Source organism: Pteropus medius, unplaced genomic scaffold (assembly GCF_902729225.1).
Source record: "Pteropus medius unplaced genomic scaffold, Ma_sr-lr_union100, whole genome shotgun sequence".
In the NCBI taxonomy this organism is placed as follows: domain Eukaryota; kingdom Metazoa; phylum Chordata; class Mammalia; order Chiroptera; family Pteropodidae; genus Pteropus; species Pteropus medius.
Window position 1 is genome coordinate 21,714,280 of NW_024349519.1, and position 72,089 is coordinate 21,786,368.

The 72,089-nt window shown below is 32.3% G+C and overlaps 2 pseudogenes; one reads left to right on the forward strand and one right to left on the reverse strand.

The window, feature by feature from the left end:
* Nucleotides 1–4,000: 4,000 nt before the first annotated feature.
* Nucleotides 4,001–27,166, reverse strand: LOC120618608 (40S ribosomal protein S25-like; annotated as a pseudogene).
* Nucleotides 27,167–61,269: 34,103 nt separating this feature from the next.
* Nucleotides 61,270–61,388, forward strand: LOC120618761 (uncharacterized; annotated as a pseudogene).
* The last annotated feature ends 10,701 nt before the right edge of the window (nucleotides 61,389–72,089 follow it).

The following is a 72,089-nucleotide window of genomic DNA, read 5'->3' on the forward strand; positions in this document are numbered from 1 at the left end:
CTCTGTTGATATAGTGTTAAACTACAGAAGTGTGGATATCATGAAAGATCTTGAAAATTCTTGAAAACCTTCCCAGCCAGGTCAGAGGTAGTACAGATTAATCAGTACTACAGCCTATATATTAGTTACATCTCAGTTTTAAAAGACAAAAAACATACTGCATTTAAATTCACAGTTGAGTTTTTGCATCTTAATAATGGTAGTATTTGGATATATCATCGACTATTTCTAGTGGCTTCTTAAAACTCTTTGATGTTCAAGTCTTTTCCTTTTGCCTCCCTATTTTCTCTTTAATTGAGAAGCTGATCTAACTGTACCAGATCACCATTTGGGATCTATGCCATTTTCCACATTTTATTATTTGACTTTTTGTAATTTTCTATTTTTCTAATATTTTCAAATATTTCCATTTTTCTAATTTTTCATTTTTCTATACCTCCAAATTATATTTATCTTATTATTCTACATTGTCACTTGATCTCTGAATACTATTTTTCAAAAAAAAATAATAAAAGAACACTTTTATATTATGAAACTCATTATTAAAGGCCATGTCTTGCTCCCTTGAAATGTAAGTCTGCTTGGTTCAATCAAGTTCATTCCACACTTGTGGAAAGATGAAGCCCTGGGTAAATACCTAACAATCAGTTCTTTCCTGGACTTTGATATCATGATCTTCCTGGACTCTGGTTATACCTTCTATAATTACTGAATTTATTTCACATTGTGGAGCCACAAACAATAAAATTTAGTTTTATTTAAAATTTATTTTTTTTTCCAAAAGAAGAAATACTTTTTAAAAATAAAACTTGCTGCACAAAGCATGTATGAGAGTAGTAGTTATTATAATATTGTCTACTGAAAAAAGTTTGAGGGAACAGCTTACCTGTAACCATAATGATCTCACCCACTTCATTCTCTGAAAATTTCTTATTCTTTTGTTTTGTGTACTGCTCGGCCATTTCCCACTTCACTAATTTCTTTTTATTCTCTCTCTTTTGTACTCTCACCTTTGTCCATCCTTGATTGCCTTTGGAACTCTATTTTCTTTACTATTATGTAAGGCAATTCACCACCTCCTTTTCTAGTAAGCATTTTATTTTATTCTTGCATATCGAAATTCATCAAGATGTTTAATTTTTTAAAAGTATCCACACTCTTTAGAAGTCAGTTGTGTTTAAAAGTATAAATTCTGTTTTTTCTTTCAAATCCAAATAATTTCTGTATAGATGGCCTGCTATATTGGTGTGTTTTCTGTTGTAATTCTCCTTGTCACAGGAGATCCTTTTCCCACCCTAGGCTAGAATAAGTATCCATCATTGTGTTATTATTTAGTCTGATTCTTATGTGGGCGATTCTTCACCTAGGTGGTGTCTAGAGAGAGAAAATCTTCCTCAAACTAAGAAAAATCCTTCAAAATAATTTGAAATACTCTATTTTTAAAATATAACTTTCAAAAGCTTTTATTGAAGTTTCAAACAGTTTATCATCATTTATAAATGTTCTTTTTTGATACTATCCACCAAGTACCAGAGTGATGATGTTTCCTATTTTATAGTGAGATCAAAATTGCAATGGATTCCAATAGTTTAAGAAGTAAACTACTGAACACATCAAAAGTGAACACATCAAAAAAGAAATTGCTTCTGAGATGATTAGACATAATTCAAAAAAAAAAAAAATCAGTAATGTGTTCGTTAGGAATGTTCTTGCAGTTGATCCAGCTGACCACGATGGGTACAACTGTGTTGCATGAAGAATAAATACTCATTACATAAATGTCTGATATCTCTTGCTTGTGTGCTATCATAAAATTGATGAAAAGTATCTCTAGTCTTAACAAAAATGTTATCTAGTGGCTCTTTGTCTACTAAAATAAATATAACTGTGCACTGATTATAAATAAGAAAACTAGCTATCAACATTTTTTCGAGTAGATATTGAATATTTTTACATAATTCAAGTTAATTAGGTGATATGAAGAATTACTATTTCATGCTCCCACTGACATACAGGATAAGACTCTTTATGGGACAATGTATTCATAAATAAAATTTCTATTTTAGTACCTAAAGAATGAAACCTATATTGAAGAGTATTATTACTCCTCTAAGTCTTTATAAATGTAAATTTTTTCCTTTCTTTTTTCTTTCCTTCGTTTCCCTTTTTCCCTTTGTCAGAATAGTAGAATGAAAAATTTATAAAATGAGGACTACGCAAAAATTAATTTAAATCTAGGCTTTTGGGTCAATATTACTGTATGTATCATACATAATATTTATACAGCAAAGTGATGTTTATCTGTTTTCAGGTAATCACAGAACTAGGCAATGAGGATTTTAATTTCAATTGAAACACTTTACATAATGCTATTATACACTGAATTTCTTCAGCTGATATAAAGAACTTAATTCAGGGAGAAAATCCTTTCAATCTTGGCAATCTCAGAAGAATGATTTTCTGTCAATACAATTAATATTATATTTATGCATATTTTCACCACATGCACGATCCATTATAATTTAATTTAAAAAATAACATTTGCATAAGATAATGGCCCAATTTCAGGCTTAGAATAAAAGACTAGAGCAATAAATTATCAGGGAATGGAGATTCATATTTAAAGCAAACAAAACTGCAAAATATTTTCTCTCCTGCTGATATGAGGATTTATTAGTAGAGTCTATCAAACTTTTTCTTCAGCAGCATGTCTGAGGGTTGGATCATGTTATCCTTGGGAGATTTTCAATATCATTCAGAGGGAGGAGGGAGGCTGCATCTCTAGAGAGGGAGTATATCAGACAAGCAGTTAAAGATCACAGATGATTCTCTGATAGCAGTACAAAATTATCCTAACTTTCTTCCCTACCACTGTGTATCTCTTAAATTGATTTACTTTTTATTAATTATATAACAGTATTTTATGATGTTTATCAAACATTTATATGCCAGATACTGTAACAAAAACTTTATTTCATTTAATTCTCATAATAACTCTATGAGGCAGGTATTCTTTCCCCATTTTACAACTGAGTAAAATAAAATATTAAGTAACTTGTTCAAACAGTATTGTTAGAGCTGGAGCTCAAAGAGAAGCCTATAGGACATCAGAGTCCACAGTGTGAATGACTATTGCTCCACTATTTTGTCTATTTTTCTCTCAGTTTAACATTATAGACATTTTAATAAAATTGTTTATTTTGAAAATATTAAATGCACATGTATATCTAGTAGTGTGATAATAAAAGGAATGTGGTTATCCATCTAATCAAAGATCAGATGATTTAATCACTGCAGTGAGGTTGCTCATCAATATTGGTAATAACACATTAAAATATTTCAGATAAAACATATGTAACCGCAAACAAAACTTACTTTATTGTTTATTGCATTTAAAATTTTTTTTCTATTTTAGGTTGTTTCAAAATTCTGGCTATTCTAAATAACATTGCCGGGAACATAAGGGTGCACATAACTTTTTGAATTAATGTTTTGGATTTCTTCAGATAAATACTCAGAAGTAGAATAACTGACTCATAAACCAGTTCTATATTTAATTTTTTGAGGAACCTCCAAACTTTTCCATAGTGGCTATACCAATTTGCAATTCTAACAGGGCTCGAGGGTTCCCTTTTCTCTACATCCTCACCAATACTTGTAGATTTATTGATGATAACGATTTTGATAGGTGTGAGGTGATATTTCATTGTGGTTTTAGTTTACATTTCCCTAACAGCAAGTGAGATTGAGCCTCTTTTTCATATATCCCTTTCATATATCTGTATATCTTTTTGGGAAAAGTGATTGTTCATGTCCTCTGCCCATTTTTTAACTGGATTGTTTGTTTTTTGTTGTTGAGTTATGAGTCCTTTGTATGCTTTGGATATTAGTCCCTTATCCAAGGTACTATTTACATATATCTTCTCCCATTCAGTAGGTTGTCTTTTTTTATTTAATAAAGTTTTATTTTTCAAAATGTACAGTTGATGGGACCTGTTGTTCATGCACCTTCACCAGCAGCCGGGACATGCCCCCGAGTGTTTCCAGTGTAAATTACTTGAGCTCTGAGTTTTGAAACTTGTTTAATAAGACCTTTTCTAAGGAGCTCCTGCATGGCTGCCTTGGCCAAGGATCAGTGGATCTTCATTCTCTCACAAACAGCTGGGTTTATAAATTTACAGTTGGGAACTTTGTTACAGAATTTGTCATATGACACTCTGTCAGATAACACTAGGTAACTGAGCTTGTCACAAACTTTGCCTTTGCACCAGTTCTTCTTTTTGGCCTTGCCCCCAGATTTGTTCACTGGGTCGTTGTATTTCTTGACCGACTTTCTGGCATCTTTTCCTTGTCCTTGGGCGGCATAGTAAAGCTTGGAGAGCAGCTGCTACCACTGCAGCCTTGCTAACATGTTGAACAAAAAAGCAGTTATCTTTTTGTTTTGTTGATGGTTTCTTTTGCAGTGCAGAATTTTTTTTTTTTGATGTAGTTTCATTCATTTATTTTTGCTTTTATTTCCTTTGCCTTTGGGGTCAAGTTCCCAAAAAATCCCTCTGAGACCAAGGTCCATAAGTTTACTGGCTATATTTTCTTATATGTATTTTATTGTTCCAGGTCTTATATACAGGCCTTTAATACATTTTGAATTAGTGTTTATGTATAGTGTCAGCTAGCAGTCTAGTTTTATTTTTTTTGTATGTGGCTTTCCTATATTCCCAACATCATTTCATGTTTCTTGTTCTTTTGTCAAAAATTAATTTAGTATAAAGAGTTAAAGAACTACAAATTAGTAATTATAGATGGTCACGGGGATGTGGAGCACGGCATAGGGAATGCAGTTAGCATTAATATATTGGCTATGTGGAAAACTGGAAGAGAGAAGGAGCAATTAAGGGGATCGTTTTATAAACTATATAAATGTCTAACCAATGTACTGTATACTTGAAACTAATAAAATAAAATAGTTCTGTGTGTATAAATAGAACTGCTATTAGATAAAATATTGATCTCATATAGGCCTGTAAGTTTTGTTTCATGTGTTGTCCTTGCCTGGTTTTGGTATCAGTGTAATGCTGGCCTCTTACAGTGAGTTAGGAAGTATTTCCGCTTCAATTTTTTGAAAGAGTTTGTTAAGAATAGGTATTAAATCTTTGAATGTTTGGTAGAATGTTTAGTTCTGGGCTCTCGATTCTATTCCATTGGTCTGTGTGTCTGTTTTTCTCTCGATATCATCCTGTTTCATTATTTTAACTTTATTGTTGTATAATTTGAAGTCAAGGAGTATTCCTCAAGTTTTGTTTATTTTTTTTTTCCTCAGGATTGCTTTGGCTACTTTGGGTCCTTGTGGTTCTATACAAATTTGAGGGTTTTTTTTTTGTTCTATATCTTTGAAAAAATGCCATTAGGATTTTGATGGGGATTGCATTAAATATATATCTTATTTTAGGTAAAACTGTCATTTTAATTATGTTAATATATTTTATCATGTTAAATATATTTAACTATGTTAAATAGGTTAATTCTTTCAATCCATGAACATTAAATATTTTTCTTTTTTCTTTGTCTTCTTCAATTTCTTTCAACAATGTTTTGTAGTTTGCAGTATATATATATATCCTTCACTTCCTTTGTTAAGTTTATTCCTAGGTATTTTATCCTTTTCATTGCAATTGCAAATGGGATTGTTTTCTTCATTTCTTTTTCTGCTATTTCATTACTAGTATATAGGAATGCAACAGATTTTTGTATATTAATTTTTTTTTATTCTACAACTTTACTATATTTGTTTATTGTTTCAAATAGTCTTTTTGTGGAGTCTTTAGGGTTTTCTCTGTATAGAAACATCTCTTCTGCAAATATGACAGTTTTACTTCTTCATTCTCAATTCAGATGCTTTTTCTCTTTCTTTTGCCTGATTTCTCTGGCTAGAACTTCCAGTAATATGTTGAATAACAGTGGCGAGAGAGGGCATCTTTGTCTTGATTCTGATCTTAGAGGAAAAGCTTTCAGTTTCTCACTATTGAGTATGACATCAGCTGAGGGTTTGTCACATATGGCCTTTATTATGTTGAGGTACTTTCTTTTTATACTTATTTTATTGAGTGTTTTAATCATAAATGGGTGTTGCATCTTGTCAAATGCTTTTTGTGACATCGATTGATAGGTCATATGATTTTTACCTTTTATTTTGTTAATGTGGTATATCGCATTAATTAATTTATATATGTTAAACTATACTTGCACCCTGGGATGAGCTCTACCTGATTGTAATGTATTCTTTTTTCAATGTATTGTATTAAATTTGCTAGTATATTGTTGGGGATTTTTGCATCTATGTTCATGAGAGATACAGGCCTATAATTTTCATTTTTTGTGTGGTCCTTGCTGGATTTTGGTATCAGAGTAATACTGGCCTTTCAAAGTGAATTATGAAGTGTTCTCTCTTTGATTTTTTTGAAGGATTTGAGAAGAACAAGTATTAAATGTTTGAATGTTTGGTAGAATTCAGCAGTGAATACATCTGATCCTGGACTTTTGTAGGAGGTGTTTGAGTGCTGTTTCAATTTCCTAACTGCCGATTTGTCTATTAAGTTTTCCAGTGCATCATGGGTCAGTCTAGAAATGTTATATATTTCTAGAATTTGTCCATCTCTTCCAGGTTATTAAATTTGGTGACATATAGCCTTTTACAGTATTTTTTATAGCCCTTTGTATTTCCATGTTGTCATTTGTAACTTTGCCTCTTTCATTTTGGTTTTAATTATTTGAGTCTTTACTTTTTTCCTTGGTGAGTATAGCCAGAGGCGTATCAATTTTATTTACCTTTTCAAAGATCCAGCTCTTTGTTTAATTTTTTTCTATTGTCTCTTGATTCTCTGTTTAATTATACTCTAATTTTTATTATTTTCTTCCTTCTACTGACTTGGGGCTTTATTTGTGCTTTTTAAGGTGAAGTGTTAGATAGTTTATTTGAGATTTTTATTGTTTCTTGAGGTAAGGCTATAATACTATAAACTTTTCTCTTAGTACCATTTTTGCTGAAATATATATTTTTATATATTGCAACATATAGTACTAGAACTGTTGGATACCCATGGCAAAGAAGTGAACTTCAGACTTTACCTCCCATAATAAATAAAAGTTAACTCAAGTGGATTAGAGACCTAAATAAATGTAAGAGCAAAAACTATAGAGCTTCTAGAAAACAGAATTTAGTGACCTTAGATTAAACAAAAATATCTTAAATTTGACATGGAAATTAATAAATGAAAAGTATCAATAAATTAGATCATCAAAATTTAAGTTTTGCTTTTGCAAATACACTTAAAAACTTAAAAGACTAGGAGAAAATATTTACAAAATATCATCCAACAAGGAATTACACTAGAACGTGTATATACACACACACACATATAGACATACATATGTATATAAAAAATATATGTGTATATGTAATATATACATATATACACACAGATTATATATATGCATATATATCAATAATAAGACAAATAACCTAATTTAAAATTGGCATAGTATTTGAAGAGATACTTCAATAAAGAAGATTTCTGTAAATAAAGAAGCACATTAAATCATACTCAATATCATTTGACTCTATGGGAATGCCACTCAAAACTCCAATGCACTACCACTATATAACCAGTATAATGGTGATAATTAACAAGGTGAATCATAACAAGTTTTGGAGAGACTGTGAAACAATTGGAATTCTCATATACTTTAATAGGAATGTAAAATGTTACAACCATTTTCAAAAACAGTTTTGCATTTTCTTAAAACATACAATATATGCCTACTTTGTGACTCAGCCATTATTACTATTAGAAATTATAATACATTATGTATGATATTCTATAATAATAATGGCAACACACACACAATACTACTAGCCACTATCACAAGCCATAATTTCTATATAGTTGCCTAAAGGAAACAAAAGCTATATAAACACAAAACTTGTACAAAATGTTAACAGCAACTTTATTGCAATAGCCTAAATGTCTACCAATAGATAAATGGATAAACAGGTTGTGATATAGCCATATAATAGAATAATATTAAACAGTAAAAAGGAATGAACTATTATTTTACTCAACAACATGGATGAATCTCAAAATAATTATGTTTAATGAAATATGCCATACTGAAAAGAGCATACTTGCTGTACAATTCCACTTATTAAAAAGTCTAAGAAATGCAAATTATATTGATAAAATAATAGTTTTTGCCTGGGAATGGAAGAGATTAGCAGAGAGGCATGGAAGAAAGTTATTACATAAAAACTTTGGAAGTGATATGTTCAGTATCTTGATTATAAGGATGGTTTCCTGGTGGTGAACATATGTCAAAATGTATTAAATTTATACTAATAAACATATAATGAGATGCTTCTACATGTCATAATAATTTTTTAAACTTAATACTAATTGTTGATGAGAATTTGGAATAAATGAAATGCTACATATTTCTAATAGGAAACAATTACTTATAAGGTGAAATGTATATTTACCGTATGATGAAGCTATTTCTTTCCTCAATTTTTATTCAATAAGAATTAGAACAAAAGAGTTGTTCATGTATGTTCATAGCTGCTTTAGTCATAAAATTCCAAACCTGAAAACAACTCAAACATTTATTTTGAATAGGTAAAGAAATTGGGTTATATCCACATATGATGTATAACACTCAGCAATAAATCTTGATGCATTTAAAATTGATATGTTATACTCTGTGAAGGAATCCAACCAAAAATGTACATGTATGATTCCATTTCTAGTAAGTTCAGAGGGAAGTTTTAGTGATGGAAAGCATATAAAAATTGACTACAAAAAGGCAGATTTGTAAGAACTTTTTAAGGGATGAGCATTTCCTTGGTGCTTATACACATTTGTCAAAATTCACCAAACTGTAAACCTAAATTGGTACTTTTTTTTTTACATAAATTATTTTGCAATATGGCTGATTTAAACAATAAGAAAGTAACAAGTTTCTAAGAAATTGAATCTTAAAACATTGACATGACATTTTATATAATACTACAATATAAATTTTTGTAAAAATTTTGTTGTTTTTTTTTGTAAAACTGAAATTCACAATCAGATTATAATTAAGGTCATAATACATTTTTTCATGATTTGAGAAATGGTATAATTAAAAAGGAAAGAACAGTTTTACCTATGTAATTCCAAAATTCCAGCCAGATTCAATTAATGTATTCACAAACTTAACGGACTTAATGCCCTTTTAAAAGATTAAATACAATGAAGCATTGTAAAAAATCAATTATAAATTATTTTTATTCATACAATTGTGACGGAATTTATCATTTTACCATGTTTGGCCTAAACTGGTTCTGCATAACATTGCAAAAGTAACCCTTGATTTCTGCTAGAATATGTGTATCTATTCAGTCAGGGCCCTTTCAGTGGAAATCCAATATATATTATAGTGTATTATTATTATAACAGAAGCCTAGATAGTTAGAATTTGTGATTTAAATTAGTATTCAGAAGATTTTTCTTATATCTCAGCAGCTTGTAGTCAAATTTCATTGTTCACTCAAGGCGATGTCCTATGGAGTGAGCATGTTTAGCTTGATGAGTACATTGCTCTTCAACACCTCTGATCTCTGCTCTGACTGCTCTTCTCCCAGTCTTCACATGCCACTCTCCCTCCCTGTATTCAGTTTCCAGGCATATATGAAATTCAGACTGCCTTATAAAAAATTATAAAATAGACTTCCCAATACTATTTTCCTTACCTCGTTTATTTCCTCATAAGACATTAACTATATGCATTAAATTTTGTGTGTACTTTTTATGGTTCAAAAGGTTCTTAATTCCATGAAAGCATACTGTGCCCAAATTTTGTCACTGCTTTTTATTTAGTATCTTATATATCAGGTATTCATGAGATTTTAGTTGCATGGATGGACGCATCTGCCTAATCAGATAGGAGATGTAGGGAAAGTGAGGTTTGTCAGAGTCTGACTAAGCTTGCTGATCAAGTTTCTGTTTTCCAACCTTTGTGTTATCCCTTGAAAGTCAGAAATCAGGGTTCCTTTGCTGAAGCAGGAGAAAAAATAAAATCCAAGCCATTTATTTAGAAAATGAGCTATACATCTTTGCTAAAGCATAGCTTCCTATCTACTTTCAAAAAGATTAAAAGAATTAAAAATTTTTTAAAAGCATACAATTATTTGCAGTCTTACTGTCCAAACACATTGGTTATAAAATACTTGTTAATAAAACACTTGTTCTTATCCTACCTATTTCACTGATTACCTTTGGTCCTTTACATTCATACCAAGGTATTGTAATCATAATCAGTTTTACCAAATGCAGGTACTGAAAAACAACAACAAAACTATTCTTTCCTTTCTTTTTACCTGATTGCAACCAAAATCTAAAGTCAAAACTCAAGTCATGAACATGTGGGCTTAATAGCCTAATATTTAAAGTCCTCTCAATCCAAGATTGTTTATTCAAATTGGCCCAAATTGAAGGGGATTAAGCACAGGAAGAGAGAAGAAACTTGTTAAGGCATCTGTTTTGCTTTCTTTGCTCCAGGACATGGGTTTGACTTTTTCATTACCTCTGGTTCTGCTGCCCAAATTTATAACAAGAGAAATTACCTCTCTTGGTGTTTCTGCAGCAGGCTAATTTAGCATGTCAGAAGACTGTTTACTCTCATTTGCTTCATGTACTTCTGTCAGACAACTTAGCAAAACATTTTTTTCTTTTTTGATTTACATAAGGAACTAAAAGGAACTAAAATCAAAAGTAAACTAGATTTGGATTCAAGTCATATGTTTTTTTCAGAATTGAGACTCAGGTTGATTCATACAGTGTTATAATGGAGAATTTTGGTAACATTCTTAGTGGACAAGGAAGACTGACTCTAGCAAGGAACATATTGGGGTCCTACTGAAAGAGAAACTCTACTATAGGAGACTGTTAGAGTTTTAGGTCAACTTCAAAATCCCAGCTGACTGGATTTCTGTCATAGAGACTGGATTGTTTTAACCTGTCAGCAATCAAGATAATTCTTTAAAATAATCACTTTTTATTAATAACATAATAAATGGAATAAAATAGTTGACTTATTATCACCATATTTAGCCATTCAATTTTCTTCTAATTCTGTTTCACCCTTTTTTATATTTTATAAATTTATCTTTAAGAAGGTCAACATTCCTTCTGAGGAATATATGAATATTATATGCAACAAATCTTATGTGACTTTTATTGAGTAAAATATTAGCACTTTGATTTCATGTCATCCACAATATTATTTTCCTCTAAGGAGAAACCTTTGATTTGGTCTCAAATCAGTAACAAGAACTCTCTAATTTTATATTAATATTCATAAAAAGTAATGCCATTCTTTCTTGATTTTCTCCACATTATTACGACAGTGTTGCAAGAAGTATCTTGAAAATTATATTCACAAAGGACATGTCAATTCAAGCCTGAGAATAAAAATTAAATAACTAGTGAACAGATTTCTGTATCTTTTTTATCCAGTAGTTTAAGATTTGAAGATGTCTGGGAAATAATATTTCCATTGAAACTTTAGTATAACTTTTATTAAAATTACTTTAATAGTCATTTTAGGAGTTGTCACCATATAACATAACAATTTATGAATTTTACTGATTTTCATGCAACTTTCCTTTTAGATTTAAAAAATATTACCATTATATCTATTTGTAAAAAATAATATAAGGCTATAACCTTTCCCCAGCAAACAGTAGCTATCTGCATATTCTTTCCCATAAATAATGGGAAAAAAAGTTTGCTCAGAAATTATTTTAACAAATGTCAACCTATAAATAATTATAACAAGGAAATTTCCCTCATAGAGTTTTCCAGATTTTGTGTGACTTGTAGGCATCCATGGTAAAAAAAAAAATATTATCGTATTTTTTATGTACAATGACCAAATTATTTATTAAAATTTAAATGAATGGAATCATTAATTAAAAATAAAGTTTCTATGCAAATGAGTCAAGCATACAAACATTCATTCTGCTTTCCTCCCTTCCTCCTCCTCCTCTTCCTCTCCTTCTCACTCTTTCTCCCCCTCCTTCCTTCTCTTTCATCTTTTTACCCTTGTCCTGCTTTAAACAAATGCAGATGTCTAAACTCACCTTAAGAGAGACTTCTCTTATGATATTTTAGAATAATGCAGAATATCAGGTGTTTAATTTGACATGGTTTTTAGTAAGATGTATTACAAATTGAATTTAATTAGAAGTTATTAAGTTGTTTATTACAGAAGTTGAAAGTAAACGTGAATAATGTTAATACTGAGATGAATCCCACTCCCAAAGAATAATGCTATGTGGAAAAGAATTTGTGGAAAGATATCTGTGGTGTGTAACATCTAGGATGGAAAAAGGAAAACATGATTGACAATTACTGGATTTATATACGCAACTGGAGAAATTAGGGTCCCAAAGGACAAAAAGGTCACTGGAAGATTTACTTGTGTGTGTGTGTACCCATGAGTTAATATATACAATCATGCACTGCATAATGATGTTTCAGTCAAGGACGGACCCATATATATGACTGTGGTCTCATAAGATTATAATGAGCTGAAAATTTCCTATCATCTAGAGAAGCTGTAGCCATTGTAACGCCATTACAAGGTGTTTGTGTTTTAAGTTAACTCTTATTACAAGGCAAAAAGTTAAAAAAATAAAAAGTTTATTAAGTAAAATTATGGTAAACTAAGGTTAATTTATTATTGAAGAACTTTTAAAAAATGAATTTAGTGTGGCCTAACAATATAGTGTTTATACAGTCTACAGTAGTAAGCTGTATACAATAATGTCCCAGGCTTTCACAGTCACTCACCCTCACTGACTCACCTAGAGCAATGGCCAGTACTGCAAGCTTTGTTCATAGTAAGTGCTCTATACAGGTGTACTGATTCTTTTTTCTATCTTTTATACCATATTTTCACTGTATCTTTTCTATGTTTAGATACACAAATACTTATCACTGTGCCACAGTTGCCTACAGTATTCACTATAGTAACATGTTTTAGAGGTTTATAGCCTTGGCGCAGTAGGTTGTACCATATAGCTAGGTGTGAAGTAGGCTAAAACACCTAGATTTCTGTAACTGCATCCTATGATGTTCTCGCAATGACAAAATAGCCTACACATTTTTTAGAACGTGTCCCCATCATAAAGGGATGCACAGCTGTATAAATGTATATGTATATGTGTATATATATGTGAATACATATACACACACATGTATTTATACCTGTACTGTTTGAATTTTATTTTACCTGCATGTGTATTATCTATTCACTACTAAGTTAAAGTACATTTAAAACATGTGAACTTTGTTGACCTAATTTGAAACCAGACCTTAATTATAGCTAAAGAAAGTGTTGTTACATTCCATTTCATTTTTTTTTTCTTCAGGAAGGACTTTTCTGATCTGACAAACTCACCCCAACACTGCCTTATCCTGTACATAGACAGATAGACAAAAATAAACCATTTCCCTAGTGTGGCACTCTCATAGCACTCGGTATTTTTGTTGTAAATCTGTTTTACTATTAGTAATTATTTTAAATATTGGGTTAATGTCTCTCTCTCTAGATTATAAGCACCATGAAAACAGTAACCACTATTGTATCTTCAGTGCCTAGTATAGAGGGAAACAAAACATTTTTGAATGATGTATGTTTCTGTACATTTTTTCTTCCATGGGAAAGGCTTCCCTTATTCTGTGCTTAGAGAAGGCAGTGGGCATGTTTAAGTTTAAAACTCAGAGAGGCAGAAGTCTACTGGCTCTGTGCCTAAATTGCGCTGTACCCTTGAACAAGTTTCTTTTTTCATTTCACCCCCCAGACTCTCCCCTTTGGTGGCCATCAGCTTATTCTCTATATCTCTGGGTGTCTCTATTTTGTTTATTCATTAACTTTTCTTAGATTCCATATATAAGTGAGATTATATGGTTTTTGTCTCTATCTGACTTACTTCACTTAGCATAACATAATACCATCTAGGTCTATTCATGCTGTCATTGATGGAAAGATTTCATACTTTTTCGTTGCTGAATTATGTATATTATATGCTTATATATAGTACATATATATAAAATATTGTATATATACACAACATACTAAATATATAATATATAAATATACTATATATAACAGTATATAGGAATCTATTACATATATATTTTATATTGTATATATCATATATTTATGTATTCAATATATATTATGTATAAATTATAACATTATATAAAATATATAATATACAATTTATAAACTATATTATAATATATAATTATATATATATACACACACAACAAATGTTCTTTATACATTCATCTATTGATGGACATCTAGGTTTCTTCCATATCTTGATTATTGTAAATAATGCTATAGTGAACATAGGGATATATAGGTAATTATATCTTTAGGAATTAGTGTTTTGTTTGTTTGTTTGTTTGTTTTTGGAATAAATACTCAGAAGTGGAATTGTTGGATAGCATGGCAACTGTATTTTTAATTTTTTGAGGAATTTTCATACTGTTATCTGTAGCAGCTATACTTGTTTACAATCCCACCTATAATGTATGAGAGTTCCATTTTCTCCACATTCTTGTCAGCACATATTTGTTAATTTATTGATGATAGACATTCTGACAGGTGTCAGATAATGTCTCATTGTGGTTTTAATTTGCATTTCCTAATGATTAGTGATGTTGAACATCTTTTCATACGTCTGTTGATCATCTGTATGTCCTCTTGGAAGAAAGTTCTGTCCAGCTCCTTGCCTATTTTTTAATTGGATTGTTTGTCTTTTTGGTGTTAAGTTACATGAGTTCTTTATATCTTTTGGATATTAACTCTTCATCAGATGTATCATTTGCAAATATCTTCTGTCATTCAGTGGATCATTTTAATTTTGTTTATGGTTTCTTTCATTGTATAAAATGTTTTTAGTTTGTTGAAGTCTCATTTGTTCATTTGTTCATACATTCAAAAAAGATGTTGTTAAGAGTGATGTCAAGTTTACTGCCTATGTTTTCTTTTAGGAGTCTTATCGTTTCAGATATAACATTTAGTCTTTAATCTATTAGAAGTTTATTTTTGTATATGGTATACAAAAGTGGTTCGATATTTATTTTTTGCATGTCTGTCCAGTTCTGCCAACACCACTATTGAGAGACTGTCTTTACCCCATTATATATGCTGTCATTGTCAAAGATTGGCAACATAGGTGAGGATTTATTTCTGGGCTCTCTATTCTATTCCATTGATCTATATACCTGTTTTATTCCAATACCATACTGTTTGAATTATTGTAGCTCTGTAGTATAGTTTGATATCAGGGAGCATGATACCTCCCGCTTTGTCTTTCTTTATCAAGATTGCTTTGACTATTTGGGGTCTTTTCTAGTTCTATGAAAAATGTCAATGGAATTTTGATGGGGATTGCATTGAATCTATAGATTGCTTTAGGTAGTAAGGACATTTTCACCACCAATATTAATCCTTCCAATTCATGAGCAAGGTTTATTCTTTCATTTATTTGTATCTTGTTCAATTTATTTCTTCAATATCTTCATAGTTTTCAGAGTACAAGTCTTTTACCATGTCGAATCTGGTTTGCTAATACTTTGTTGAAAATTTTTGCAACTATGTTCATCACATATATTGGCCTATAATTTCCTTTGTAATTTATCTGGTTTTGGTATTAGAGTAGTGCTGGTTTCAAAACACAATTTTAATTTTAGAAGAATTACATTTTGGAAATCAAACCAAAACACTTAATAGTACTATAGAAAATCACTTTTAAAACACTTTACAGAACATTTTCTGTAAACTTAATAAAAAATTAATGTGCTGCACAATAAAAATGTTCTCTGAGCTCAAAAATTAATAAGTAAATAACAATCAGCTATAACAACTTGACAATTCTTTGAACTACTGATGTATATTGCCATTTGCTTGAAATTTAGAAAGAAAGACAGAACATTTTTGTCCCCCTTAATAATTTCTGACCATTTTATTATTTTGTAAATTTCATCTGACTTTCAAGAATATAATTTACTTAAGCACCAAGACAGATCAAGAGATACAACCAAGATTTACTTTTGAAGTATTACTTTCAAAGTTACAGTTTCTTTTTGATCCAAATATATATTAGATTATCTATGTCCCTTCTAACTCCTGACATTTTACTAATGAGATGAAGCCAAGCCTCATAGCTAATACCTTACCTTAATGGGGTCCATTTGGCTTGGTAAAGATTTAAAACAAGTACTTTTCAAGTGCAATTAAGTTTTCTTCATTGTTTACTCAAAAGTAAACAATGCAGTAGCTGCTCTGAAATTCGTATTTGTTTCAATACAAGTTAACACATTGTTAATGTCAGTATATTTCAAGCATTTGTGCATAGCCAACATGGAAATTGAATTTCGTTTGAAAGCAGAAACAGGTTACTGATTCTAAATTAAGAGTTTATGAATATGTAAATGTGAGTCTAAATCATAGTATAGAAATCTTTTCTAAGAGATATTTAATTATCTGAAAGGAGAAGCATGAGACATTGTAATTTGTAAGGGAAAATGACAGTCTGTAATAAAATGAATGCTAAGGATATATTTAAAAACTATATTATTAAACAAAGTAAGATAGGAAATGAAAATAGTGAAGGACTTAGGAGAAATAGATTACATTTATCTTAAAACTATCACGAATTACCTGTATAACTTTAACTTCTGTTTTTTTTCTTGATTACCTGTTAACTGGTTATAAAAATTTGTCTTACATTCTTTTAACATTTTAGGAGGACAGGGAAGATGCATTTGCAAATTGTTTTAAGAGCTTTAAAAAGCATCAATCGAACACATTGGTTTCATAATTCTAGAAATATTTTAATTCTTATTTAATAGCCATGATGACAGTAATAAAAATAACCAAGTAATTAAAACAGAATCTCATCATCATTCACTTAATAACCTATGTAAGACAAAATAATTTTCCATTTACTGTCCTGGGAAGGAAGAAGGACGCTGGTTTCAACACCTCTTGCCACTGGAAAAAGAGAAACCATGAGGGAATCATTAAACCTTTTCAAAGGGAGTGGAATAGGTACTAATAAATATCTCAGCATTCTATTTTCTATTTTTTTTTTTTTTTTGAGAAAAAGGTTTTTATTTTATTAGTAGGCTAACTTCTTGAAAGAGGCAGAAACACATTGTTCTTTCCATCAATTCTTGGCCATTTGGGGAAAAGCTGATTTCTAATTTCGTTCACTGGTAATAGCAGCAGCTGGTTCTCCTCCCTCTGATGGAGATTGCCGCCATTTCCTGTCCCATCTCAGCTGATAAGGGTGTCTATTATTTATGATCATTAGATTGCACTCATCCCTCAGCTTTTGGGCAGGTAGACATAAACAAATCAGTGCATTAATCTTTCTTTCCCTGATTTTCAGTCTGCGGATTCACACCTGCCCTTGTCCCGTACTTATTAAGGAAAAACTGTATCTACAATGGGCCTTGTACCATGAAGGAAAGAAAAATAAAATTTAAAATAATATACAGATAATTCTGTAATCTTGCTTATATTATTGAAAAAAGCACTGGCACTCGATATTCTACCATTGCAAGTCATCATTAGCAGTGTTTAATTCTTACTGAATGTCTTTTAGATGCAAATACAGCAGTAGCTATAACTATCGGAAATATAATTCGTACGTTCAAATTGTTAAATACAATTTTCTTCATGTGAAGAAAAATTTTTTTAACATAGTAAAGAAGCAAATAATAGTTCTTTGTAAAACACCGAGTAGCTCTAACAGATACTTTTGAAACTGAGAGAGGGGCTAACACACAGGTCTTCCTCAAAGCAAATAAAGTCTTTCAAAGCAAATGCACCAAGGAATGCCTATTTAAAGGACTCCATGGCATTCAAAATATTATTCCCACTTATGCAAGTGTTACAAAGCCTAAAGAATTTCTATAGTCTTACACACATATATAAAATCATCCCGATATTCTGCAAATGTTTAGAAACCAATCGCATCAAAAACTGCAGTTTTAATTAAAGTAACTGAAATTTTTTGGCTTCCTTTTATGTAATGCATAACTTGATACTGTGCGTCTTTAAGAAATATAAAACTAAGTTTAGTAACTTTTGCAATGTAATAACATGAATCAAAACTGAGGCCAGGGATTTCTTTTAGGTTCTATTTACAAGACCACTGTAAATAAATGAAAAGGAAAAGTGGTGAGAGTAAGGCCCTGTGAAGAGAGCATCACTTTTGTACTAAAGATAGATTTTAAAATACATGCCCTCTGACGTGGTCTTCACCTCAATTTCAAGAAGCAGCTGTGCTTAAAGTGCACCCAGCTGATAATATAGAACCCTAGGGAAAAAATAAATGCTGAAAGATGAAAAAAAATTCAAAATGTTTAAGTCAACACAATAATTTTATAGAAGTAAATACCACATATTCTGATAATATCCTCAATATCTCAACTACTTATAATGTCCCTGCTTTCAATAGCCTATTTGGAATGTAACAAAGGTTATAGTAAAACTAAAGCAAAAATTGATTATTAATCATAAGTAAAAGGAAATGAAGATTTAATAAAATATCTTTTAAGACATTTAAGTTTTACTTTGTTTAGACTCTATCAAACTGAATTAATGACATCTAAACCTACTTAATTATAAGAATTTTAAAGTCTAAAATTTATTTCAAGTATCTATTTTCTATCACTATTTATATATATCTACATCTACAGTAATGTCCACGTCTATATTCTTATTTATACTTATCATTATATCTCTATATTTATTCATATACATATTAATCTAATATGTAATTTCTTTTTAAAAAATACATTGTTCTTTAAAGGTCATCAGTAGTTGTATTTCAAACTTGCAAGATAGAAGTGCAATAACAGAAATACATGTGAGCAGTATGATGCTAAGACTGAAGTGTGAACTGAAGTTAACAATCCAGTGTTAAAAAACAAGAGCATGACATTTGAGAAAGAATTCAAGCATTCTCTCAACCAAATATAGTTATATAGTTTTAACAAATTATTTAAACCTCTGGATTAGAGTTTTCTTATCACAAAAAAGAAATAGTAATACTGTGCTATAGTGGGATTCTACCATGAACGAGCAAATTTATTCAAAGATTTCACATTGGAACCTAAGTTATGTGAGGATCTTAATGACAACTCATAACTATTATCATTTCATATTTGAAAAATTGATGTTGAAATGCTCATACTTTGGCCAACAGAGTTGCATTTGGTGAAAAATATTTTAGAGATAATAACAATGTTTTAATGTTCTTCCACCACTGATGAAGTTGTTAAAAATAACCTATAAAAATTTTAAATGTTTGAAAAGGCTACTATTTATAACAGAGCTATAGAAACTTATGAAGTCTTGATAAGTCTTGGAGCTACTTTTTATCATTTCTATTGTTTTTCACTGGGGTAAAATATGTATGTGTATATATATATATATAAACAAAATTTACCATTGCTTCATTTAAAAATATTTAGGTTAGTAGTATTATTTCCATTAGTATGTAAACCATCACCACCAACCACCTCCAGAAATTTTTTATTTTCTCAAACTGAAACTCCATTCTCATCTGACAAGTTTTCTTTTATCTTTCCTCTGCCAAGTGCCTGGCAAACACCATTTTGCTTCCTGTCCTTATATATTTGACTAATCTAAGTATTTCATAAGTGAAATCATATAATAATTTTATTTTTTAATCTGGAGTACTTAGTGTAATATATTCAAAGTTTGTCTATGTTGTCACATTACAAAAATTTAATTTCTATTTAAGGCTGAATAATGCTCTATCATAGATATATACCATATTTTGTTTATCCATCCAGACATCAGTGGACATCTGAGTTGTTTCCACCTTCTGGCTACTGAGAATAATACTGCTATAAACATTGATGTACAAATATCTTCTCATGTCCCTGCTTTCAGTGCTTTGGGTTAGTAGTAGTGGAATTGTTAGATCATAGGATAATTCTGTTTGTTTGTTTTTTTTTTAAGAACCACCATACTGTTTTCTACAGTGCCTGTACCATCTAATCTTTCCATCACCAATGCAAAGTGTTCTGTTTCTCCACATTTTAGCCAAGACTTTATTTTTGTGCTTTTGATAATAACCAACCTAAAAGTTGTGATGTAACATCTTATTGTAGTTTTGATTTGCACTTAACTAATAATTATTGATGTTGAGCATCTTTTCATGTGCTTATTTCTCCATCTGTATGTTTTCTTTGGAGAAATATCTAAGCAAGCTTTTTGCCCAATTTTGAAATAGAATTGTTTATTTTGTTGTTATTGTTGTTGAATTTTAGTTCTCTATATATTCTAGATATTAATCCATCAAATATACAATTTGAAAATATTTCTTTCATTGTATACATTGTCTTTTCACTTTGTTCATGTCTTTCGATGCATACAAGTTTTTAATTTTGTTGACGTTCATTTTATCTATTATACTTTTGTTGCCTGTGCTTTTGTTGTCATATCTAAGAAATAATTGCCAATTCCATTGTCACAAAACATTTTCTCTATATTTTTTCTAAGACTTATGATTTTAGCTCTTACATTCAGATGTCTAAGCCATTTGAGTTTATTGTATATATAGATAGTGGAAGAGTTCAGCTACATTTCTTTTTATATGTGGACATCTAGTTTTCCCAGCATGATTTGTTGAAAAGAGTGTCCTTTCCACATTGATTGCTCTAAGTACCCTTGAAAACAATTTAATCATATATGTGAGCTAATTTCTGGGCTCTCCATTCTGTTCTGTAGTGTTTTATGTGTCGGTTTTCATGCCAATACAACACCATTTTGATTACTATAATTTTATAGTATGTTTTGAAATCAGAAAGTGCGAGACCATATACTGTTTTTTTTCAAGATTGTTTTGATTATGCAAGGTTTCTTAAGATTCCAAATGAATTTTTCTATTTCTGTAAGAAAAACATTGGGATTTTAATAGGGATTGTATCGAATTTGTAATTTGCTTTGTATAGTTTTGATATATTAAGTATTCTAATCCATGAACATGAGAGGTTTCCATTTATTTATGTCTTTTTAAATTTCTTTCATCATTTTGTAGTTTTTAAGGTACAAGTCTTTTGTCTCCTTAAGTTTATTGCTATTTTATTCTTTTTTGATGCTATTGTATGTAAATTGTTTTCTTAATTTCCTTTTCTAATTCTTCATTGTTAATGTATAGAAATGGAACTGATTTTTGCATGTTTGTTTGTATCTTACAACTTCGCTGAGTTTGTCTATTATTTTTCAGTTTGTGTATGTGTGTGGACTTGTTAGGTTTTTCTACGTATAGAATCATATCATCAGTGAACAGAGATAATTGTACTTCCCCCCTCCCTGATTTGATGCCTTTATTTTTCTTGCCTAATTAATCTAGCAAGAAAAATTAGCACTGTGCTGAATAGAAGTGGTGAAAGCATAAATCTTTTTGTTCTTCTGGATCTTAGAAGAAAACCTTCACCATTGATAGAGGTAAACCATAAGCTTTGCATGTATGACCTTCATTATGTTGAGGTAGCATATTTCTTGTTTGTTGAGTTTTTTTAATCATGAAACTATTTGAATTTTTTCTACTATTTTTTCTTCATCAATTGAGATCACTGTGTCTCCTTGTCCCTTAATTCTATTAATATGGTATATTGTGTTATTTTCAGTATGTTGAACAATTTTTGCAGTCCAGAATAAATACCACTTGGTCATGAAGTATAATCTTTTTAATATGTTGTTTAATATAGTTTTCAAGTATTTTCAAAAGATTTTTACATGAATGTTTATCAGGGATATCGGCCTATGGTTTTCTTAGTCTGACTTTGGTATCAGGGTAATGCTGGCCCCAAACTATGAGCTAGATGTGTTCTCTCCTTTTCATATTTGGAATATTTTGAGATATATTAGTGTTAATTCTTTTTAAAAGTTTGTCACAATTATTTAGTGAAGCCACCTGGTTCTAGGCTTTCTTTGGTGGGATGTTTTAGATTGTTATTTAATCTCTTTATTAATTATAGGGCTGTTAAGATTTTCTATTCATGAGTCACTCTTGTTAGGTTATAAGGTTTTTAGGAATTTGTATTACTTACGTTATCCAATGTGTTTACACACAACTGTTTATCGTATTATATTATCTTATAACTTTTCTTTAAAATTAGTAAGTAGTAATGTCCCCTCTGCATTTTTTAGGAACAATTTCTGTCACTTTATTTTTTCCCTATGAGTGGGTCATGTTTTCCTATTACACTTTAAAATAACTTTATTTTCCAAAGAGTCTCTCCCATGCTGCTTCTCAGTGCTTTGAGTGTTCTACTTATTACTCTACCCATAATCATTTGTCCCAGGTGAATGTGGGTCTGTAGCTCCTGGCAGCTTTCACAAGCCATGCTCACTGCTTCCCACAGCTTTTCTTAGCATGAAAACCCCACTATGCTTATTTCTCCGAATTAAGTGAAACAGAAACCAATCTCTCCGGCAGCTTCCCAAAAGGTTAGAACATTGCAAATAGTTTTCACCCTACTACCACCAGATCAAGGGAGGAAACCAGCAACTGGGCCACTATTCTCCCCAGACCTTGCTATGCTACACTAGAGAGGGGCTGTGGCAGGGGCTAGTACAAATGTGGTTAATTTTTCTACCATTTTGAATGTTGCTCTTTCTTGATTGGGCATTTGCTTGGTTGCTGTAGACCTTTGACTATATTCTAAATTTTAGCTAGTCTCCAGTTGTGTTTTTTATGTTTCTGTGGGGGTAAAAGGGCCTGGATCTTAGTCCATCATTTTGCGAACTTCTCTGTTGCTATTCTGAATGTAATATTTGGTTCAACAAAACATGGACATGTCAAGTAAATGGACGAGTTGGTCTTCATCTAAAATCATGCCAACATATTGACTTTTTATAACATATTAACCTTATATTTTGAAGTTAAAAAGCAAATACACCAAAAAGGAGTTTCTGTCCAAAATATTATGTTGAAAAGTTGTTAACTGTACCCAATACGCAAGAGGAAATTTTATATAAGGATCATTAAAGAAATCCTCTTACCTTCATCACTTATCCCAACTCTCAGACAACATCCTACAACAATTCATTTTCCTTCTCAATGGGCTATCCTTTCCAAGTTCTTGAGCAGAAGATAACTCAGTGAATTATGACAATATATAATCTTTTATGTAATATATAGAGAATTGGCTTTTTATTAATGCTAGATTAATTTCCTTCTTAGCCGATCTATTTCATATAAACATCTGTGATGGAGAATGCCATAAGGGATGTAATAGATACCAATACACATCCAGTTTCAAAATTCAAACACTATGTGATCCTGAACATCCAAATGTAAATGTTGGCAGTCATGAGGATCAACTTATTTAACATGTTTTAAGTCCACCCTTACTGCCATAGTAATCACTCTCACTTTTAATACTTCCCTTGAATTTCCTTTTTTCCATAATTTGTATTTCCTAAATATTTCAGCTTATCCATCATTTAATTTCAGTAACATATCCATCTTGTCAAAGTAACATAAAATGATCTTGAAGGTTATAATGAAATTGTTATTACTTGAAAACAAAAATGAAATCTTGTTTGTTAACATATAAAACAAAGCTGTCTCAGCATTCTCTTACAAGTAGGTTAAAGATGCATAAATGTTTCATTTGTACAAAAGATTATTTTGCTTTTACCTAAAAAGCTTTATGCATCACTATTTCCTGATCACGTTAGAACAGATACATATTCTGTACTATTTATATCTATTTGCAATCCTACTTCCAATCTTTGTTTTTTTCTTTAAACAGCTAGAGATTTTATCAATAATTTCATGTAGTAATTGTAGTAAGTATATTATTTACTCTTTTAACCACTTAAGAATACTTGTACCATTTTAAGCGTCATATAAGTTATAATAGTAGGTAAATTAAATAAAACTATCTTGTTCAAGAAGATACATGAGTTTTGAATATTACAAATGTGCTTACAATTGAATACTACTTTTTATATCTAAAGTATGTTGATTTTAGTGAAATATCCCATATCCCATTATTTTTTTAAAATATCTACCCAGTCCTCTTTTTATATTTTTACTAAAATATATTCTTCTAGAATAAATGTAAATGGCAGCTAAATATCTATTTTAAATTATCAGAGAACTATGTTAAGAAAGCATCAATGTACCCCTGAAGTCAGTAGTCTCATATTATCAGGTTAATGTCAACTTATTTTTTAAAAAGTTGAAGGCCAGTTTTCTCAAAGACAGGTACTCTTTAATATTGTTGGCACACCCAGTCTGAACTTTCAGAATGTATATGCCCTGGTTGAGAACCACTGGTTTTGGATGTACAATGTGTCGTCAAAATGGAATTCCTTTATCTCAGTGCTTCGATGGGTGCTTCATATTCAGGAAGCCACAAAATTAAAATTTGATATATCTCTCTCTTTTTTTCACACCAAATCCTCAAATAGGTAGTCAAAACTATCATTCTGTTTCTCTTTTGCCACTATTAATCATGGCCTTCTTTAAATGTGCTTGTCCCTTGCCTGTACTATCAATGCATTATTCTGAATACCTTTCAACATAACTAATGATTATTTTGTTTTATTCCTTGGTTAATGTTGCTCTGTTTTACCCCTGGAAATATTTCAAGGATTGGCCTTTGTTTTGTTTTTATATGCACCGTGTCCTAAAGATCACTTGTAGCCTTGTGTTTTCTATTATCACTCTTTACGTGATGACTTCAGAATGTTTATTTCCATTCTTGTCCTTCTTTTGTTTGTGTTATGGTGCTTGCTTTAAGAGCAGGGACTTCGATATAAGTGAAAGTGAGTTTTGCAAGCAAAAACCATAATCCATATTGTACTAACAATTTTATAAAGGATAACCATTTTGTACTAAATTTATTTTTATAAACAATTGCCTAACAATATACCTGGAGCAATGAGCAGAACTGTATGTTATGTGCTAATGTGAATGTGAGCAAGACCATAAAAAGTGAAATGCAAAGACTGTAACTAAAGATATCATCATGTTCCTTTCCAAAAAAAGCCAATGTCACATCGTTGAAAGCAACAAAAGCAATACTATCTTTTTGAAAATATCCCTGAGATGTATGAATGGCTTTTACAATTCTCCTCTAAGGCAATTTTTGGCCTCTTTATTCTTTTACCTATATCTTCCAACATCTCAACATCATCATGTGAAACAGTTAATTTTACTTTCCTTAAATAATTAAAAATTTGTCATAGATAAAAATAATTGTTATAGTCACAATGAGCATTATATTTATGTTACCACACAATTTTTCTTAATATAATTATTAATATAATGTAGAATTACGTATGTAATATTATAAAAATGTAAACCTTTATAAACATTTATGAAAATAGTTATATATAAATATAATACTTCCATTCTCAAGCTTAAAAACTTTCAGGTTCATAAATCAAACCTAGAATTCTTCATTTAATTTTCATGAATTTCCATAATTTTATATGACAACAACATTTTAATCTTACCATCAGATATTTCTGACATACTTTCTACCTTATGATTGAATCTCCTTTTAGTCTCTATTCTGCTTTCTAGATTCGTGTACTTATATGTATCACTTTTCCTGTCTATAAGATGAATGCCATCTCTCCTTCAGTGTATATCTATGTCCTACCACTTAACTGATCTCTCCATGACAGATCTATATCCTTGCTCTTACCATACATAGCAGTGGCTTAAAATATTTTGTATAATTATCCAGAACTTTTTTATAAATTGTCTAATCCTTTGCACATATGTAATTTGTCATCAAATATTTTCATCGGAAAATTCATCAGTTATAAGTGAATCCCCAACATATTATAAATATGGTTACTTTAAACAAAAACAATTATATCATTTAAAACAGAGTTTATGACCACAGATATTTGATACTATACTATCTTTCTTTTATAAACTATGTGAAAATCTCTGTAAGATGAAAACATTTTTAAAACCTTCCTTTTATCTTTGAATGTTTATAATTCCAAAAATTTAACTAGTATTCTTTATGTTTAAAACATTTTATTTTCTCTAACAAAATATATTCACATTAAAATGTGTGTATTTGTATGTATGTGGATATATATACATGTATACTTTTATAATTTCATGTAATTATGAGTCATTTTTAAAGAAATTTTTTTCTAGATTCAGTTGTAATAATTATTTTATATAATTGATTCAAATAAATGCCTATAGCATGTATGACTACTATGATGAGAATCCCAATATTATGTATGGGCTTAATTAACACTTTTAAAAAGCATCAAAAATAGGGAAACAATGAAATAACAGTGTGGACATTTTTAAATATTAATGCCCCAAACATTTTACATTCCAGCTTTAGACCATTCTAACTTATTATGAATTCAACAAAGAGTACAGCATCCTTCTGAATGAAAAGTTAGACTGCAAATTAGTAGACATCATTAACATTCAGTCTGTAACACGAATTCACATACACACTTTCTCTTTCCCCATAGGTATCCATGTACATTCAGACAACTATATTCATTACTATACTTATATTTTATGTATATGGCTAGTAAATTTATAGTGCTTTATTTTGTTTTCCCAATTGGATGATCTTTGAGGGCTAGTGTCATATTTTTAAAAATCTATATTTGGTCTTTGAAATAGTAAACACTTAATAAATGTTGTTGAATGAAAATTAGTTACACAAAAGAAACAAAGTTGGGGAAAAAACTATCAATTTAATGTTTTAGAGTTCAATATAAAGTTTTCCATAATTTCCTTCATTCTTAAGTATGTTTAACATATTCCAACATCTGCCTATAAATATACTGTACATTTAATACATTTACTCAATTTATTACAATTTATTTTTATTTATTTTTGTATTAAGTTTATTGAGGTAACATTGGTTAATACAATGATACAATTTTCAGGTGTACATTATAATTTGACATCTGTATATTCTATTGTGTGTTTACCACCCAAAGTCCAATTTCCTCCAGCTGCCGCATATTTGTTCCCCTTTACCCACTTCACCGTCCCCATACCCACCTATATTTGACCCCCTTTAACTGTCTACTTTTCCCTTCCTCCCCTCACCCCTAACCCTCTGGTAACCACTAGTCTATAGTCCATGTCCATGAGTCTCTGTGTGTCTTGTTCATTTGTTGTTTTTAGGTTTATATCCTACATATAAGTGATATCATGTGATTTTCAACTCTTTCTGTCTGGCTAATTTCGCTTAGCATGATTATCTCAAGGTCCATATGTCAATATTGGACATTGTCGCAAATGTCAATATTTCATCAATTCTAATATTAATCTTTCTTGGTATTTATTCAGACCATCAGGATAATCATTATTCTCCTAAACTGTGTGTTGTTTTGCATCATAAAAGTGCTCGTCAGCTGTGGGTCCCAGGTCTGGCTGTGATCCAAGCTTGCGGCTAGGGATAGGACTCCGGATTTAAAATGTTACATTAATGTCGTAAGGCGCCCGCGCCTAACTTATGCAACTATGACTCTGCTTATTGTATATTACGCATGTATAGCAGAATGCCACTATTGTTCTCTGACATATATAAAACCCATGTGGTCCCCTAGCGCAGAAGCGCATGCTCCTCGCAATAAAGTTGGTATCTGCCGTTTCATTCTCATGTCAACTCCTCATGCATTGTTTCAACTGAGTGTCTCACTACCGAAACCTTCCTTTCTTGATCAGCTAGGCGCTGACATCAACACTTTTCTTAAATCCTTTATTGGGGCTTTCCTAGGGTACAGTTTTCAAATTTACTTTAACATTTACAAAGCTATTTCTCTACATTCTTAATCATATTTTCATTTCTAAGATTTCCACTTCATTATAATTTAAGATTCCAAAACCATTCACATAGTTGAAGATTCTGAATGGTTCTCATTCTGTGAATATTACTGCAGAATTCACTGATCTTTTCTCATTCTGTGAATATTACTGCAGAACTCACTGATCTTTTCTCCACACTAATTTTCTTCTATCCCCAAATTGCTGACTTTGTTTTTCAAAGTAACAGTATAAACTATCGCTACTTCTTCTCAAAATACCATGAAATAATAAAATTGTACAAATATTATTTGTAACAATTTTACTAAGAATAGTTGACCAGTGAGAGTAGAATCACCAAGCTCTTTCCCTAGGAACTACACTTGGCATCTCAGTATCAATGTTCTATAATAGCTTTGAAATGTGTCTGTGAGCATCTGTTAGCAAGATGTATCCCAAGGCATCAGAAAAGCCTGAGAGCTTATAAGGATGTTATTCGTAGCATAAAACTAGATGTAATTAAGAGTATTTGGTATGATTTGGTAGATTATTTTTTGGGTCTGAGAATACTAAAATTTTTTTCATATAAATTAATGGTAGTTCCTGCTTCACTTTCAAAGCCATTTTAGCTTACAGAAGGTTTCACAGGAATGCTCTACTTTTGGTAGCAGGGAAACCTGTAATAGATAGGGGATGCCGCAGCCAGAGAAGGAAGTTGGGGTAAGGGGATAAGCTATTCCACTGGGGAGAAAGACTTATAGTTCATGGTCCCAAGAAATGAGCCCATTAAAAGACTGAGATGTAATCAGAGGATCTTAGCACATTTAAACTACACCACACCTTACTACCACAATGATAGGGCACCATATAATAACAGTGGATGATAGCTGAAAAGCAGCAAGATACAGACTCTTTTTGAGGAGTGGTACCTAGGACTATCTAGAGTCAAGAGGCAAGACAAGAGGATTAGGGGACTGTGAAACCTCTGACACCTATAGCTATAACAAATATTAAACACAGCCCAACTCTTAAACAGAGTAACAAAACCTCACACTAAAGGCCTATCTGCCTCAGTAGCCATTACTGGCACACCATATTTGACTTTCAGAAAAAGTTATAAGGTCACAAGGCATGACAAAAGGCAAGAGAAAACAGTCTGAAAGGACAGAACATTCATCAGAAACCAACTCGTATGAAAAATGTTGGAATTATCGGTAGGAATTTAAAATTACTGATTCATCTGTTAAATGCACTAATGGAAAAAGTAGTTCAACAGGCATAAATAAGAGAGAGTCGATTGAAAATGCCAGAAATCAAAAACACTGTAATAGAAATGATAAATACCTTTGATGATAAGTAAACTTAGCTGAGGAAATAATCAATCAGTTTGAAGATAAGTGAATAGAAACTTTCCAAACTGACATGAAAAGGGGGAAAAAAGAATAATAGAAAGAATATCCAAGAATTATGCAACAAAAAGGTGTAACATATGCACAATTAGAAAACAGTAATGGCAAAAGTGAGAACACAGAGGAAATATTTTATATAACAGCTGAAGACTTTCTAAAATTAATTACAAACGCCAAACCTCAGATTCAGTAAGCTCAGAGAACACACAAGATAAACACACAAAACAAAAGCCCTACATCTAGGCATATTGTTTTTAAAAGGGAGAAAACCAAGGAAAAAGAACATTTTGAAATAAATGAGGGCACATTAACTATAGAACAGGAATAAGAATTACAGCAGATTTCTTATCATAAACCATGCAACAAAAGAGTGCACTGAGTTATTCAAAGTGTTAAAAGAAAATAACCTTATTCTAAATACAGTGAAATTATCCTTTAAAAAGAAAAGGCAAAAATAAAAAAGTTAATTACCAGTAAAACTTCCCTTTAAGAAATGGTTAAGTTTTTCAGAGAGAAGAAATATGATGTAGGCCAGAAATTTAGTTACATAAATAAAGACCATTGAAAAATAACTTAATGGAATTAAAATAAAATCTTTCATTTTTCTTATTCTTAATGTGTTTAAAGTACTAATAGTAAGAATATACTGAGTAATTATAGCATATGAGTAATAACATCAGTGCCACCAAAGATAGACGATAGGGAATATTCTCTCACAAGGTACTTGCACTACACATGAAGTGATAAAGTATTACTCAAAGGTGGACCAGATTAGTTAAAAAATATACCGCAAACTCTAAGGCAACAATGAAAAAATAAAAATAAGTATAATAGATACGCTCAGAGGAGTTAAAATGGAATTGTATAAAATGCTTACTTAGAACCAGACAAGACAGAAAAAGAGAACAAAATCAAAGAGCAATTGCAGTGAATAAATATCAGTTACAAATACTATAAACGTGAATGGTATGAATATGCCACTTACAAGACAGAAGTAGTCATTTTTTTATCCATTTCACAATTTATATTTTGTACAAGAATCAACTTTAAACAGAAAGACTTAGACAGGTTAAAGGAATCTAGAAAGATATGCCATGCTAACACTAATCAAATAAAAGCCAGACTGGCTAGAGAAATATCAGAATTAACATCTTAGGAGAAACTAAATGTGGGGTATATAGGAAATCCATATTAGTTTCAGAATTTTCCTATAAATCTGACAGTTTTAAATGAGAATGTTTATTTTTTTAAAGGTAACTACATCAAAATTCTGATATTAAGCAGTAACAATATTACTAATTTTGAAAGAAATGATATCCAAATATTTGATGATATATCGAAAGAAAAAATAAAGGATATCCTTCAAATCATTAAACAAAATTGACTTTGGAAGCCTTTCCACAATATGTATAATTTTCATGTTTAATTTCATCTCATGGATTTTCTTGGGTCTGATTCTCTAGACTCAGAGCCTAAAAAGAGAAATTTTATGTAAATGATTTCTTGTAAGAGTGCTCTTAGGTAAAATGGGCAAAGGAGTGGTGGAAGTAAAATAGAATAGAACAAGAAGCTAAACAAACAGGTGGACTCAGCTTGATTCACAGGATCCCCTGGAGTTCGAATGACACTCCACAATTGTCATGCCTTGATGCAAAGAGCCTGCCTTTTGTATCCCCATATCAGTCAGTCATAGGCCTCAGTCCCTGCTGCCACCAGGTTATGCTCTCAGAACACTAACGAAATCTATTGCATGGATATGTATTGCTTTTGTAAATAGAAAACAAGGATGATTTGTTTCATGTATGCTGTTCAACCCTATTTGTGAATAGTTATAGGTTAGATAAATCCATCATTTTTTATTTCTTTTCTTCAATTTTTCATCTAGCCTACGGTGTATGACTTCCTAGAATTTCTATGGCTTCAACTAGCATAAAATACTGATACAATTTCTTGTTCGTGTAAATGTTTTTCCAAAGCAGATTGCATGCTGTACTTAGATAATACTTTTTCTTTATTACTCTCTAGTGTCTTTAAAGGTCTTAAAATTAGTCCCAGAGTCTACAAAATAGCAAATTGACTAGTAGCTCTCGTTCTAGTTGTTGGATCACAAATCTTGTTTCACTGATTCTCTCTTCTACAATTTTATTAATTATATAATGTTACTCCATATTTCTAAAGCTAAATCACTACTACTCAATTAATTTAAGCTTTTACAATGCAAAGGTATAGTTTTAACAGAACAGCTATACTAAAGCACTATTTCCTTACTCAGCCAAGACTAGCTTCAGAGACACTAAGCCTTCAAAGGAAATCTATTTACCTAGGTATTATCAGAAGTAAAATGAACTGATACATTTTCTCTACAAAAATAATTTTACTCTAAAAAAGATAAAGTTGTTGATTGAGGAATATAATCAATTCATGAAGTACAAATAGTTGCTTTGGATATTTTGTACCAGTTGAATGGATTTGTGTTATAATCTAGCACTGTTTATATAATACCAAACGTTGGTAGTTATTCAAATCAAATCATGTGTGTATAGAAAGTAATTATATAATTACTTTGGGTATACTTGCTTATCTCCTAAATTCTAGGCATGAACTCTGTTCTTTTTCTATTAGAAATGAACTGTCCTAAAAAATGCTTGACTCGTGGTTCACTTAAGGATGAGCATGGGAAGAATGCACTGTGTAAATATATCAATATATTTATACATGTTTTTGCTATATGAGTTGAATACATATATGTCTCTAGATATAATTTTAAGTTCAATGCTTCCCATTCCATCCATTGATTTTCTAAAAATTGTATTTTGTTATGGTGACATTGGTTAATGAAATCCAGTAATTTTCAGGTATATAATTCAACAGTATATTATATGTTCACCACCTGTAGTTAGATTTCTTTCTGTCACCACATATTTGACCCCTTTTACTCTGTCTACCAACCCCTACCATCTGGTTACCACTAGTCTAAAAACTAGGAGAAAGAAAGTATGAAGAAAATATCTACCTAAATTAGGAAAGAAAAAGTATTATGTGAAAACACCTTTTGCTTATCTCCTGAATACAATACATTTTAGAGTCTAGATAATTTAATCATGGAATTACACACAAATAAAATCCAAGTTGAACTTAAGAAAGCTAAACATCATATTCTTGTACTTATATATTTTTAATGCCATTCATATTTTAAGTATCTTTTCTATTAAGAATTGATGTCATCCAGACTTCTTTAATTATTAACTTATGAGTTAAAAAAATCTTCAAAAGGTAAACTAGTTATCTGCAAAGAACTATTCTGTCTTTAATCAAAAAGATATCAAGTCTCTTTGATCTGATAAACAATGGTTTGAAGAAAAAAAGTAAACCCTGCTTTTGGTAGGTTATTAGAGATAGTTTCTCAATGTTGTATTATTCCAGAGATAAAAATTCAATTTATTTGAAGATAGATTCCAATTTAAATTGCCAAAACAACCTTGAATGGTATTAAACACTAAATAATTCGCACATTCTACATTAGGACTTGAATTATTTTAATATTTTAGTTCTATCTTAATAAAACAGTACAAGTTGGATTGTATGCAGAAATGCAATTTTAAATCCTAATACATTTAATGATAATTGTTATAGTGAAGGTACATATGAATAACTGAAAAAGATGTAATTTGAGAAGAAACATGGCTATATTGGCATAATTAAACAATCATATTTTAAATCATTTATGTAATAATTTTTCAATTAATAAACAATATAAACAAAATTAAGCTATCGAGTAAAATTTGCAGCCCTATATGCAATAATACATCTCTCTACAAGGATTTTTGGGAATACTATATATTGTACAGAAAATGTGTATTTTGCTATGTTCTATATACAGAAACCATATAGTACAGAGTATAATAGAATAATTCAAGAAGTAAGTGTGGATTTTAACCAAGAAAAAAAGTTAGACATTTGATTAACTCGATTTGCACAGAAAATTGTTTCAAATCAAGGTTGTGATTATATACATTTAAATTATTTAATATGCTTTAAATGTAATATTGATTTTCCTTTCAGTTTCAAATAAACTAAAAAGGCGACACGAGAAATTAAAGTTTATTTTAGAAGGAGCATATGCGATTTTTTTTTTTTTTAAGAAACTCTGAGCTAATATAGTTTCTCTTAATGTAAAAGGAAAGTCATGATAGAAGACGAGAAGGCAGGGTCTTACATTTCAGGCCAACTCTCATATGTTATTGAACTAGCAGTAGCAAACCTGCATTTATTCTATGTTACCATATGTGTAAATATAAACAAATAAAAGGTTATGTAAGTAATTCTGAAAATCCCTTCCCCACCCACTGCACACATTAGTCATATCAGGAAAAATGAATTACATTTGCTTCAAGAAACAAATATTCAGCAGTTAACCCACACTGGTCAAAAGGTCCAGGCCCCACAGCATATATTTTCAAATGGTGGTTATTTTTTTGGCTTTTTGTGGGTATCTTATGTTGAATTTCCACCAAAGCAGATCTTGAGCCAAAAGATTTGAGTGCAATTTGGGATGAATCTGAAAAAGGGGAAGGGGCGAGTGTGACGGGAAAGAATAGAGAGGACACACAGTTTGCATGGCTGAGCACATTGCTGTGGTGGCCACCTGGGCCTCAGACTCAGTGGTGACTTCTAGGAAATAGTTTAGATCAAATCTAAGATGAACTCACTTGAGGGGTAAGGAAACTGGAGTGTATATATTCCAATTCCCATTCACCATTGTTTGATAACTGTTTGGGGGTAATTTTGGGGGTAATTTGTTATAGTAGCAGTAAGAAACTAATATCAAATATATCTTTGATGATATGATTGATGGGAATATGGTAGCTTATACATTGTTGGTGAGATGATTGTATGGGTTTTGCTTTTTTTTTTTAATGTCATACCACAGTATCTGTGTTGATTAATATATAAATTTCCTTGAGCTTACTAATTGCACTTCTAGGGAAATGGGGTTAATTTTGTGTCACAGGTATTTATCTAAACATTCACTGAAACTTTCAGTTACCATTATTAATGTATGCTGTACAATATAGCGTCAATTTACTCTCTAGATCTCTCTCCACTGTTTCTTGCAGTCTAGCTTCTTGTTGGAAATGGGTAATGGAGCCTGTATGTTATCAGAGAGAGAAAGGAGTGTGCATTCAAATGATGTATTCACTCAGCTCCCTCCTTGCAGAATCTCCCTCAGGGGCTAGCTATATTCTAATGCATTCTCTACAGCACTCTGTCGCTCTCTCCAGTTGACCCTTCTATGAATTATAATTCACTTGAATTACTAGATCCAGAGTTCATTCTATCTCCTGCCAGCAATGACCCTGGCTGATACAAGTACTTACTATATGACAGGTATTATTCTAGTTGCCAACATTATGTTATTCGTTTAGCTTATATTCTAGTGAGAAAGACCAATAATACAAATATTAAATGAGTAAAATATATAGATTAATAAGAGAAAAAATAAAGCAGAAAATAATTGAATTTCCAGGGCAGAGAAAGTTGAAATTGACCAAGGGGATATTCTTGAAAAGATTTCCTTGAGTAACCTGAAGGAACTGAGGGGTTGTCCGCGGCTTTCTGGGCAGGAATGCGGGAGAAGGGAAGGATTTCACCTACAGGGAGATTACTAGAGGGAGCTAAGACCTTATATAGAAACGTGCCTAGTATGTTTGAGCAATAATAAAGAGTCTAGTGTGACTGAAGAGGAATGAGCAAGCAGGAGAATAACAGAAGATGCAGTCACACAGATGGCCAGCTTATACAGAACTTTATAAGCTATTGTAAAGAAACGCATTTAATCTGAGTGAGATAAATGGTTAATGCAGGTACTTTAGCAGGGAAGTAAAATGATGTGTCTTGTAGTTTAATAGAACTACTCATTCTGCTATGTTGAAAATGGAGCGAATGGAAGAAAGAGCTGAAGAGGTAAGACCAGTTAGGAAGCAATGGCGACAATCCAGGAAAGAGATGTTGAGTACTTTGACCAAAGGCGTAGTGTTGACTATATAGAAAGGCATTTTATATCTGTACACTTCTTAATGCTGGGGGGAAAAAAAATACAATTTCCTAATGCGATAGATGAAGAATGTGAGAAAAAAATAATTAAGGGTAACTTCAAATTTTTTTGGTCAGAACAACTGAAAAGTTTTAGTTGACTTTTACAGAGATGGGAAAAACTGCTGTAGGAGCTAGTTTATGAAGATATGTCAATAGATCAGTTTTGGGTATGTTACCTTCGATATGTCTACTATATATTTAAGAGAAGTGTTTAAGTAGGAAATTAGAAATATGTGGATCTCATTTCAGAAAAGAAGACTTGTCTGGATATGTAAATTTGTTAGTAATAGATTACAATTTAAAGCTGTGAGAGCAGATAAGATCAGCTAGAGATTGTATAAAAGAGAAACAGTAACAGAACTGGGTTCTGGGTCAGTTCAATATTTAGCTGGCTCTATGAGAGGGAAAACAGAAAAATAAAAAACAGATAAAACTTAGAAGTAGCCACTGGGTAGGAGAATCAAGATATGGTGGTGTGCCATAAGCAAATAAACTGTTTCAAGAAGGATATAATGACCAACAATCTCAAATGCTGTTAGTAGTCTGAATAACATCACATCTGAGAATTAACTATTCTAAGTATTAATATAGAGAGTATTGGGGAATCTCAGTAAATGTTGAGGAGTAAAATTCTGACTAGAAGAATTTGAGAGAAAACAGAAGTTTGAATATTTTTGCAGTGCTAAAGTAGAAGGGGAGTTGTGTGTGATATTTAAAATGGAAATAATAAAAGGTATTCATATGCTAGATAGAATGGTCCAGGATAGAGGAAAAAAAAATAATACAAGAAGGTAGGACTAAATGAATAAAATCAACTGGTGTTGATTTTAGGAACTAGGACAGTTCAAACATTGTAATAGGAGCAAATGCATGTACATGGGAGTTGAAAGCTAGCAGAATTCTCATAGTTTCTTCTCTTTTCTCAGTGAAAAAGAAAAATAAGTCAGTAGCTGAGTGTGAGATAAGGAAATTAGGTATTAGTGTTTTTTTTTAAAGGATCATGCAAAAGACTAATATGTAAGAAATTAAGAGAGTGAATGAAAAAGAAAAAAAGGTAAGATTGTCTAAAAACCTAAAAGCGTAGTGAATTCAGTGATCAAATCAAAAAGCGAGATTACTCAATTCTTTTTTTCTTAGCCACCTTAACGATATTAGTATGGTCCTTGAGAAGGTGAAGAGTTAGATTTATCCAGGGTTAATATTTTGCAAAACATGTATCATGAGATAAAGCGGTCAAATTTTTGAGAGCATTTGTCTGGGAATAATTATAATAGATTTTTATTTATCAATAACTATATCTTTACAATGTGCCAGGTACTTTTCTAAGCTCTTCACAATTATTCACTCATGTAAATTTCATAACAGCCCTATGTGATAGACGTAGTATTTACTCATTTTTATGGATGAAGAAATTGAGGCACAGAAAGATTAGGATATTTGGCTAATGTTTTGATACTTGTAGAAGATGAAGCTAAGTCTCAAATCCTGGTGATCTTTCTCTACAGCTCATACCCGAAAGGAATTTAAGCAGGATAAAGAAGGAGGAAAGTACGTGGATGGAAGGTTCAGGTGTGATCTCTGATTATTGGAATTAGAATACTAGAGAGAGTAAGTGGACAGGAACATGAAGGTTGATTGTTGTTTATTGTTTAAATTTAAGACTACGAGGGGAAGAGCAGTCGGTAATAATGACCCAGTTATATTTATCACTGTGGGATTTGTGGCTAGGGTAGAGAAGAGGGCAGCGTCATTTGAGAAGAGAACAATATCCCTGAAGCCAAGATGTGAAGTAGAATCTCTATATGAACACCGAAATGTCTGAAAATTATGACAAGAATTGTAGGAGCTGAAAGATTTAAAATCCTGAAGAAATGAAGGAAATTCTCTCATAGTATAATATAGCAAGGTGGCAAACAAGGAGGACTATCTGAAATAATTAATAGCAAAAATTTTAAAAGTCGACGAAAGAGACGTCCATGTTATATTTCACACAATACCTGGAAATATTGAGGTATAATTTTAATTCTTTTCTAGAAAGATCTCCAAAACATATTGTATACTGTACACATTGTTAAACTTAATTGTATACTAGAGGTACTGTATAAACACCTCCAATTGCCCCCAAATAATATATTTCTCTATGAAAATACAGTTATGTAGGTTCATAGAAAAAAAAAATCTGAAAGAACATAATCCAGTCATAATGGCAGGTTATGAGAAAATTGCAAGTAAAAAAAGCAAACTTTTTCTTTTAAATTGTTTCAAACTTTTATAAGAATGTGACTACATGCGAAAGTAAATAGATTAAAGAGGGCAGGATTCTGATTAAAAAACAGTTTATGCAATTAAAATTAAAATATCCCTCCATTTCCTCTTTCATTTAAATTTCTTGGAAAGTCATTTTGATGTTTCTTGTATATTTTTGTAGTTGTATTTATTTACTCTGTGTGTATATTCAGAATGTCTTACTGATATAAAACATATATATGTTTAGAAAAGTGAACACAAGTACTCAGCTCAATATAAATCATCTAGAAGTGGACATATTTGTACAACCAAAGAAATCAAATAAACGAGAATAGTTAGCAATCCAGAATTCCCTTAGGTACCAACCCAGTCACCACCCCTTGCCTTCATCTCATAGTTAACCCTATTCTGATTTCTAAAACGATAAATTTTTATTGCCTAATTTTAACTTTATACAGAATTATACTTTCATATACTTGAGAAATTTATTTATGCTATTAAAACAGTAATTCATTTGTTATTTTTTTGTGTAGTATTATATTATAAAAATATACCATTAGTATTTAGTTATTCTATTATTGATGGGCATTTGAGATATCGACAGTTATTAGCTATTATACATTGTGCTGCCATGAATAGTCTTGTCTTTAGTTATACATTTGCCTACAGAGTTTCAATATAACTACCTGATTTTACCAATAAATGAGATTCTATTATCTTTTTCACAAGTGTTCTTATTATATTTCTGGTCTGTTGCATTATACTGCATTTTCCCCCAATCATTTCTATTTTGATATGATTGGTGGTATTTTGGCCTTGAAAAATATTTTATGCAAGTCGAATGTATGAATCTAATCATGTTTATTCATGTTCAATAAGACCATATCTTAGAGAAAATATATCCAATATTTTTTTTTCCTTTCAATTCCTTTTTATCCCAAAATATAGATTAGTGAGACACTGGCTTTATAAAACAGATTTGGAAACTTTTTAAATATATTCTATGAAAAAGTTTAAATAGTATCAGACTAATTTGTTCTTTTTAAATTAGGCAATTAAACTGTGAAATTTTCTGGGCATTATCTTTATTAGGTACTTAGATTTTGATAACTTTCACAATTATTTTATAATAATAGGTCTATTGCGATTTTATATATATCTGTGAGCCTGTAACAGTAATTTAAGTTTTCTAAAATTCATAAATTCCGTAGAGGTTTTTGAATTATATTAAAATATTTTAGACATTTATAATTTTCTTGTTATTTGTTCTATTTCAATAAACAATTCTGATATTGTATATTCTCCTGTTTTTATTGCTTATGGCAGCTTGTTCCTTATCTTTTAATTACATTTTTCAAAAAGCCATTTCTTATTTATCAAATCTAATTTTTCTAACTTATTTTTTGCTTTCATATTTATTAAACTTTATTCATTCCTCTTTTAACTTACTGAATTTAATACTTAAGGAATAATGTTTTGGTCCTGAAATGAAGGATTCTTTATTGTCATTTCCATTTTTAATTTGTCCTTGCAAATAGTTGTTTAGAGAAATTTAAATTCCCTGATGTATGAAATTTCTTTATCTTCTGTGCTTTAAAAATTGTTTTTTTATAACATAATCAGAAGATGTGGTACCTATAATTCTTATCTTTGAATATTAAGATTTTCTCTATGGTCTTAATACATGGTCACTTTTTGTAAATATCGCATAAGTATTTTATAAAAATATAGATTTTGATTGATTGATCAATATTGATAATATTGATTCAACAAACATTTACTGAGTGCTCACTATATGTTTAGCACCAGGAACAGATAAAAAAAATTAAGCAAACATTCCTGTCTTACATTCTAGCTGGTGAAGAAATAAAATAAACCCTCTCCATCTTAAATATATTATATTGTATCTTTGATCTGTGCTATGGGGAAAGAAAGTAAAAAGACAGTTTTGAAGGGTAGACAACGATGGTCTGCAGGTTTATAAGATGAGTTTGGAAATCTTCACTGAGAATATGATACTTGGACAATAATTTGAAGGAAATGGAAAAGAGATCTTTGTTCATATGTGGAGGAAAGAACATCCCAGATAGAGAAAACAGCCAGTGAAAGATACACTCCTGTGTGAGTGTATCTTGTGTAGCTGAAAAACAGCAAAAGACTGGTGTGGCTAGAGAAGAGTGAAGAAGGGGGACAGTGTAGGAATGAAGTCAATAATGAGGTCAATGTATACACTTTGAGTTATACAATGTAAAGACTTTGAGTTATGACAACAGGAAGCACAGGAGGTTTTTGAGAAGAGCAAAAGCGATATTACTTACAATTTAAAAGGATCTTTCCAACACATCTGTGATGAAGCAGAGAGGCTGCATGCAGTATAGCAGATGAGAGATTATCTTGGCTTAGACTAGGATTGTAGCAATGGAGAAAGTAAGGAGAGGTTGGATGTGGAATATTTTTCAAAGTAGTTCCTAAATAATTTCTTCATATAGTGCCTGTATGGTATGAAGAAATTAGAGAAAACCACTGCTGTGGCCGGAGCAACTGGAAATATGGAGTTCCTCAGATTTAAAAAAAAAAAAAAAAAAGTCTGATGAAGTAGATTTCACAGGTGGGTATTAGCAATGAGCTCTGGATGTGTTCAGTTTAAGAAGTTTACTAGATAGCTAAGTGAAGTCCCATAAGTGGTTAGATGTCTGAGTTTTGAGTAGTTAGCTATAGAAGGAATTTATAACCATTTCGCAGGAGACTATTACTGAGGATTGAGTACAGACAGAATAGAAGAGGTGTAAGTGCTCATATTATGATATTATAGTGCTGAGGAAAGATCAGGAATCAGCCAAGGAAACAGAAGGAAAGAGAAAGAAGGAAACAGAGTGAGAGAAAGCCAGACTAGAATCTGTTTAAGAGAATATGGGAGAAAGAGAATTGAACAAAGTGAGCAGACGTACAAAATGTATTTCAAAAGAGATCCATAGAATGGATGTGTAGCCATCTGAGGGAGTGATGTACCTTCCTTCTCCGCCCCCAGCTGACTCCAGTTTTGGTGTTGTCCCATTCTTCATTCACGGTGAGTTGGAGATGAGTTTTCCTTACACTGGTGTCTGTAAACCCCAGGCTCTGTTGTTTGTGATGTAGTCTTTATTTTCAAAGCTGTTAAACTTGTCCGCAGCTAAGAAGTTGACAGTAGCTACCCATCTTTTCTTCCTCTCCAATTCTTTTGAGGCAGCCGCTGTAGGAATTAGGTTGGGCAAAGCTATACCATTTCTTTTTCAGCCACTTTGATCAAAAGTATTACAAAAATACAAGGTTAAAAGTGAAGTATACAAGTCATATCAATCTCATGATATACAGAGACTTGTTATTCTAAAACTGATTCCTAACATATTTATCTATTATATTATTTAGTAAGTCATCTTTTCAAATTAGAATCTTGGCTAAAACAAATGGGAGAAAAATGGTTTTGACATTTACAATTTACAAGAATAACATATATTAGGTCTTGTTTATGTCACCATAATAATTTTAAGCAGGAAATGTACTATTAAAAAGGAAACCAAATCAGAATGGATGGCACATTTAAAATAATCTAATATAGCTAGAAAAATGTGTTTTTATCACTTCCATTTATATTGAGTGATAAATTCAGCACAGACTTTTCTTCCAGCCAGTTCGTTAGGACTCAATTTGCTCCTCTTCTTATATGGGGTGCAAATTTAAACCCCAAGTGTCCCAACTAAGATTTCAAAAAGGCCGTGTGGACCATTTTCTTTAAATTATATAATAAAATATTTCTAAAATTCTTTCAATGGAAGCTTTGGCCTTATCTATTTAAATGCCTGTCAAAGTACGGTAATAGTAAGAATAGTGATATGATGTTTTACATAGCTTTAAATTTTTTCTCTAACATTTAGCAATTGGTACAAGCTGTGTCAGTATAGCCTGTAAGGTGGAAGCAACAAAAACGTCTAGTCCAGTCCCATAGTTCCAGTGCAGGCAGCAGTCTCTTAGCATATCTACAAATTAGCAGCGTGAAATAACAGCACCGGGGTTAAAATGCATACGTATATACATACATGAAGAGTCATTCAGTAATCCATTTAACAAATTTTACTGATATATGGCAGGGAATTTTCCAGGATCCTAGCACATAACAGAGAATAAAAAAGAGGAAAAAATTAATTTCAAGTGAGCTACAGTGAGGGAGGCAGACAACAAAAATACTTAGATTAAAATAAGGCTTACTAGGAGGAAGGTCAGCACAGTGTAAAATTTAAAAAAATGCAAAGACAGGAAGCAGGTTTGGCGGTATCGGTATTAAATAGAGTGATGGGAATAAGCTGCACTGAGCAGTAACAAGCAGATACCACCATGGGAAATAGCTTTCCTGGCTGGGGCCACACACTTGAAGGAAAAAGATGTTCTTAAATGAAGAGACAAGGCAGTGGAAGTCATGTTGGAACTGTGTCTCTACATCCTTTGGTCCCGGAGAGGGGGCCGAGAGCAGTGCTAAGCAACCAGATAGGAGAATGAAAGTAAAGGATTGCAGAGAGAAATACTGTGATGAAGGAAGTATTGCCTTGAGGATTTCAGGTCTCCGGTACAAGTAAGACACAGACAAACATGGTCCTAGCTGGGGTAATTAGGCAACTAATTAAAAGCAATTAACCTAGCCTCCACCTACAAAATAAAGAAGTCTATAGCCACAGATCACTTTTGAAGTGTAAGCGTCTGGTTAAAAAGAGCCTTCAGCTACTTCCTCCTGCTGCTGTATTAATTGCAACTTGGTTGATGAAAAAAACAACTTGGGAAAGAAAAGCTCTTTTGAAAAGAAAGTCACTTATTCTGACAATCACCACTATTGCAATATTCATTTCTATACCTAGATGACAGTATTATTATAATACTAAACAGAGTTACATAACTACATGATTTCTCTTAAGCTTCATGATTTACAGTAGGATTCTTACTAGAAGAAAACTAGATGAAAAATGTAAGCTTTGAAGTAAAGATTTTCACCTCATTGGAACATAATTATAATTAAAAATCTTGATAGTAGGTTATTTATAAAACTTTTATTCAGAATATTTTACACATAAGGATCTATATACACACGCACACTCATAAAACAAATGAATAAACATCATTTTCAGTGGTTACACTGATTTTTTTCCTTTCAATGTTACAATGTACAGAGGAATTACTTTAGCATCATTCAGATTTTATAGTTATCTTTATCAATATCTATGCACAAAGCACAGAGAGATTTCAAATGAAATTATTGCATTTCTACAAATCTTGCTTTATCTGATTTTTTTTTTTAAATCATGCTCAAAGTTGACAAGAATCCTTATAATGATTACAATTAATCCTAGTTTTACAGACTTAACTGGTAAATATGCTTAAGTGTCATCATGGAATGACACCTATCAAACAGTCATAAAGGAAATTTTGGCAAGTATATGAAAAAAAGGACTCCAGGAAATACGAATTACTGAATCTAATAAATTCAGTCCAAAGTACTATATTCATGATAAACTTTTAAACAAATATTAGTTTTAAAAATACAATATGACATCTATTGAAATTTATTGCAAAAGTGAATAAAACCATGGAAACAAGCACGAATATGATGTCAAAACATTCTGAAATATTAACCTTAGCTAGAGATTTCAAAATATTATAAAACAGACTTTTTCCATATGAATATGATGAGAAAATAGAAAAATAATTATTTCAAAGAGAAAATGACTTCCAATAAAAGTAACTCCTATAGGAAAAGGGCTGATTCAGGAACCATAATCATCTAAAGGTTATTTTGTTTGCTTGTTTGTTTGATAAATAATTCTTTAAAGACTAGTCTGCCAGAGAATATAATCTTAGATTAAGCATGGAAAGAAAGAAATGTATAACTTAGACTTTTTCTCCATAACCACAATTTATAGGTTGAGGATTAATGACATTCAATGATTAATAATGAAAATCAAAGTAATAGATTGCTGTAAAATTCATTCTCTGTTTAAAAAAAAAGAATAAATTATTGAACATGTAATGCAAATGGAAGCTTAGAAATGTCCAATATCTGGACCCAGCACTATGAAGAAATTGTTTATCTGTGGGGGCACATAATAAAGTAGGTTATTCCATTTAGTGCAATGAGTTTATGATGAAAAATGTATTTGAAGTGTTTTGGACGTACTTTTGCTTTAGTCCGATTTTGATAGTTCAAGGATCAAAATCAATTGGCTACTATATAATTCTGTTTAAAATGTAAATTTTTATGATTTCTTTTTTAGCTCAGCATTTCAATGTCCTTCAGAGTAGTAGGAATATTAATTTTCTTTGATCTGCATTTATAATAATTTTTAAATCGTATCATATGGATATCACTATAAAACTAGAAAGGTTTTGTGTATACCCTCCATTATCACTGCTTTATCTAAAAGACCGGCGATGAGGGAAGCCCATTAACAGGGTCTGAACCTTCTTGCTTTCTCTCATTCTTCATATTTGTGATATCAGAATTTGCTCTTACATGGGAAATGAAAATGTATGAAATAAGTTGACATTTCAAGACAGATACTCTAGTTGAAGATTAATGTTTTAGTTCACCTTTTCTCTATCTCTTTGCTCCAGCAAGAGGTAGCAGAAAATAACCTTGGTTATCCAAGGAAGATAAATTGCTTTTGAATCTCTGATGGTAGGTCAGGTCTCTCCTACCAAGAAAGAACAAATTATCAGCACATATAAAAAGAATAAAACCTGAAACATTTCTACTGATAAGAAAGGAGATTTGTTACATACAAGAGATGAAAAAAGCTATAACTGCTACAAAGGCTGATATATCCAATGACTGTATATTAACTATATGAACCATAGTAGTTATTAAAGAAAGGGAAAATTAAACAAAATACAATAATACTGAGAGACATTTGAATTAAAATGCAAATAATAAAAAAGACTACAACACATTTAAATAATAAATTTCATGAAGTTAATATAAAGTATATACATATATATGTATAAGTCTAAGTACACACATACACACATCCATAAAGTTTTAATACAATGTAGTGTGTTGATACTATCTACTTTATCCTCTGGCCATGAGATATTAAAGCAAAGATGATCTATTTGACCATATATAAAGTCTCACAATATAGTAAAATTTGAAGTTAATATGAAAAGGCCATCTATATAAATCAAACAATTGAAAATTAAATGTTCAACAAAGCACTGTCCTAGATAGCTCCCATGTTTAGATTATCCAAGCTACAATTACTGTCTTTTAAAAAGATCAAATAAAATGATTTACACTACATATATCACATTTGATATAAACAATGCTGAATGTAAAGGAAAATTTATAGCTCTAAATACAGTTGACATTTGAACAATACAGATTTGAACTGCACAGGTCCACTTTCACATGGATTTAAAAAATCTGCATTTAAGTGGATCCGTGCAGTTCAAACCCTTGTTCAAGGGTCATATGTATTTTCAATCCATGGCTGGGAATCTACATATGCAGAGGGCTTCACTTAGGTTATATGCAGATTTTTAACTGCACAGTCTATCAGTCTGTCATCACCCTGAACTCATGCATTGTTCAAGGTTTAACTGTACTTTTATTATTATACTAAAGAGACAAATAAATGAATCATTCATTTATCTAAGGAGGTAAAAACACCAAGAGTGGAACAATGTAAATTGTGGACCTTGGGTGATTATGTGTCAACACAGGATCTTCAGTTGCAACAAATTATCACTCTGGGGGGGACATTGATAAGGAGTAGAGACGCTATGCATGTGTGGGGGCAGAGGATATGTAGAAAATCTCTGTACCTTCCCCTCAATTTTGTTTTGAACCTTAAACTGATCTAAAAAATTGTCTTGATAGAAAAGTAAAAATAAAGGAAAAAATAATGTCAAAATGAATCTTAAATAATTAAAAAATAAGAAGTGAATTGAATCTAAGTATTACTAGGCCAGCCAAGGAACCTGTAAGGGAAGAAGGGAAAGTTTTCTTCCCCTACCATTCTGGCACCCAGCATGGGTTCTTCACTGGCTGTGCACTGCTCGCTCTGCTGTTGCTATAACCGATGAGATTCTGGGACCTCTGGCAAGAACTGGCAGAAGGTAAAATTTCTTACCATGTCAGTGTCTCAGATCCCTGCTTGCACTGTCTGATGGAAGCAAGAGTGAGTGCTAAGAATGCCTTTGTTTCTCTAAATTTAGATTGGTAGAGAGACCATGTTTATATGAACTAGTTCCTTGGGTATAGTGACTCGTAAAGATTTGATGAGTATTCTTATATTCTATTGAATCTGTTCCTCCCAGATATGGTCATTGTTTTTTTGTTTTTTGTTTTTTGTTTTTTTTGACTCTGTCTTTTGTATCATTTGTCATAAGGAGGAAGAACATAGGATAGAAAACAAGCAAAGGTCCTACAAGCTTTGTTGTGAGAGCTGGTCTCACAAACTGATAAGTTTTCTCACCAGACTGGCATCCACTTAGACAAACTTTGCTGTGGGTCCCCCGTGTAAAAGCTGGATGAGGTTTTCTTTTCATCATGTTCTGTGTCCTGAGAGCTTGGCTTTATGATCAAAGAGAATATTCTTTCTGGCCTCTGCCATCTGGAAGGTACATGCTGGTATGCATCTGGTGGCCAGTGGAATAGACAGAGATTCCAAGACAAAATCACAAGTAGCGTTCTTTTAGTCCGGCTGTGCCAGCTTTCAGAGAAACTTGTAATAAGGGGTCTCAGTCTGAAAGGGGCCTTTGTATTCTCAACCTTTGCTGTCTTGCTAATGCTGGAAACGTACTGTTCCAATAGCAGAAGCCCTGTGTCACAGATTAGCAGGTCTGTCACTGAAGGTATCTTACATTCCCATGACAGATCAGAGATACTGTTTTTACCACACCCTTCTTACCACCTGACAACAAAGGTCTTTGCTTTCTTAGGCTAACTCTAGAAGTAAACTCTTAGATCCTGAGGGCTGCAATTTCTGCACCCACTTCAGGGACATCTCTGGCATCCAAGAAAAAGATTTATTCTAAGTCTGAGATGTTACCTATAGGTCTTTCCATAAGAAGGTTCTTTAGATTGTGTCACTAGTAAAGTAAGTATATGAATGGAGATCTCTTTCATGAACGGCTAGACAATGGATATTTTGAATTGAGAAAATGTCTATATTTTTAAAAAGTTTAGAGAGCTCTCACCCTAAACAGCTGTCTTCTTGGTATCTCTGGGAAGATCAAATTGAAAAGAGAATACAAAGAAGTTTCACAATTAGCCTTAGGGATTCCCTTAACAAGATGAAAACAGAAATTAGACTTGGAACAAAAATTAAAATCCACAGCCAGCATAAATTCCCTTTCACCATCCTCTCTTATGTACCCCTTTATCCCCAACTCCCCTTCTCTGACTCTCCAGAAAATCTTTGGACCTCTGGACCTCAGGTATAAATTCTCCTTTTCAAAATCCAGCCCCTACTCCTCAACAAATTTCTTTAACTCCCCAAATTCCTTCAACTTTCCCCCCTAAATCTTTTAAACACATGGCTACCTGTTTTAACTTCCCCTTTCCTATAAGATTTACAGAAAGCACTCTGGAATGACCTACAGGCCCAGAGTATACAGGTTATTTATGTAAATGTTGAATGTCAGGAATAAACTTGACAACACCACCTGGGACAGGTGGTAAGGCTAGTTGTACTGTCCCCTACAACTGCTCCTGCTTTTCAGGGCTCTATACCCAGGCCCTGCCCTGCCAGCTTTAGGCCATCCCATGCAATGTCCCTCATGGATGTATCCTAAACTCCCCACCACTAAAAATTCATGTACCCTTGACAGCAGATTTTTTAAAATTATAAAAATCTTTTACCTACACTTCCATAAAATCCTGCCAAATGTAGAGGGTAATGAGAAAGATTAGTGGCCATTCACAACCCTAATTACTGAGACCCTGATTGGCTGCTAAAGGGTGTTCTTCTCACCCATGATTTTACTGTAGTTATTGTACAGGAGAACATAACCAGGAGAGTCTCCCTCACACAATAAATAGATGGCCTTTACAAGCCTTCCTGTAAATGTCCAGGAAATGGCTCAGCTGGAGGTTAACACTCGGGGGCTGATAAAAGCAATAGTAGAGGCTTTTGCCTCTACAGTGAATAAATCTAAAGTTGAATTGTGTGCTCAGAAAGAAAGAGAGCCTTGAAGACCTTCATTGAATACTTTACATAGACTTTCGCAGGCATACTGAACTAAACCTAGAAACTCCAGAACACAGGAATCTTTGATTTCCGCCTTCCTAAGAAATGTTGTTCCTGTTGGAGAGGCAAATTCAAAATATCGTAGTTGGATGGGCCAGCCAACCTATAAGTTAATAGAATAACAGTAGAAGCCCCATTCAGTTTTTTGAGTATAGTTGTAGGAATACAGAAAAAAGACAAAGTAAAAAAATTCTTGCTCTGTGACTTGAATCTTTAGAGGCAAAACTGTAACTCTAAGAGCAACTCAGAATCCATAGAGACCTTCCTATTTGCCTCCAGACATTTGCAGATATGGTAAAAAAAAAAAAAAAAAAAAAAAAAAATTCTGAAAAGTTAATTTTTCTACACTTAAGAGAGAGGAATTTAAAAAATAATTTTCCTAGGCTCCAGCACCCCTAGAAGGTCTAGTTTTCTCCTCCTGTGTGACAATTCTCCATCAGTTGACCGGGTCACGTAATCTTCAATGGCATCCCACAGCCTACCATTAAATTTAAAACAGAAAATTGGGAACTGAATTTTTAAATTGATACTGGTATGACTTCCTCCACCATTTGGTCAGAGTATTTATCTCTACCTGTCACCTCTAATTTTAGTCAAGCTGTCAGAATCTCTAGGCAACTTATTTCATTGCCTGTATCTCAGCCCACCCCAATATCCTTAGGCCTTCTTAAGACCCGTCTTGACTTTCTAGTTCGTAACTCCTTACCACCAAATCTATTTGGTAGACATTTGTCATGTAAACTTAATGCCACTATGAAAAGTAAGAAGAAAGGCATTTTTATTTTCCTGCCCTTGTACCAAAACCCTGAGTTTCCTAATTTCCTTACTGGAAACTGAAATTCCTCTAAGAGGACACATCTATAAAAGAGGTCCCAATTAGTCTCTCGGCCACACATGCAAATAAAGTTGGATGGCTACTGAGTGCATGCAGAGCCCATGTACATTACCTGGAGGAACAAACAAACTGAACAACGAAAATGTTTCCATCAGCAGCCCAATACGCTCTCTTCAGAGATGTGGAGTGAGGGATTGAATTTATAACGGACACTCTTTTGCAGCAGGGTGCACTTGTCTTTATGTCCTCACCCTGTAACCCTCCAATCTTATCAGTAATGAAAGTTAAATTTGACTCTTATGGGAACCAAATATATTGATTTGTGGAAAACATAAGAGCCATAAACTCTTTTGTCATTGCCAGCTATCCTGTAGTCCCTAATCCAGCTACTATTCTTACCCCAATTCCCACTGATGCAACACGGTTTAGAGTAAATGACATTTGTTCAGCTTTCTTTTCAATCTTGTTGCATCCTGACTTACAATTTATTTTTGCATTTATATTTAGAGGGAGACAGTTAACATGAACTCACCTACCTCCGGGATATTTTGAGTCATCCTCAGTATTTTCCTAAGTCCTTAAAACTGACTTAGATCTGTAGCCTTTACCCAAGTCTCCATTCTTGTTCAGTATGTTGATGACCTTTTACACTGTAAACAAACAAAGTAGGGCACTCTTTCAGACTCTCACATTTTCCTAAAGGCATTAGCTGAATATGGCCATAAAGCTTCCCAATCTAAACTTCAATGGTTATAAACAACTATCACCTACTTAGGACATGAAATATCTGAGGGCATTCAAAAGCTGACCCCAAAATGCCTTGAGTCAATTTTGTCCATCCCTCTCCCCCAAACAAACAAGCAAACAAAGCAGTTATGTAACTTTTTGAGGGTAACTGGCTACTATCTCAATGGATTCCCAATTTTGGTCCCTTTGCTGTCCTTCTGTATGTCTCCTCCCAGATATCACCTCAGAGCTCATTTACTGACCTTCAGTCATTTACCTCCTTTGAAACCTTAAAATCAACTTTATCCACACCCCTAGCTCTCAGCTTACCTAATTTCGACAAACTTTCAACCTTACTGCCATAAAAATAATGGTATTGCTGCGGGTATTCTAAGACAACCTTTTGCCTCTCAGGTGCATCCTATAGCATACTTCTAGTGCTAATTAGACCTTATAGCATCAGATATACACCTATGCCTATGTGCGGTAGCCACAACTGCCACCCTAATTGACAAAGCCAGTATTCTGATATTAGGCTTTCCCATTGACCTCCATATTCTCCAAGCTGTGTCTGCTCTCTCAGAAGTTCACAAGACACAGCAGCTCCTTACACGGTGACAGACCATTTATGAATAGTCCCTTTTGACCAATGATTTCATCTTCTTGCATCGTGGTAACACTTTAAATCCAGTTACTTTATTACCCCTCCCTGATGATGGAGAGCCTCACTCCATTCCATACGATTGCTTTGTGACTATAGAAACGATCTCAATGCTATGGGAGACCCTCCCAGATACCCTCTTAAACAACGTGGACTTCTATTTCATGATGGCTCCTGTAAATGAAATTTTTAGGGAAATGTAATAACTGGTTATGCCATAGTTTCCCCACATGAAACATTTGAGGCATGCCACTCACTCACTGTAAAATAGCCCAAGCAGCTGAACTCATAGGTTTTACTAGGATTTGCACATATTTACACTGACTCCAGTTAAGCTTTTGGGGTCTTCCATGCTGTTGGCACAATTTGAAAATGACATGGATTCTTAACCACTGCAGATACTCCTATTACTAATGAGCATATAATCGCTGCCCTATTATAGGCTTTTTGCCTCCCTTTTAAAATTGCCATAATTTACTGTTCATACTAAGGAAATTGATATATATTTAGGAAATGATAGAGCAAATAAAGGTATTAAATATGCACCCCCAAACATACCTCCCGTCTTTAACTCCATCCAATTTTTAAACCTGCCTTTATCTCTCTTTGATATTAACTATCAGGCAAATGCTGCACAATCTGAACAAGACAAATGGATACTGAAAGGTGCCAAACAATTATTGGATGGATTATGTTTTGAATGAAACAGACTTCCTGTAGGCCCTTTTCTTTTGACTTTTTGGCTTGTACTTATGTCCTATCAAATGGGACATATGTGCAGGTGAGGGACAATTAAGGAACTAAAAGACAATTCATTCTTCTCTGGCATCTAAAAAATTTCTGAACAAATTATTTCCCAGTGCACCACTTATAAATCTCACCAAATTTCTGGAAGAAATCAATATACCCCATGAAGTCCTCCAAGGCCCACGCTGTTCTTTGCAGCAGTCCAAATGGATTTATGACTTACCTCCAGCTTTAGGCTATTTTCATTGTGGTTATTTTCTGCATGTATATTGAATGGATTAAATGTCATCTGACTAGGTATGCTGATGCTACAACAATAGTAAAAAAATAGTAACTGAGATTATTCCAGCTTTTGGCATTCCCTTACAGATTGAATCTGACCAAGGAACTCATTTTACAGCAGAGATAAACCACTTGCTAACAAAGACTCTGGGGTACTCATTAAAATTTTATACTCTGTACTATCCTCAATCATCAGGGCAAGTGGAATATAAAAATTTGGACATAAAAAAAGACTTTAGGAAAAATCTGTCAAGAAACTGGACTTAAATTCCCAGAAGTACTACCTCTGGCCCTTATAAAGGTCCAGAATACTCCAAATAGAAGACAATAGATTGACCCCTTTTGAAATAGTGTTTGGATACCAACCCAATGCCTGCTGGCATCTCTAAACCTTCTATTCCTGAAAGAAATGAACATTTTGGGAACTTACACGAACAATTTGTTGCTATGACTCGCTATATACAAGGACTAACTAGTATACTTTAAGCATATTGCCAACAGGTAAAAGGATTATAGCCTCTAACAATGGACAAGGTTTCCATCTCTTTTGACTAGAAGATTGGCATACATCAAAGTGTTTAGAAGAAAACATACACTGTCAGCTCACTGGGAAGAAACATACGAGGTACTGCTAATCACCTACACCGCTATAAAAAAAAAAAAAAATCCTCCTGGATCCATGCAAGTAACATCGAAATAGACCCTGATCACCACTCCCAAGATAACTAGAAGACTATCTCTGCAATGACCTTAGAGTAAGGATTTCCAGACCCAATTCCCAGGCTGTAGGAGCAAACAGCATCACGAAGTAGACCACTTTTCTTAAGATCACAGATCAAGAAACTTTGATTTCACCTATCCTATCATTTCAAAGACAACCTACAAGCGCACGCACGCACGCACACACACACACACACACACACACACCATCTTTTCTTATTAATGAGCAATCTTTTCTTCCAGTATTAATCATTTATAGAAAGGCTGGAAATTTCTTGATTCAAACTGTCCTACTTGTTCTCTGAGTTTCCACAATGGGCTCCCTTTCAACCTGTGTCTTACTCTTATTAGCCCTTACTTTTTCAACAGGGCATGAAACAAAACCCCCTTAGGCCAGTTTACTAAATCCTGACCATATTTAATGAATAAATCTGATTATTGATTATGTCGACATCCAAGTAGTGCAGAAGAACCTAGTTTTCCTTCCTGCCAGTACCTGGTGGACTAGGTACAGAAGATAGATGAATGACAGGGTGTGGTATCCAGGCCTGGAAAAACATCACTCTGTCTCATTTTCTGGTGAATTATATAGTCCCAGGAAAACCTCTACAGAAGCTCAAGGACTATCTCTTGCTCAGATATACACAATAGGTGAGAATTTTGACCATTATGTTGATGTAAAAATGTCACTGGACTTTTCCTGGGTGACATGCCAGGGTTATATTGCAATCAGACCTTGTCATGTGATTCTGTAGATGGCATCTTCAGACCAGACAAGATTAAAAGTGATTCTAGCACTATTTTCTAGAGCACAGATGTTTGCCAAATCACCAAATGTTTTTGGATGGCTCAGATTCCACCTTGTATTATATGGGGTATCTCAGCTACTCCCCTAATTAGATTGCCCAATACTCCAGACTATATATGAGTAGACCAAAAATATGGAATAACTTGGGCAGGTGACAAAGCCAAATTTCACAGCTGCCAAAGCCAGACTGTGAGCCTCTTACATCAGATAATTTGCAACATGTTCAGCTCTTACAAACTGGCAGGAATACATAGAAAATGGAGATATGTGGCTGCTAACAGTACCAGCAGTAAGGTCATGGAATGTCCCAGATCCAGAAAATTACATATTCTATTCTAATCTTACCTTTGAATCACTCCGATCTTTTTTTTCTTATGTATTGACAAGTATCTAAAGTGTTCCCACCTAAGTGGTCAGGACAGTGTGGACTCGGATATTTGGATCCTACTGGCACCGAATACCCCACCTTAAATGTCAACTGAATTGTAAATTTGAGCTCCTTTGTCCATAAAATTGTGCCATGTTGGACTAGAAATCATGGAAAATCCATTCGTATATCACCACTCCAAGGTTTTGTTTTGTTTTGTTTTGTTTTTTTTCCAGTTTCAAGGACCTTATTCCAAAGCTTTGGGACTTGTAAATTGGAAAGACAATCTTAAGTCTTTCCATTGGTAGTAGAACAAAAGTTCAATACCACTGTGTGGACTTTGGAACTACTCCAGTAAAAGAAGTTGACAGCTTAACCTCTGTTATACTCCCCAAACTTTTGTTCCCTAGATATACTGACTGCCAGCAAGGAGGAACTTGTGCAATCATTGGTGAACTTTTGCTTCTACGTAAATCGAACAGGACAAATTGTGTCTAACTTTTACATCTATTAAAAGAGAACCTTAACACTTTCCATCATATAAATGAAGCACAGCCATTTTATTGGACTGATCTATTCCCAGAGTTGGAGGACTGGCTTAATGGGTTGACGGGAAATGTGCTTTGATTTGTTCTTTTCTGTTTGTACATTCTCATTCTAATCTACATTTCTTTTCCCTCTGCAGATCTCTTACTGCTTTGCTACTAACTGGATTCTGATCTCCACAGCCATCAGCTCGGCTTTTAATGTGTGAAACTTCCAGGGAAGTTTCAGAGGAGCAAACTGATAAGGTTCAGCAGAGGCCACTCCCAAGTATGCCACTTTGGCATATTATTTGGAATTAAAGTTCTTAAGAAATAGCTAGTGCAAGGATGACACTCTGACAGTTGTCTCCCTGAAAACAGGAAATAAATTCCCACATGTGAAGAATACCATTCCTGAACCCAGAAAGTAGAAGGCTTCCTTATTGCTAGGGATAGAAAATTCAGGACCAAGAAGACTGTATAAACAAACTGTTACTTCTTTATTAATTGGCTAACCCGACCCTAAACCCCTTAATCAATTCTTCACAAACAATTGTTTCTTTGTTTAAAAGATATAAAGCTAACTTTTCTCTCCATTAGTTAAACATATATAATGGGAGAGAGAAAGGAATGTATGTGTTTGAAATAATTAACATCAACTATAACTACAGATTGAGAGAATTAAAAAATTAAATTTCATCTTTATACTTGTTACAGATCCTATATCTATACATAAGTGACTTCTTACTTGTAAAGGTTTCTCATGTTTTATCTGTAAACATTAATTGGTTTTAAATTTGAATATGAATTGTTACTTTCATCATAAGGCATTGAAATTATATGTGGCATATTCATAACCTATTGAGTTCTGTTAATGAATTAGGTACCAACTGCATGTTTATTTTTCATAAAATATGTTCATGAAAAGCATAGACAACACCAAAGTTTAATAAATCATATACTTTTTATATCCCAAGAAAGCCAATATTCTCATATGTAAATGATGTTGCAGAATGCCTTGAAAGAATATAGTTTCTATATAAGTATGTCAGCACAAAATATTAAAGTTTAACAGTGTAATGCCAGAAGTTGGGTTTTCTCAAAGATATACTCATAAAGTTCTTATAATATTAGGACAGCTATAAACAATTATCTATAACATTACTAGTAATCTCAAAAGTATATCAAATACAAGCTTTTAACTTCAGAAATCACATGGAATTTTTTTAAAAATTGTGCATGTGTTTGCTAAAGCGTGAAGATCATCAATAGTTTTAAATTATTTGTATTTTGTTTCCATGAAAAAGTTATATATCCCTATACAACAGTTAATACTCTGTTGTGATAATCTTACTCCTTGTAACAAATCTGATAAAGATATTTTCTCAGAATTATATATAATTCGGAGTAGTTGGAATTTCTCAATATTTTAGCTGCCTTATTTTTCTTTATTCTTTAAACACATGTAAGCTGTCACATGCCATTTTGGGTTATCTGTTTCCTAGTCACTTATTTTAAAATTACAATATGATTTTACTTAATTTGAGTATTTTATATTGTATGTTCAAATACCCGCTGGCATAACTACTACTTGATTTATTATCTTACATGAAATAGTAAATGTTTAACATTCACAATGACAATTCTAAATTACTTTATTGATATAGCAAAAGAAATATTCAATTAAGTTTGCTTCAAAGTAATTTGTGAAATAAGTCATGACTTGTTTCATTTTTCAGTAAACCTCATATATATATATATATATATATATATATATATATATCTCATCTATGTATAGTAAGTTTTAGATTATGATGCTAAATCTAAATACAAGTCCATCAGTATCAAAACTGACTTTATACAGAGACATAATAAGACACACTAAATTGGTTTAGAGGATCATATTAGAAAATATTTTGAGCACTTAATCTGTTTGCTCATATCCAAATTTTATCATTATATCTTAACTCATTTGCTATTTCATAAACTGTTATACAAAAAAGGAAGAATTTATGAACAGAAAATAAAAACATCTCCATAAAGCAAGTACTAGACATATTTTTACAGGTGGACTATCCTAACAAAAAGATAATGAGTAAATTTTAGAAGATCAAACATTTTCATCACAGGGTGATATTTTAACATGTTATAAATTATCCTAATGCTTGTAAATTAGAAGACCTTTATGAAAAATGATGCCCTACAAATGCTACTGCTTTAAAGTAAAGGAAAGAGAGCACTGCCAATGGTGGAAATGGTTCTGAATGAAAAGCATGGAGTTACAAATGTTACCCTTCAGAATTCTCTCAGGGCACATTATTATACCCACAAAACTAATAGTGTATTAATATAACATTGCATGACAAGGAATACAATCATCTCTAATATAATGCTCAGTGTAGTACATCAAAGGACAATGGACAAGAAGTATGACTGACTTTCTAAAATATAAAAATAATAAAATTCTCAGAAATTCCTTTATAATTTATTTTATTTTCTCACACCTACTCATAATCCCTTTGTAAGGTTTAATTAACACTAGAGAAACACTGACAACAATATATAGGCTAATAGCTATCAGTGGAAATATGAGTAAGAAAGAAAAATATTGATTTCCTTATATTATTTAATATTAGCAAAAATGTAATTATTCTTGTAAAACATTGAAAAAGGGGCTAATGCTCATAGAAAAAAGTTTGCATTGTATATTACTTTAGATTGAATGCTTAATGTTTAATTATGATTTGTTACAGAATAAGAACAGTGTATAATAGAGTTATAGCTTATATTTATTTTGCCAGGAATTCTATGAAGATATGTTACTAAATCTAAAATGACTTCTGTCGTTCAATAGACTTTTATAATATGAAAGTATTTTTTACTAAAAATCTAAAATTTAATCACATAATTCTTTACCTTAGAAGACTAAATGTTTAATCATTTTAGCTACTAAGGTTTATCTTCTATAAAAATGTATTGATCCAATCTAGCTTCAAGATTGTTTGCTTATGGAACCCAAAAATGGAAAAAAAAAAAAGCTATATAAATTAAAGAGAGATAACTTTAAAATAAACCTAGAACTTTGAATAGCATTAAGTATAGAAATATAAATGAAATGTTAAATTATGAATTAAAGGTAATTTATAGTTATCCAGAAGGAAGGATGATTAGCTTTGAGTATGGTATCATTTTTTATGCTTCATTGTCAACATAGAAACACGAAATGCTTCAGAAATTCAAAAAAAAAAATTTTTAAGTTGCCAATGAAGAACCATTTTAATCATCAAAGATACTAAAGATTTTTTTTCAAAATCTTGTTCCTTAACTGTTATTAAGCTTTAACTGAGTAAATATGGTTTATAGAGAATCTACTTATATAATTTTAAAGTGGATAGGTGATATAAACATTGAATATGTATAGCAAATACTTTTTATATACTTTTCTTTTAAGCTCAGAATTTACAAAGGCTTACCAGAACACAGTATGCCTTCCTCTGTTCCCTCTCCCTTATTATTAGAAAAATCACTTCATACTGAATCTACCTTTTTATGTGTAAAATAAAATTAAAGCACCATATATCCTCCGTAAGAAAATTCTGTAACTCAAGGAATATCTTAAATTACGTTTTAAGTTGTAACTTAGTTTGTAGTTACACAGACTAATCTAATTACTTCAACAAAACCTACCATTAAAATTTACATTATTCAATATGCGTCTTGAATTAAAATGAAGATAGAAGAAGAAAGGTAATACAATTTAACTTATGGTAATGGCTTTCTAGCTAATGTGTACCAACTCTGAGAACAATTCAAATTTATATATATAAATATATATATAAACACACACACACATATATATTTATATATATACATATATATATATACACGTATATATCTCTACTGATATATACACACACGTATATATATACACACACATATATATCAGTAGAGATGTTCAAGGCTAAAGTCCAAAAAAGAAAGAAACTTGAATATTTGTGACCCATCATTTAGAGCAACTTTGTTCCTAGTACTGCCTATTTTGAAAAGATAGCTGAGAGAATGAGAAGCTATGCCCAGATTTTGTCATCCTCTTAGAGATAGACAGAATTTGGAGTCCAAGTCTATCAAGGAAGTTTAGGCTTATTAAACCTCCAAGTATTTAATTTGGCAGATTTTAAGAGAAATGAAAAGCTGGAAAATGGCTATCCTTTACATAAACTAAATAAAGCCCAAAGTTATATTATTTTAAATATATTAACTGAATTACATTAATCCAGAAATAATAATGTATCTATTTTCATTCCAGAAGCAAAGGTAAATACTCTTGGGAGGACTAAAAAAATTAAATGTATTCTTGTATCATGTCTATATTTTTGCATAAATGTCTATAACCAATAAAAATTACCAAGCTCTTGAGGAAACAAGGTGATGGTACTGAAAGCCAGGACAAAATTAGACAACAGAAATACAACCACAGAGGATGATGGCTATAATTATGAGATTAAAAATACTTAAAATATTCACATAGACAAAGATAAAATTTATTTCAGAAGAGACCTAGAATAAATAAATAAATATATATATATTTATATTTAAATAAATATATATATATCTCAAATATATATATATTTATATTTAAATAAATAAATATATATCTCTCAAATATATATATATATATATATATATATATATATATATATATATATCAAATGGTAATTCTAGAAGTAACAAATGCATGAAATTTAAGAGTACAACAAGCCAGTTTAGTGCATGTTGGGTACAGAAAAAGTGAGGAATAAAGAACTAGAGGTTATATCAGTAAAAAATGTTCTGATTGGTGAACAAATAGTACAAAATAAATGGAAAACAAAAAAGAGGGCTTCAGAAATTTATGGGAATATAAAATATTCAGCTATAAAAAAAATCCAAGAGGACTTCCAATCAAGGTGGTGGAGTAAGTAAACACCATGCTTGTATCCTCCCATGAGCACATAAATTATAACAATTAAAGAACAATGATCATTGAGAACCACCTGAACACCAGCTGAACAGAAGTCTTATAACTAAGGATATAAAAAGTAAGCCACAGCAAGACCAGTAGGAGGGGCAGAGATGCAGAAAGGGCAGGTTCCCCCACCCTGGTAATTCCCTGAGATGCCACCCCACCCAATTTAAGTGCCTAGCGCAAACCATGTCCAGCAGCTTTTCCACACAAATGGCTTACCTTGGCTCCTACTACAGACTTTCCTAAAATCTCTCAAGATATTTCTTAAAATCTTCCATAAACCCCAAACAAGCAAGAGGTGCCTTGTACTTCTTGCTAATCAGTCTCAAGCCTGGCACAATTGGCAACCAGTCTCAACTTGCATTGTAACTCCCATCAGGTGGCTCCAAACCTGGCATAAGCTGAAGCCTGTTTGGCCTAGAATTTAATTTCAATTAAATGTCCACAACACCTGGCATAAGTGTGCTGGCCTCTGTTCACATGGTGGTGCCAACCAAAGTTTCCTAAGCCTGGCACTAGTGGCCCCCTGCCATGGTTTAAGCACCTCCAAGCCCAGCACAAGTGTCAACCAAAGGCAGATCACTTTGTAGCTTCCAATAGGCAGCCCCAAGCCAGGCACAAAAGGCAGCTGACCTTGGCCTGCACCAGAGTCCCTAAGAGCCTCCAGAACAAACACACCCATCAGCTGACTTCATACCACACCAGAGCACCAAACGGCTCCACAAACACATCCAAAGGGTGGACTCTGCTAGCATGAGAGCCCTCCTAAAACAATTCCTGCTCTATGTGGTCAGCCCCTACATAACAGCTTGTCTACTGTAGTCATGGCCAGCCATCATAGCCAGTTAACCCTAGGGTCAATCCTACCCACTGATGGGCCAATAGAAATCTAAGGTTAAACATAATAGGAAGAGCACACATAACCCACACTAGGGACACTCCTGGAACACCTGGCTCAGGTGAAGTAGGAGACTGTACTACTGTACCCCATAGGACACCTATTATATAAGACCACTCTGCCAAGACTTGGGGATCTAGCAGATCTACCTAATATATATATATATATAAATGAATACAGAGAGTCAGCCAAAATGAAGAGATGAAGAAAAAAGTCCCAAATGAAAGAACAGTACAAAACTAAAAAAAAACAAAAACAAAACAAACCTAAATGAAATGGAGATAAGCAATTTACCAAATATAGAGTTCAAAATACTGGTTACAATGAACTTAGAGAAAATAAATAAACTCAGCGAAAGCCTCAACAAAAAGGTAGAAGCAGTAAACCAGAACCAGTCAGAAAAGAAGAATACAATAACTGAAATGAAGAATGTGTTACAAGGAATCAACAGGACATTAGATGAAGCAGAGAATCAAATCAGTCATCTAGAAAACAAAGTAGTGTAAAATATCCAATCAGAACAGCAATGAGAATAAAAATTCCAAAAAATAATGAAGATAGTTTAAGGGGCTTCTGGGATAATATCAAGCATACAAATATTCTCATCATAGGGGTGCCAGAAAGAGAAGAGAGAGCAGAGAATTGAAAACCTATCTGAAGAAATAATGACAGAAAACTTCCCTAACCTGGTGAGAAAATAGATATACAAGTCCAGAAATCACAGAGAGTCCCAAATAAGATGAACCCAAAGAGGCTCACACCAAGACGCATCACAATTAAAATTCCAAAGTTTGAAGGCAAAGAGAGAATCATAAAAGCAAGAGAAAAGTAGCTAGTTATCTATAAGAGAGCTCCTATAAGACTGTCAGCTGAGTTTTCAACAGAAACTTTGCAGACCAGAAGGGAGTGATAACAAACATCAAAAAAAGATGAAAAACAAAGACCTACAGCAAAGATTACTTCGCAAGGCTATTATTTAGATTCATAGGAGAGCTAAAGAGTTTCTGAGACAAGGAAATAAACTAAAGCAGTTCATCAGCTCTTAAGTATTACAATAAATATTAAAAGGACTTCTTTAAATAGAAAAATCAAAAATATGCGTAAAAAAACATAGAAAAGAAAAAAAATCTAATTGACAAAAGCAAACATTTAGTAAAAGTAATGCAAAAAGCTAATGCAAAGATTAAAAGGCAAAAGTAGGAAGATCATGTGTAATTATAACAATAAATTAAGAGATAAATACAAACACACACAAAAGATGTAAAAAATTTGACAAAAACAAACATAGAGGGGTGAGCAAAAGATGCAGTGGTATTATAACGTGTTCAAATTTAAGCAACCATCAACTTAAAATAGACTTCTGTAAACATAGATTGGTATATAGAAAGCACATGGTAAACAGAAAACTATAGAAATTCTATAAGAGATATACAAGAAATAAAAAGAATCCAAACATAACACTATTAAAAATCATCAACATAGAGAGAAGAAAGAGAATAAGAAACAGAAAAACTACAAAAACAATCAGAGAACAATTACAAAATGGCAAAACCTACAAATCTATCAATAATTACATGTAAAAAGACTAGATCAGGAGTTCCCAACCCCTAGGTGGAGGACTGGCACCAGTCTGCAGCCTGTTAGGAACTGGGCCACATGGCAGGAGGTGAGCTGTGGTATTTGTAGCCTCTCCCTAGTGCTAGCATTATCGCCTCAGTTCTACCTCAAATTACCAGGCATTAAATTTTATAGGAGTCTATGGCCATGCCACTCTGAACGTGCCCAATCTCATCTGATCTCGGAAGCTAAGCAGGGTCGGGTCTGGTTAGTACTTGAATGGGAGACCACTTAGGAATACTAGGCATTACAAAAAAAGAAAAAAAAAAAGTTCTCATAGGAGTACCTGTCCCTGGTGCCAAAAATATTGGGGATCTCTCGACTAAATGCTCCAATCAAAACATATAACACGACTAAATGAATAAAAAAACAAGGCCTGTCATATGCTGCCTAAAAGGGATGCATTTCAGATCAAAAGACACACACAGACTGAAAGAGATGGAAAAACATATTTCATGTAAACAAAAACTGAAGAAAAGCTAAGGAAGCAATAATTATATTAGACAAAATAGATTTTTAAACAAGGGCTGTACTGAGAAACAAAGAAGGGCATTTCATAATGAAAAAGGCATCAATTCGATTAAGAAGATATAACTCTTATAAACATTTGCATACCAAAATTAGGAATACCTACATATATAAAGCAAATATTGACCAAAATAAAGAGAGTGCCAGTAATACAGTTATAGTAGGGGACTTTAATTCTCTATTAACATCAATGGATAGATTATCCAGAAAGAAAATCAACAAGAGATCAGTCCTTTAATAACGATTTAGACTAGAGAGACTTAATTGATATTAGTGGACATTTCGCCCATAAGAAACAGAATATACATTCTTTTCAAGTGCACATGAAACATTTTCCAGGATAGACCACATATTAGGAAAAAAAAAAAAAAAACAAGTCTCAATAAATTTAAGACTGAAATCGTCTTAAGCATTTTCTATGATCACAATAGTATGAAACTAAAAATCAATTACGTGAAGTGGCTAAATAACATGCTACTAAACAATGAATAAATAGATTAACAATTAAACCAAGGACGAAATCAAAACATACCTTGAGACAAATGAAAATCAAAGCACAGTGACTCGAAATCTAAGGGACACAGCCAAAACAGTTCTAAGAGGAAAATTTACAATACAGGTCAACATTGAACAAAAAGAATTTCAATCTAACTCTACACCTAAAGGACCTAAGAAAAAGAACAACAGAAGAAAGAACAAAGAACAAACAAAGCCCAAAGTGAATAAAAGGAAGGAAATAATAAAAATCAGATTTGAAATAAACAAAATAAAATCTAATAAAAAAGATCAATGAAACCAAAAGCTAGTTATTAGAAAAGATATAAAAATTGATGAATCTTTAGCCAGCCTCATCAGAAAAAGAGAAAAGGCCCAAATAAAATCAGAAGTGAAAGGAGCGACAACTGACAGCATAGAAATACAAAGGATTAGTAGGAAATACTATGAACAATTAATTATATGCCAACAAATTGAACGATCTGGAAGAAATGGATAAAGTCCAAGAAACATATAATCTTCCAAGGCTGCATCAGGAAGAAAGAGGAAATGTAAGCAGACAGATAACTACTAACAAAACTTAATCAGTAATCAAAAAGCTCTCAATAAACAATCCCTGGACCAGATGACTTCACAGGTGAATTTTACCAAACATTCATAGAAGATTTAATACCTATTACTCTCAAACTACTCCAAAAAAATTGAAACCATGGAAGGTTTCTAAACTCGTTTTATGAGGCCAGCATTACCCTGATACCGAAACCAGAAAAAGACATTATAAAAGAAGAAACTTATAGGCCAATATCTCTGATTAACAACAAATATCCTCAAGAAAAATATTAGCATTCCAAATTCAGCAATACATTAAAACGATCATACACCATGATCAAGTGGGATTTGTATATCTGGGGTGAAAGCCTGGGTCAATATCTGGAAATCAATGTGATACACTATATAAACAAAGTGAAGGATAAAAATCATATGATCATATCAATAGAAACAGAAAAAGCATTTGACAAAATTCAGCATCCATTTATGATAAAAACTCTCAGCAAAGTGGGAACAGAGGAAACATACCTCAACACAATAAAAGCCATATATTTATAGGCCCACAGTTAACTTCATACTCAACATTGAAAAGCTGAAAGCTTTTTCTTTGAGATCAGGAACAAGACGAGGATATCCACTTTCACCGCTTTTAATCAACATAGTATTAGAAGTCCCAGCCATAGCAGTAAGATAAGGAAGTAAGAGGCATATGAAATGGAAAGGAAGAAATAAAACTGTCATTATTTGTAGATGACATAATATTTTATATAAAGAACCCTAAAGAATCCACCAAAAAACTATTAGAATAAATTAGTTCAGTTAAGTAGCAGGATACAAAATTAATATTCCATTAATTTAGGAATAAATTTAATCAAGGAAGTAATATTCCATTAATATAGGAATAAATTTAATCAAGGAAGTAAAACACCTATACTTAGAGAACTGTAAGACATTGAAAAAGGAAATAGAAGATACAAATAAATGGAAGGCTATACCGTGCTCATGGATAGGAATAACTAACCTTGTTAAAATGTCCACACTACCTAAAACAATCAGATTCAATGCAATTCCTATTAAAATACCACTGGCATTTTTCACACAACTAGAACAAATGATCCTAAAATTTATATGGAACCACAAAAGCCCCAAAATAGCCTTGGCAATCTTGAGAAAGAAGAACAAAAAGATATCATGCTATGTAAGCAAACTATACTACAGGGCTATAGTAATCAAAATAGCATGGTACTGGAACAGCATAGAAACAGACACATAAGTCAATGAAACAAAATAAAGAGCCAGGATATAAACCTATGCCTATAGGGTGAATTAATCTATGACAAGAAGTCAAGACTATACAATGGGGTAAAGACAGTCACTTTAATAACTGATGTGGGGAAAACTAGAAAGTATATACAAAAGAATGAACCTGGACCACTATCTTATACCACATACAAGAATAAACTCAAACTGATTAAAGATTTAAATTTAAGACTTGAAATCATAAAACTTCTAGGGTAAAACATAGGCAATAAACTCTTTGATTTCGCTCTAAGTAATATATATATATATATTATGGATGTGTCTTCTTGGGTGAGGGAAATAAAGGAAAAAATGAACAAATGGGACTACATTAAACTAAAGAGGTTTTGCACAGCTAAGGAAATCATCGACAAAACTAAAAGGCAACCTACTGAAAGCAAACTGATGTTCACCAATGATACATCTGATAAGGAGGGGTTAATATGCAAAATATTAAAGAAATTCATACAACTTAACACCAAAAAGACAATTTGATTAAAAAATGGGCAGAGGACCTGAATAGACATTTGTCCAAAGAAGACATACAGATGGCCCAATAGACATGAAAAAATGTTCAACATCATTAATCTTCAGGGAAATCCAAATTAAAACCACAATGAAATATCGCATCGCACTGGTCAAAATGGCTATCATCAATAAGTTAACAAACAAGTGTTGGTAAAGATGCGGAGAAAAGGGAATCCTCACGCACTCTGGGTAGACTTGTAAACTACTGCTACTATAGAAAACAGTACAACGTTTCCCCCAAAATTAAAAATAGAACTGCAATATGACTCAGCAATTCCACTTCTGAGTATTTATCCAAAGAAATCCAAAACACTAATTCAAAAAGATATATACGCCCCGATTGTAGCATTATTTATCATTTCCAAGATATGGAAACAACCTAAGTGTCCACCGATAGTTAAAAATGTGGTACATATATACACTGGAATGTTATTCAACCATAAGAAAATGGATCTTGCCATTTGTGACATCATGGATGGACCTGGAGGTTGTTATGCTAAGTGAAATAAGTCAGAGACAAATACCATATGATTTCACTTGTATGTGGAATCTGAAAAACAAATGAACATAACAGACAAACTCATAGGTACAGAGAACAAACTGATGGTTGCCAGATGGAGGGTGGTTGGGAAGGCTGGGTGAAAAAGGTGAAGACATTAATGTGCATACATCGCCAGTTATAAAAACAGTCATGAGAATGTAAACTACAGCATGGTAAGTAATATAGTCGATGTTATAATAACTATGTATCATGTCAGAAGAATACTAAATTTATTGAGATGATCACTTTGTAAATTATATAAATGTCTCATTGCTATGTTGTAAATCTGAAATTAATTTTGTATGTCAATGGTAATTGAAAAATAAAAAATAAAATTTAGAAGTGGCTTAGACAAGAAAGGCTATTATCTCCTATGATAAGATGTCAAATGGTAAATGATTTTAGGGCTGGTTAATTGAGCAGTTCAAAAATAACACCAAGTTTCTTACATTTTCTGCTTTGCTGGTGTTATGGGCTGAATTGTGTCTCCCAAAATTTATATATTGAAGCATGAACCTTTAGTATCTCAGAATGTGACTGTTTTTGGAGGTAAGTTAAAATGAGGCCATTGAGTGGGCTCTAATCTAATCTTATTGGAATCCTTATGAGAGAAAATTTGAACACACAGGGAGACACCAAGAGTGTGCACTCACAGAGAAAAGAGTATACAAGAACACTGCTGGATGAAGGACATCTGCAATCCAAGGAGAGGAAAATCAAAAGAATCCAATCCTGCTGACAACTTGATTTTGAATTTCTAGCCTGCAGAATTCTGATTGTGAGAAAATAAATTTCTGTTGTTTAAAAAAAAAAAAAGACAATCCTGCCATTTGTAACATGGACAAACCTGGAAGGTGTTAAATGAGATAAGCCAGACACAGAAAGACAGATACTATATGATCTCACCTATATGTGGAATATAAAAAAGTCAAACTCATAGAATCAGAAAGTAGGAACAGGGGTTGTCAGGGGATTGGGGGAGGGGTAAAGAGAATGGGGAGATGTTGAACAAAGGTATGAAATTTCAGTTATAAATGAATAAGTTCTGAGGAATCCAATGCACAGTATGATGATTATAGTTAATAATACTTTACTGTATACTTGAAATTCGCTGAGTAGTTCTTAAATGTTTTCACCACACACACACACACACACAAATGCTATATGAGGTGATGGATTTGTTAACTTGATTGTATTACAATGTATAATATATATTAATTAATTACTTTGTACACCTTAAAAATCATGTTGTACAACCTTAATGTATACAATCTTTGTCAAATGTACCTCAATAAGGCTGGGGGTTGGGAAACTAAGCATGAAAAGCAAATAATAAAAGTAAAATGAATTAAGAAAAACAAACTATGGGAACCTCTTTGTAAAACTTATAGTTAGAAGCTAGTCAAATGTACGTTAGTTAAGTCACCAATGGGGAGAAGAATAAGGGAAAATCAACAATGGCTAAGAATATTCCAAAAATGAGAAAATTCAAAAAGCCATAGATTCAAGAACTGTTGTGATGAAAATGAATCCTTAAGCACATCATGGTAGAACTGCCAAAAATCAAAACAAAGAGAAAGCTCAAAGGCATTTTCAGTAAAGCCAAATACAGATAATTTATCAGCAAGAAACCCACAGTTAAGGGAATACTAAGAGGTATTAATCAGGCAGAAGAAGAGCAAGAAAAGATAAACCAAAAAAGTATAGGTAAGTGAGAAAATCTAAAGAAATATTGGCTGTTTAAAGCAAGGTCTTTCTCATATTATTTAAAATAAAAGTTCTTTAAAGTACCCAAGAAAAAAGTGATACTTCCACTCTGAATACAGAAAACTGCAAGACAATATTATTCTCAAACTAAAAATGAGCAATAGCTAGATAAAATACAAAGACATACTTTTTCTGAAATGGCCAAAGAGCTGAAGTTGCAAGTCACTTTAAGAAATTGAATGCTGAGGAGTGACAAGCTCTTCCAAAAAGAGACATAGAACTTTAGTAGGGCACAGACAAGAATAACAAAAAATTAACACTATTCTAAAGGCAAAATGTAGGATAGGCCTGAATACCAGTTCACATATCAGGGGAGCTCTAGACACAAAGAGGGTGTCTATTTAATTGCTAACTCTTTTACACACCCCTTCAGTATTTTTAATAGAAAGACTGAGGGTAGAGAAGATGACTAAAGAGTTTCCTTAGTGCTGCAGGTACGTGACATGTGATAATAAAATCTCATTGGAGATGGGAAAGAAATACTGACTGCTTCTCTAACCCTCCTGAAGGAGCAGTAGCCGATTATCTTGCATATAGGCCTGCCGGGATATAGAGTCAAACCTATCTGGCCTGAATACCTAGGGAATAGTTGGGAATAGTTGGGAAAAACTTTCATCATGCTTCAGAAGTCAAGGCAAACATCCACTGATTCGGGGGAGGGCAGATGCAAAATCTTCTGCCCTTGTGGGAGAGGCAGGAAAAACAGGCCCCGAATGCCTCAGCAATACTAAACAGTGTTCTGTAATCATGAGCAAAAGGGAGATAACTTCCTTCTGGTCAAGGCCCACATCAGACATAAGGCAAGTGTGACTGGTCAAAATGGCTATCATCAATAAGTTAACAAATAAGTGTTGGTAAAGATGTGGAGAAAAGAGAATCCTCACGCACTCTGGGTAGACTTGTAAACTACTGCTACTATAGAAAACAGTACAACGTTTCCCCCAAAATTAAAAATAGAACTGCAATATGACTCAGCAATTCCACTTCTGAGTATTTATCCAAAGAAATCCAAAACACTAATTCAAAAAGATATATGCGCCCCGATTGTAGCATTATTTATCATTTCCAAGATATGGAAACAACCTAAGTGTCCACCGATAGTTAAAAATGTGGTACATATATACACTGGAATGTTATTCAACCATAAGAAAATGGATCTTGCCATTTGTGACATCATGGATGGACCTGGAGGTTGTTATGCTAAGTGAAATAAGTCAGAGACAAATACCATATGATTTCACTTGTATGTGGAATCTGAAAAACAAATGAACATAACAGACAAACTCATAGGTACAGAGAACAAACTGATGGTTGCCAGATGGAGGGTGGTTGGGAAGGCTGGGTGAAAAAGGTGAAGACATTAATGTGCATACATCGCCAGTTATAAAAACAGTCATGAGAATGTAAACTACAGCATGGTAAGTAATATAGTCGATGTTATAATAACTATGTATCATGTCAGAAGAATACTAAATTTATTGAGATGATCACTTTGTAAATTATATAACTTTTTAAAAATTATAGAAGAAGAAGATGTACCTTCTACTTTGTTTTGGGAGGAGCCTTACCCTGACATCAAAACCAAAGATATTATAAAAAATAAAATTATAAAATTAATATTCATCATGAACATAGTAACAATGATTTTTAAACTATTAAAGAAATCAAATTCAGTGATAAATAGTATAATGTGGCATGAACAACTGTGTTTTATTCCAAGAATACAAGGTTGTTTCAACATTTGGAAATCGATAAATATGATTTTCCATATTAACAGAATAAAGAAAAAATTGATCCTCTTGATAGATGCAGAAGAAATATTTGATAAATTTTATAACTCATTAACATCGTGACTAATAATCTTAGCAAACTAGGAAAAAAAGTTAAGATTCTCAATGAATAAAACCTCAGCAATCCTACAACCAATGTTATAATAAATGATGTAAGACTGAACACCTCCCTCTGTATTAGTTGGCTAATAAACTACCACAATAAACAAATATTTATTGAGTTTCTACCAAACACTAAGACATCCCTAGATGCTAGTAGATACAGAAGTGGAAAAGAAGAGACAAAAACCTGTTTTCATGGAGCATATATTTCGCTGGAAATAAATAAGTGAAAAGCAGTTTCTCAAATAATATTTTGTTCAATGTCATTTTATAACATTGATGTCATGCTTTAGGAACTTAACTCTGTTTATGTCAATTAGCCTGTGGTAAAATTGGTTATATATCATTTTGCTTAAAGTTGCATAACTTATCAACATTAAGTGAGGACTTACTATGTAATTTTTAGTAAGTAAAATAGAAATAAATACATGGAGAAAATAAAGGATAAAATATCCAGGAGGGAGATATTTTTTTAAATGGATTAGTCAGAGAAGATCTCATTTGCAATGGCAAATTTGAGCAAAGTCTTCAAGGAGGCGTGGTAACAAGCCAAGTGGAAACCTGAGGGAAAGCCTTAGTGGGAACATAAAATTTAAAGGCACAGAATAGCTGGGATATGTAATTAACAGGATGGAAATCGGTATGGCCAGAGCAGAGATGGGAGAAGGGATATTTCTTTAAATTGATGAGGATAATGCTAAGAGTGTTTGTAAGAAGAGGAACTTGAAATAGTGAGTAGAGATGATTGTCTAAAGAAATTACTTCTTATGCATGCATGTATATATTTGTAATGGGGAAAAATAGAAATGTGTTTAGATATTATTGATAAAAACTTTTTTCACTATATTCTTTCTATAGAATGGACTGTTCCTGTAATTGATATGATACATGTTATATAAACCATATAGCAAAATACTCCAGAAAATATTAAAAGAATCTATTAATTTTTATTAAGGTAATTAGCAAAACAAAGAAGGTCATATTGTAGTTACTGTTAAGCTGGCAGAGGTTCAAATAAATTGGTATACCAAGGCAAAGAAAAGAGTGTGCATTGAAAAGAGACATAAGGGCAGAGAAAGGAGTGTTACAAATTTCAATGATTTAATCAAACACATTGGACTAAATATAGACCACATAGAGCTGGAATTGGATAGGAAGCATTATCAGCTGATCTGTGGTATGAACTAGCCCTAAGGACTCCTGAAAATTTGGCCCCTAGTCAAGTATTCCTTGCCATACTAACCCAATGAATCTATACTGGATCCACCTACATGAGACTCTGGGTAAATTTACTTTATAACCAACTGGAGATTTGTAACACACTGTTGAGATTCATTATTGAGTAACCTTAAGTTATGGGTAACCTGAAATTAATGAGATGGAGCTGAAGGTTTCCTGAGTCTGATGGCTTGCTTTAATTAAGACAGTCTGAACCCACAGAGCCTTATTTCTAATATGCAGGGTAAGGATGCTGAGTAATGTGCTTGAGAGTCACCAGCCCTCCAGAACCTGACTATGCATGCTATGTTGCCTGCCTCATTTCCTTCTTTAAATTAAACTTGGTGGTAGCCAATTTTATCTTGTATATTTGATTTTCAACTTAAAAACAAAGCCACTGATTCTGGGCAAACAGATTAGGGCTTGCAGTAAGATTGAAGAATTATTTACCTATTGATCATGTATTCTAGTATACCACGGAAACTCATTAGAAAACTATACTAAAAAATGATTTAAAAATCATTTACATCAATGTTAACCACTCTAATGGGTCTAGGAACCACCCATACAAAATGTGTGTAAGTTTGATAGAGAAAAAATTTTAATGAATTAAAGATAAATGTTTTTAATAAATTGAGAGATTTGCTACATTCACGAGTATTTATTTAAACCCAAATTAAAGACTGAGCTCCACATTGATTTAAAAAATGTACTCTAAATTTTTTTGTAGAAGAATGTTGCAAATACTTAAGTCAACTTTGTTGAAGAAAATAAAAATGAGAAGATTCTTTCTAACATATGTAAATGCATTTTAAATGGCCATAATGTTTTTAAAATACTATTAGACTAGACCAGGAAAAGATAAATATAATAAAACAAGATAGAAATGCACATATCTATTTTATATCCATTTATATAATATTTATATCCATTATTTACAGTTTATAATTATAAACTTATAAATGTTCTAAATTATAAAGTAGTTAGATAATTAATGGCAAACAAGAGGACTGTTGAATAGTATTGGGGAAATTGGCTCAATACATGAAATAAAACAAGACATATCACTTCAAATTGTTCTTTTGCCTACTTAGATAAATTAGGAAAAAAATATAGCTCACCTACACATTTTGTTTATATTAAATGTTTTTACATTAAATTTAAATATTTAAAAATAATGTGACTTCTGAGATATTATAAGCATTTCTTACATTCATATCTCTTTTTCTAAATTTATCCATTAGCATATAATACTGTTTAACATCCATTTTTACACAACTAGAAAAAACACAAAGCTTTTCTTTACTAACAATATTTTTTGGAGAATTACAATTATTTGAACTCATAAGTTCTATGTTAAGTGATCTGATAATAAAAATATTTCTAATAATCTATCAGCTTCCAATTTGATTTGATCACTTTTTGACTGTCTTGAAAGCAATTGGAAACCATTTCACATACAAGTGACTTAAAAGCTATTCATTAAGGTCATCTACTTTCACAACTTCCGAGACATCAATTAAATTAGAGTTGTTCACATTCTTTTTTTTATTAATAATGCTATATATATGACTTTTTATTCTTGACTGGATAGATGATAAATGATAGGTTCTCATTTTTTATAGTAGTTACCATCTATAAAGTTACTGCAGAAACTGAATTAGCAAATACCGAACCAGTGGGAAGATAGGTAGGTAGATAGATGGAATGACGGAATGAGGAAAATCATTGAATATTGGCAGAGGCCAACAGCAATTATTGCAGAAGTACTACACTATGTATTTTCCTTCACTCTCCCTCTTAGTTACTCTCACATTTATTATCTGAGATGTTTCATTATTTTTCATTTTTTAAGTCTTCTTAAAATTAAAAAAAAAATATTACAATTGACATTATATTAGTTTCAGGAGTACGGCATAGTGGTTAGACATATACATGTGTATATATAATTTATGAAGTGATCCCCCAATTAGTTTAGTACCCACCTGGCACTATACATAATTATTACATTATTGCCTATATTCTCTATGCTGTACTTTACATTCCATGACTATTTTGTAACTACCAATTTGTACTTAATTCCTTCATGTTTTTCACTCGCCCTTCCAAACCCCCTCCTATCTGGCAACTATCAGCTTGT